Source organism: Syngnathoides biaculeatus, chromosome 2, assembly GCF_019802595.1.
Source record: "Syngnathoides biaculeatus isolate LvHL_M chromosome 2, ASM1980259v1, whole genome shotgun sequence".
NCBI lineage: Eukaryota > Metazoa > Chordata > Actinopteri > Syngnathiformes > Syngnathidae > Syngnathoides > Syngnathoides biaculeatus.
In genome coordinates, this window is record NC_084641.1 from 21,613,311 (window position 1) to 21,685,399 (window position 72,089).

Consider the following 72,089-nt stretch of genomic DNA (forward strand, 5'->3'; position numbering starts at 1 on the left):
TACTAGTGTACTGTATTAGGTGTGGAGTAGGAAGTCATCCAATTTGACTAAATAGTTTAAAAAAAAAAAAGACTCTAATAGTGCTACTTGTGCTTGCAGTGCAGGCAGTCCAGGTTCAGTTCCCACTTTGTGATGGTGTGAATGTGAGTGTAAATGGTTCTCTGTTTCTACTTATGTCTGATGATTGATTGGTGATCGTGGGTTTAGTCTTAGTTTTGCCCTGCAGAGATAGCTGGATGGGCTCCAGCACCCCATGATCCTGAACAGAATGAACAGTATGGATAGATGGTCTAAAAGTGTGTTACGTCAATGAATGTGCCTTTATTATTTTGTCTATATACAGTGGATATGGAAAGTTTTCAGAGCCCCCTGAAATTTTTGCTCATGATATTGTAGCCATTTGTTCAAATCATTTAAGTTAATTTTTTCCCTCTATGTACACACATGAGCTCATTCTGACAGAAAAAAATTGAATCATTGAGATTTTTACAAATGTATTAAAAAATTAAAACTGAAATAACGCCCAGCCATAAGTATTCAGAGCCCTTGCTCTGACATTCATATTTGATATTTTCATCCTTGAGATGGTTCTACACCTCCACTGAAGTCCGGTTGTGTTTGATTATACTGATTGCACTTGTTTGGAAAAGCCACACACCTGTCTGCATAAATCCTTTCAGCTCACAGTGCATGTCAGAGAAAATGAAACTCATATGGTCAAAGAAACTGCCTGAAGAGCTCGGAGACAGAATTGTGGCAAGGCACAGATCGGCCCAAGGTTACAAAAAATGTCTGCTGCACTTAAGGTTCCTAAGAGCACAATGACCTCCATAATCCTTAAATGGAAGAAGTTTAGGATGACCAAAACCCTTCCTCGAGCTGGCCGTCAGGGCAAACTGACCAATCGAGGGAGACGAGTCTGTTGAGGAGAGGAAAAGAGGAGCACAAAGATGTGCTGTGGCTGAGCTCCAGAGATGCAGTCGGTTTGTTTAAAAACACCTGAAGGGTTCCAAGACGGTGGGTAATGAAATTTTCTGGTCAGATGCAACCAACATAGGAATTGTTGGCCTTAATTGTGTGGTGTTTGGAGAAAAACAGTCAATTCTCATCACCTGTCCAATACAGTCCCAACAGTGAAGCATGGCGGTGGAAGCATCATGTTGTGTGAGTGTTTTTCATTTGCAGGGACAGGACGACACGTTGCAATTGAGAAAAAGATGAATGTGCCCAAGTACAGCCAAGCAAAACCTTCTCCAGAGTGCTCAGACCCTGAGACTGGGACGAAGAAAATGACCCAATGTACACAGATGAAATTGGGAGTTACATCTGAACAACTCAGTGACTGTTCTTGGATGGCCCAGGTAGACCCCTGACTTAAACCCAATTAAGCATCTCTGGAGAGACCTGAAAATGACTGTCCACCAACATTTATCATCCAACCTGACAGAACAGGAGAGGATCTGAAAAAAGAATCACTAGAAGATGCCCAAATCCAGGTATGAAAAACTTGGCTGACTCATAGCTGTATTAGCTCAAAAGTGTCCGAATGAATACTGAACGAATATATATGCAAATCTAAATCTAAATACAGAAATCAGAATAAATCTGGAAAAATGTCAACAACTGCATTTTTCTGTCAACATGGGGTGACGTGAGTTCGTTAATGTGGAAAATAATAAATTGAAATGATTTTGGCAAATAGCTCCAATATAACAATGAGTTATAACCTATCCCTGCAGATGATAAAGAATTACATTGAAGAAATTATTTTTTTAACTTTACCTTCTTTACCTGTCTGCACACCAATCTGGGGTTCCTGTAGAAGCATGCAGCTGTTGGTCTTTGAAGGTTATGGGGGAGACCCATAAACAAGAAAAATGTCAAGTTATGCGCACATGAAAATTTTACATGACAGTGTTGATTGTGTTCACAGAGGACTTTTCACAAGTTCCTGAAAAAAAACAAACATACAAACAAACAAAAGAAACAAAAAAACTTTTCTCTTTTATTATCTGGTTAAAAAAGTGAAAAAATAAAACAGCATAGTAATAATTAGACATACAGAACAGAAATCATACATATGTTTCAGCATTAAAAAAAAAAACAAGTGGCGTAAAACATTTTAAACCCCCTTATGTACTGACTTTAATCACACCCATGTATTTATGTAAGGCAGTCTATAAATGGATTTTTCAAAGATCTGTTTTTTGCGACATTTTTGTTTGATGGTGTTGCTTTGGGATTTTTTTTTTCAACATAAAATATCTGCCCTGGCTTAATTACACAAGGTTGGAAAGCACTGGGAATGAAACATGATATTTTCCAGCAGGCGGCGTTTAACCTTTGAAACATCTCATTATGTCTAATTAAAGTGAAGATGTTTGTGCCGTGAAATTTCTTGCATTTATTATTATTATTATTATTTTTTTTATGTAGATACATGCAGAGCACTTGACATTCCCAGAATTCTGCAGACTGCGGACAACGGACAACGAATATGTAGCTGTATGCATGTGATTTGAAATGATTTGGGGAGGCAAATATCAAGACCCCGCGCAGGCCAAATGCTCCACGGCGCTTAATTGGCTGATGATGAGGCTATTTATGACGTCACCTCTTCCCTCTCTCCTCCTCCTCCTCCTCCTGGTCCCCACCTCCATCACCTCCTCCGTCTTTCTCTGCTACCCCAGCCAACATGGCCGCTAAGTCTGATGGAGCAGCGGTGGCCGTGGAAGATGACAAGCCGCCCAGGAGCCTCTCGGAGCCCAGCCAAGCCGCCACCAACGCCGCCGCCGCCACCTCTCCCACTGCCGCCGCTGTTTGCGCCGTGTCCCGGCGCGGCCCCCCGGGCGGACAGGCGTACACGCTGCTGGACTGCTGCTGGGTACTGTGCGCCCTTCTCGTCTTCTTCTCCGACGGCGCCACCGACCTGTGGCTGGCCGCCGACTACTACCTGCGAGACGACTACTGGTGGTTCGGCCTGACTCTCGTCTTCGTCGTGGTGCCGTCCGCCGTCGTGCAGGTCCTCAGTTTCTGGTGGTTCGCGTACGACTACTCGGAGCTGAGCGGCGCTCACGGCTCGGCTGCAGCGGCGGGCGAAGGGACCGGCGACTCGGCTTTCGGAACCAAGGAGAGCGACCAGCACGGGGCGGGCGCGGCAGCGGAAGTGGCGGGGAACGCGGCGAACGCCACCGCCATCCCCGCGTCCTCGTCTGCGGCGACCGAGAGAGGCGGGCGACCTCGGCGGCGTTGCGCGGTGTGCGTGTGGGTCTTTCAAACGGTGCTCCATGCCTTACAACTGGGACAAGTGTGGAGGTAGGACCTGCGTGCGCCTATTTGTGTGCGCCGCGTGCACAAGGATGATTGTTGTTCATTGCGCGCACACGTGTTCAGTGTGTTACCGTGTGTGCGTGCGTGTGCGTGTGCGTGTGTCTGTCGTATGCAGGGGCGTAGGACGAGCGAAGTGCACAAGCATTTGGGGGGGGGCAGGTGCTCAAAGCTACAAAAGGACAGCCATCGCCAAAATTATTCATACTTTTTTTTTTTTAATCTTAAATTCAGTAAGACTCCAAAGTTTTAAAGGGAAGTGACACGAAAAACAAAAGTTGAGACACTGCCCCAATAATTAAATAAGGTAAGAGAAGACAATTAAATGAAAGAAAGATGAGGAAAGTAAATCATGATCTGCCTGGTACGTCATTATGTGACGACTGCACTTGACTGATTAGAGATGTCCCGATCGACCCCGATTTTGGATCACATGATTTTCAGATGATCAAGATCAGGTGGAAAAAGATTGATTTTATTCATTCTCTCACACTGCCACAAAGTGTTAAAATAATACAACGGTACAAAGGTCTTGCCAAATTGAACAGGAATAACTTAGTTTGATAAGAGACTATGTAACATTTTGTTGTATTTTTACTACCAGAATGATATAAGTCACTGAAAGTGGCATGCACTTGTGTGTGTGTGTGTGTGTGTGTGTGTGTGTGTGTGTGTGAGAGAGAGAGAGAGAGAGAGAGGGAGAGAGAGAGAGAGAGAGAGAGAGTTATCTGTTTTCCCTAAGCATGCTTTGAACTGTTTAATACCACTGTTAACCAAACATGGAACAAATAGAATTGCACACATTGTAGATTGAAATACAAGACATGATCGTTTGAGAAATCACCAGCTTAATGCTAACAGTCAATGGAAACCCCCATTGACAGGCTAACTACAATTAGCATTACATCGTGGGTGGGCTTTACCTTCAAATGACAAATCTTTATGCCCAAAGTCTGACGTAACACACACAGATAATATAACAATACTAAGAGACATACACAGTGGGTACAGAAAGTATTCCGACCCCCTTAAAAATGTCCACTATTGCAGCTACTTGCTAAAATCATTTAAGTTCATTTTACTCCTCATTAATGTACACATAGAACATTGACAGGAAAAGAACGAATTGTTGAAATTTTTACAGATTGAAAAAATTACCTGAAATATCACGGGATGGTGGTGACGTATTAACATGTGTGCTTCAGTTCTAAGGACTGGGGTTCAAATCCCAGTGCAACCTGTCTGGAGTTTGGATGTTCTCCCCATGCCTGCCTGGGTTTTCTCTGGGTACTCTGGTTGCCTCCCATATCCCAAAAACATGCAGGGTAGGTTAACTGAAGACTCTCGATTGCCCGTATGTGTAAATATGAATGCGAATGGTTGTTTATTTGCATGTGACATGTGATTGGTTGCTGACCAGTAGAGAGTGTACCTCGCCTCTTGCCCAAAGATAGCTGGGACACGCTCCAGTATGCCCGTCACACCAAATCATAATAAATAAATAAACGAATGAATGAAATATCACATTCATAAGTATTCACACCCTTTGCTCAGTATTTTGTAGACACACCCTTTTGAGCTAATACAGCCACAAGTCTTTTCGAGAAAGATGCAACATTTTTTTCACACCTGGATTTGGGCATCCTCTGCGTTTCCTCCTTGCAGATCCTCTCCGGTTCTGTCAGGTCAGATGGTGAACTTTGGTGGGCAGCCTTTTGCAGGTCTCTCCAGAGATGCTCAAGTGGATATAAGTCAGAACTTAGGGACATTCAAGAACAGTCACAGAGTTGTTTGGAAGCCACTCCTTTGTTATTTTTTGTGTTTAGGGTCAATGTCTTGTTGGAAGGTCAATCTTCAGCTCAGTCTGAGGTCCTGAGCAATCTGGAGGAGGTTTTCATTCAGAGCATCCCCGTACTTGACTGCATTCATGTTTCCTTTGACTTCAACCTGTCCTGCCCCCCCCTTGTGTCCTCCTGAAAACATGATGTTCTCAGCTCCATGCTTCGCTGTTGGGATTGTATCGGACAGGTGATAAGCAGTGCCTGGTTTTCTCCCTTAGAAATAACAGCAAAATGTTTCATTTTGGTCTCGTCAGACCAGAGAATCTTACTTCTCACCATCTTGGAGTCCTTCAAGTGTTTGTTTTTCCATCCATCCATTCATTTTCTTAGCTGCTTATCCTCACAAGGGTCGCGGGAAGTGCTGGAGCATATCCCAGCTGTCATCGGGCAGGAGGCGGGGTACACCCTGAACTGGTTGCCAGCCAATCGCAGGCCACATGGAGACAGACAGCCGCACTCACAATCACACCTAGGGGCAATTTAGTCCAATTAATGTTGCATGTTTTTGGGATGTGGGAGGAAAACCGGAGTGCCCAAAGAAAACCTACGCAGGCATGGAAAGAACGTCCAAACTCCACACAGGCGGATCTGGGATTTAACCCCGGACTGTAAGGCCAATGCTTTCTTTCTTTCTTTCTTTCTTTCTTTCTTTCTTTCTTTCTTTCTTTCTTTCTCTCTTTCTTTAAGCAAACTCCATGTGGGGTTTCTTGTGTCTTTCACTGAGAAGAGGCTTTTGTCAGGCCTCTCTGCCATTGGGGCCTGAGTAGTGGAGGCCTGCAATGATGAGCGAGATTCTAGAACCTTCTCCCGATCTTTGGTTTCTTCTTGTCTCATCAAGGCTCTTTTCTCCTGATTGCTCAGTTTTAGAGATGCGTCAATTATCACCCGGCTCGTTTATTGGCACCGACATATCAGCATCAGTGTTTTTTTTTTCCCCCCAATCTGACGTCTCTATCAAGAAAATAATTTTAAAACCGGGTTATTCAGATGCAACCATGCCTCTCCCTCCTCTTATTTCTGTCCCCAACATTGTTCCACCCACGGCGCCTTCTGATTGGTTAAACAGCCACAGCACGAGTAAGGGGCCGAGCCTCTCTAGCTGTCTGCACAAATGTATACCGGAGAGAAAATGTTTTCTCGTCTTGAGAAGCTCCAGAGAGCAAAGGTAAACTCAGAAAACTCTAGGAAAACTAAACTTCCCAGTGCTTTACAACTAGTGATAATCTTACATTACAGTGAGCAGCAGAGTAGTGTAAAAGCGGAGTAAACATTATCTGCTATTCTGTTCGCTCGAAGTACCTCCAATATGTTCGTGATTCACCTGAAATATTTCTGGTGCTGACATCGATAGGGGAAACAGTCAGCAATTGTACAACCGTGTGTGTGTGTGTGTGTGTGTGTGTGTGTGTGTGTGTGTGATTGTCAGAGATGAAGACATTCAATTCAGTCTTATTCCGGTGCAGGGAAGTACGCTGAGATGAAGGGGTGACTAGTTTTAGCGTCACATTAGCACGCTGGTTTGGACCTGACTAGTGAGAATAATATGAGTTTGGGTGAAATATGAAAAAAAAAAAACTTTACAACTCATGACTACTAACATTGCTTTGAGTTTTCTGAGCCACTGAACTGAAATTTAAAGTGGGCTATTTAGTGTTTAATCTTTTGCAGCAAGGCTGCTGATAATGTTGACAGAGAAACAGTGACAGCAGTAAAAATTATCTGCGCCAGAGAGTAAAATTCAAACAAAATGGTGGAACACTAAATACCGTGTGAGCCTCAGAAAGGTTAAGAGCTAAAGGCTGTTTGTGTTCCGTCAGGAGTTTCATTTCACTGCTATCGACTACTATGTTTTGTATGTAGCCTTTGGCATAATAATCATTAATAATGTAGCAGCAGCGTTTTAAATGACAGGGTCCCTGCCATTGTATAGTAAAATATTAATCATGAAATCAACTTTAGGTGACCCAAATGCTGTAGTAATTTAAGCATGGTGGGTTGTGGATATATCAGCATGTGGCCCACCTTAAGATCTTTTTTGAAACCCTTGTTGCAGATGAATGGGCCTGAAGCTAAAAGTGCAGCCTCGCAGTATTTCAATCAGCCAAACGTGCAAAACATGCAATCATCAAGTCGGCATGGGAGCAAATGTTTGGTTAAATAAACATGCGTAAAGCATTTAAATAGAGTGTTTGGATTCATTTTTATGCCAATTTTCACAATTTCACTGCAAAGGAATATCTGCTCCAAATATATCAGCTATCGGCCTTCCGAGCGACTAACAATCGGTATTGGTATTGGTATTGGTATTGGTGTCAGCCGATCTCTAATGAGCTTCGCTAAACGGCCAGCTCTAGGAAGGTTTCTCATCGTCCCAAACGTCTTTGATTTAAGGATTGTGGAGGCCACTGTGCTCTTTGTGCAGCAGAATTTTCATTTTTTTGCAACCTTAGCCAGATCTGTGCATCGCCACAGTTCTGTCTCTGAGGTCTTCAGGCAGGTTCCTTTGACTTCATGAATCTCATTTGCTCTGACTATGAGCTCTAAGATCTTGGATGTGGCTTTCCTAATCTACTCCAATCAGTGTAATCAAACACAGATAAACTCCCAGGAGGGTCTAGAACCACCTCAAGAATGATCAGAAGAACTGGACACATGAGTGTCACAGCAACGTGTCTGAATACCGCTGGCTCTGTCATATTTCAGTTTTTCTTTTTTTTTCAATAAATCAGGGAAATTTTCAACAACTCTGTTTTTTTTTTTCTGACAATACTGCATGCCATGTGTACATCAGCAAGGACTTAAATTATTTTGGCAAATAGCTGCAGTATAACAAATTTAATGGGGTCTGAATACTTTAGTTTTATTACTTTTCATACATGTATTCAAAGTTTTGACAAAGATGAAAATGTTCTTCCAATTTCTTGTCGAAAATTACATGTTCGCAGGAGGATTCCAACACAATAACCGTCTAGTAACATCCATCCATCCATTTTCTTTGCCCGCTTATCCTCATGAGGGTCGCGGGGAGTGTTGGAGCCCATCCCAGCTGTCAACGGGCAGGAGGCGGGGTACACCCTGAACTGGTTGCCAGCTAATCGCAGGGCACATCGAGGCAAACAGCCGCAGTCAAAATGAAACCTCGGGGCAATTTTAGAGTGTCCAATTAATGTCGCATGTTTTTGGGATGTGGGAGGAAACCGGAGTGCCCGGAGAAAACCTGCGCAGGCACGGGGAGAACATGCAAACTCCACACAGGCGGGGCCAGGATCGGACCCGGGTCCTCAGAACTGTGACGCTTTACCAGCTGATCCACCGTGCCACCTTGTCTAGTAAAAATTACTGCTAAATTTAGAAGCTGTTTGTTGTCAATTGAATGTAGCTGGACAAGGAAAAATACATTGCATTGTTGTTATAGAGCAGAACTCCATGTTTATAGCATTCAGACCACAGAAAACTATATGGACGTCATCAAGTGTTATTATTCTCATTTTCGGTGCAGTTTGAAGTCAATCTGACGATAGAACCTGCTCTCAATTTGACTTGGAAAAAGAGATGGCTCAAGCAAATGCTGCCTAGAGTAGTATAAATTTGACTTGCTTGGTAAGCTACTGTAACTTTGAGTACATGGGTTATTGAGCGTGAGGGGTACAGAGACCAGTAGGGGGTTGGACAAGTGTAAATGTCATGCAAATAAGCACCTGGCACCACATGTTTGTGAAAAACCTTGAGGTGGGATTTCTCAATTAGTTGAAGAAAGGCTCACATTTAACCTGCCATATGTTCAGATATTTTGAAATTGCCGCGTGTTGGACATCATCGGAAATCTTAGATACTCCACTTTCAGAATCTATCCAAAATGTCGCTTGTTGCTCATTTTCTCATGACTGGCCACAAAAGTCATTATTGTTAACTGATTGTTGTTTCAACGTTTAAAACGGGGCATACGTAATATGCATAGACTGCGCAAAAGCAAACCCGAGTATATTCATCAAGAGGGTTCTTGAGAAATAATACCCTGCAGAAATAACACTTTAAAATTTGAAGTGGGACAGAGCAATAGAAAACGTGGTCAGTGTGTCTCTTTTTGATTCTGCAGACAGTCAGGCGCACTATGGTTCTGAAGAGGTGGGGGGGGGGATGGGGCGGCTGAGCAGACGTAGTCTTGAAGCAATAAAAAAAAAAAAGAAAACGAGTTTTAAAGTCAGCAGTGCTGTCAAAAAATATCCCAGTTGCACCGTTGTAAAATAAAAATGTTTTATTACAGACGAGATGTTCCACTGCCGGGGGATCCCTACAAAGTCCTCCCCTTGAAATGTATATGCAATCTTCACATGAACTATCGCACATAAAATAAATGAATAACCGCATGGTTTTATATTGTGCCAAATACCAATTATTTTCAGCAGACACTTCTGTGCTGAATAAAATTAGTTAACCTGTAAGAGATGCGTGGCCACGCCACAGTATTAAACATTGCTTTTCACTTTACCCCAGCTAATTTTGAAAGCGAGCATGTGGGATTTGACATAATTACATGCAGAGATGGTAATAAAGTCCATCAATAATCAACAATAACATGCTGAGAGATGCACATTCACAACAATGTGGCTGATGAGAAGCTTGTCCTTAAAAAGAAAATGTTATGCTGGTCAAAATATGAGAAAGCGCTCTTGTGTGATTCTGCACAGTTGTGCACCACTGCAGGTTTGGCACTGGGTCATGAAACCTCTTGGCCAATGTGGCCAAACAGATTGTGAAAATCTCCAAGGCAGACTCGTGTGCCGTTACTGTAAACATGGCTGTTTATTTTCTTAAATCTTTAGGCACACTTGGGCAGTCCTCGTCACTGGGAAGACGTTAAGCTTGAACTGTGGGCTCAATTAAAACGACCTTGTCATCAATGAGGAATCGGGCTCGAAGTTTTGGAAAGATACTCTTAATTGCAAGGTTTTCTTTCTTTGTTTCTTTTAAAAAAGAAATTGCGATTCGGAATTGCATTCTTTAGGAATAATTTTTTGTCTTTAGGATTATCCACTCAACACAAGAAACACATTCATTATTCTTTGGTATGACCAGCACAACATTGGCAACAAACTACTGTATTTTCCGCACTATAAGGCACACCTAAAACACTTTAATTTTTCTCAAAAGATAGTTATAATCTGGTGCGCCTTATATATGGATCACTATTGAGCAGTGCAGCTCCATCTAATGGATCCATAATGTAACCCCAATTTTTACTGTAGCGTCGACTCTATGCGCCTTATAATGCGGTGCGGCTTATATAAGAAAAAGAAAAAAGTTTTAAGATAGGCCATTCATTGAAGGTACGCCTTATATTGTGGAAAATACGGTACTCTTTCCTGTCGGCCAGGCCCAACGGTTCTGATGAATGGATTTGAAGAACAAATCTTTATTTCACTATTGAACTGCAGAACGAAAAACCTTCAGACTACATTATTGATTTATTGATTTAACTTCATGCTTGGGGTCAAAAATGTAACATTGTATAACGATGCTCTTGTCAGTACCGCCGCTGTCTGTGTCAGCAGAATATAGCGATAAAGTTGCGATACGTGGGACACTTTTCATTCCTGAGATGTGGGTATAAAGTTAGTTGAAAGGATAAACTAGATTCAATTTGGATTAATGTTAGCAAAAAAATTTTTCAATTGTTTCGCTTCTTCTTTGATAGTCCTCGAGAGCTGGAGGACTTGAAGGACTTTAAATTTTCTATTGTAAATATAATTCTAGCTTGATAGTTGAAGATCATTTTCTAAATCTGTGTTGATAAATATTAGAAGGCCAACTTTAGCTGTCAGCTAATTGTAACGACAAACCTTGACTATTTGCCGCGGGCCCCCAATGAGTGCCTCACTATGGATGGCCCTGCTTTAGGCCTCCTTTGGCCCTGCAGCCACTCGGCATGACAACCGAAGTGGGATTAGTGCCTAATGCATTGAGAGGGAAGGCTAACTGTGAGAACTCATGTAAATCGCTGGAGATATTGACCGTCGATACTTCAAACGTAAGTTGCTGTAATAAATATACATGCTCCATTTTGGCCCCAAGCAGCTCCCCGCAGCTGGGAAAGCCCATGAGCCTGACTGCTTAGCCAGCAGCGGCTGGACGGCGGTTTGAAACAGTTTACCAAGCAGGGGGAAACACTAAACCGTTAACACCGCTCACACACGGAAGAATAAGCGCACTCACTTTTACTTTTATCAGGAACGGCTTTTGAGTTATGAACAGAAACTTTGATTCTCCAGCGTGGCGACCCTGTGCAATATTCCCTTTTCCCTGCCACTGCAAACTACAACCCAAAACGCAAATATAATTTTAAATAAAATCAGTGATCCCCTTTTCCATGAATAAAAGGTTGCTTGATGCGAGCATGCCCAAGATGGCTGCCGAACACCAGTTTGAACTCCTCTATTGTACGTCGGAGTGCAGACGAAAACGCGGATAATGGTTTAGGAGATCTGTTTTGTGGTCACCATCATACGGAAGGAAGAAAAAAATTAATGAGACATTAGTGATCATTTACCATGTCAAATTTTAGGCAAAATTGTGTGAACTTTGCATGTTCTCCCCGTGCCTGTGTGAGTTTTCTCCAGGCACTCTGGTTTCCTCCCACATCCCAAAAACGTTCAACATTGATTGGACACACTAAATTGTCTATAGGTGTGATTGTGAGTGCGGCTGTTTGTTTCCATGTGCCCTGCGATTGGTTGACAACCAGTTCAGGATATACCCCGCCTCCTGCCCAATGACAGGCTGGATTGGCTCCGGCACTCCCTGCAACCCTTGTGAGGATAAGCGGCTAAGAATATGGATGGATGGATGGATGGATGGATGGATGGATGGTACCAGTTCCCCTCTGTGCCAGAATAGATCCATATAGTATATATATATTAGTACCATATTTTGGCTATTTAGACCTCCATCAAGGAACTCGCTAACATGGATTGAGTGTTTTTTTTTTTTCCCCCAAAAAGCACCTTGGATTTGTCGCTCGAAAAATTCAAATGACCTCATTTCAGGGCTTTTCAGCAGAAAAACATCTGGAACTCAGGGATGTGTGGATATTTTTAATTCTTATTTCATGTTTGCTCACTGTAGAGCCAATCATAGAGTATACCTCAAATATTAGATAAAGTTAGGATGGTAAGTATGATTCCATAACCCCTGTGATGAATACAAAGATTGGATCTCGATTTCCCTTGCCCAGACGCGGGTCACCGGGGCCCCCCTTCTGGAGCCAGGCCTGGAGGTGGGGTTCTCAGCCGAGCAGCTGGTGGCTTGGCCTGCACCCATGGGGCTTGGCCGGGCACAACCTGAAAGGGTAACACGGGTCCCCCTTCCCATGAGCCCACCACCTGCGTGAGTGGCCATAGGGGCCGGGTGCAATGTGACCTTGGCGATCTGATCCCCGGCTACAGGAACTAGCTCTGGGGACATGGAATGTCACCTCTCTGGCAGGGAAGGAGCCCAAGATGGTGCGTGAGGGTTAGAAGTTCTGACTAGATATAGTCGGACACGCCGCTACACATCGCTTGGGCTGTGGTACCACTCCTCTTGAGATGGGTTGGACTCTGTCGCATCCTGGAGTTGCCCACAATGAGAGGCACCGACCAGGTGTGGGTATACTTTATTGCACCCCGGCTCTGATGGTGGGGGAAGATGCCGGTCCAGCGTGGCAGGCCCAAACGTATTGTGAAGGTCTGCTGGGAACGGCAGGCAGATTCCCCTGTCAGAAGGAATTTCGACTCATACCTCCGAAAGAACTTTGCTCATGTTCCAGGGGAGGCAGGGGTTAGCCTTAATTTCAACATTCATCCTGTCTGTTGGGAGCCACGTGAAGTACGTGTACTCGCATTGCGACTCTACTCTCCATATTCGTCTTCACTTATCAAAATTAAAGTAGAGTGTTTTATTTTGTTCTTTTACCTTTCTAAACAATAATGACCTTTTTCGAACTATTATGACAGTTAATGTAAGAAAAAAAGAGATCTGTAAGGTACACATCACTGGGATGCCAATCATCTTCTCGTTACACTATATCATTATTAACGTGAAAAGATTTTAACCTATTTTATTGTCTTGGTCTTCTGAGATTCTTTTTGAACCCTTGATAGAACCATGCCAATGATGCTAAGGAGCATCGTTAGCCGTAAGAGGATCGGCTTGCCCCTCGCCAGGATGTCGGCGTTGCAATGCATCTCCCCGGCAATGGCCAGCGGCGTGTGAAGCAACAGTGTGTCTTTAAAAGGCGTTTCTCTTTTAGCATATAACGGCGGCAATGGATGAATGCACCGAGGCTCATGTAAAATTCAATAGTTATTGATTATGAATAAAAATATGCCTGCGGGTAAAGTGTTGATGATCCGCAGCCACCTGCCTGTCTGATGCTCCCGACTGATGTTTGTCTGTCAGCCTCCGCTGAATTATTCACCGCAGCCCTCTGGGGAGCTGTCAATCAACTGTCTCGTGTGAATTTGTTTGTATGCCTGATTTGAACATTGTCGGTCTCACTGCTTTCAGTTTTCCACGTCTAAATGTATGCCTAGGTCAGCATGGCTCGTCTTTAAAGAAGATATGATGCATTTTTTTTCACATTTTAAGACAGTTCGCAGGTGCTTTCATATTATAAAATCGCATCATTTAAATGCCCTTTTTTGGATTTGCTGGCGATTCATGTGTCCACATGTTTAGCTAGTGGGGAAATACACCGAGTATGAGCACAAATATACAGTGCCATGATAAATCCTTGGATGCCCAGTAGGAAAATTTGTGTTTTCCTAGTAGTCATACCTCATAATCCTGATCCCTCGGTTTTCTTTTTTTCTCAGTGTCATTTGCAAATTTCCACTTGTTTTTTCATGGCGACAAGCAGCGGGGATTCCTTTTTATTGGCTTTTACAGTCGGAATCATCGTGTCAGAGTGTTTTGCATGTTCACCCCGTGCTTGTGTGGGTTTTCGCCAAGTACTCCCAGGTTCTTCCAACATTCCTAAAACAAAATTGTCAAAGTCTGAATGTGTCCCGAGGTTGTCTAATAAAATAAAATAAAAAGTAGAAGTCACAGTTGAATATTGTCGTTTTTCACAGTGTCAAGAATATATGGCAGAGTATTGCTATATTCCCTCTTTGTATGATTATTCAGTATTTGTGTACCGGTATTCATTAATTTGAGCGCTATACGTTCAAAGCTAATTTTGTTAGCTTCTCAATACTGTTTTTCCATTCAATGTGTGTTAGCTTGGAGATAATGATTTTTGTGGAGAAAAACAAAGAACCAACATCTGTGAAGTAGTTAGAAGATTCATTAGAATTCATTCTTTTTATTATATGAGTTTAAACTCACAGAGGACCTCAACTGCAGTGTCACTAAACGGCTAAACTTGCTACTATATTAGCATTTTAGCAAGCTGTTGTCATGATCACATGGAAGTGCTGGAGTGGAACTTGGAATGGACCGCTTGTATCGGATTGGTAAAATATGAGATTCTAGGTCCAGTATGAAATTATACTTTTTTTTTTTCCTGGGATTGGACTGATTTGTGATCTCAAAGATCAGATCGGGACACCCCTAATATTTATTGCCCAAAAGAGTTTTCATACCAAGATGTACTGTATTTATTACATCACTGCTGTTTTAGTGAGGGTTAGTGATACCCTAGGGAGGCCCTGTTGCTCAGTGGTTAGAGCACTGGTTTGGTAAACCAGGGGTTGTGGGTTTGTATCCCACTGGGGCCTCCACTCCCTGAGAAGGGTTGCGTCAGGAAGGGCATCCGGCGTAAAAATTGTGCCAAACATGTATATGCGTTCATCTGAGATGACACGCTGTGGCGACCCCGAAAGGGACAAGCCGAAAGAAACACACACAGTGATACCCTAGGTACAAATTTTGGTTACAGAACTCTTCATCAACAGAGGACACTCTGTGCTGTAGTTTTCCTGGTAGGTAGACTTCCTGCGTGCTAAATTGCTCTCCAGTAACATATGCATGCACATCTTCGTGAATGGCTGGAAAGAGTTGGCAGCCACTCCTCAGGGAAAAGCAAAGTTGCTCGTTTTATGGCCTTTTGCTCCAAATGAAGCACTCTGTCAGAATTGCTCCATGTTAGTGTTTGAATTAAATCTGAAGCAGCTGATGCAGTCTGAAAGGCAAACTGTGCTTAAACCATTTTGCTGTTGAATGGGCGCTAATGGTTTTGGAGCCTATTAAACGCAGACTGAAGGAAATCAGCTGTAATTCTCTGCAGCTTTTATGAGATGAAACGCTCGTGTGCCACATGGGCCTAAAAGCTACTTGATGCCTCATACGCTACACTTCATTCCTTAATGCTATATTGAGATTTACCAAAAAAAAAAAAAGGGGGCAAAGGCATAAAGTCTCGACCCTCTATCGTGGTTTTGCGTGTCAAATATTGATCTCCAGCAACACCCTGTGCGACATGGCCAAAACAAAGTAGTGCCACACAGTGTACGGGGTTGTGCCACAGGTTTTCATTTGTGGCAGAACTTTGGCCACTGGTTTTACACTTTACTGCAATTCAAAACTTTGGACCCAAAATAAAAAAAATAAAAATATAGTTTTGGGTACAGTGCCAAGAAAACCTATTGACCTACTTCTCATTTTAAAAATATTTTTACACAGTTCCCCCACTTCAGTTTTTAAAATCATCAAAAAATGTGAAGAGACAAGTATAGCCAAGGTATAACCATTTATTAAGGAAATAAAACTTTTCTGTTACCTGTCCATGTATGAAAAGGTAATGGCCCCCTAAACCTAATGAGTGGATTGGACCATTCTCAGAAGCAACAACTGTAATCGAGCATTTTCTATAAATGGCAATTGAGTCTTTCACATCTCAGTGGAGATATTTTGACTGTTCCTTGCAGAATTGTTTGAATTCATCAAAAAATTGAAAGCTTTTGCGTATTGACGGGCTTTTTAAGGTCATGCCACTGCATTTCAATTAGATTGAACTCTGTACTTTGACAGGGCCACCCCCAAAAAATTTGATTTTTTTGGAAGCCATTCAAAAGTTGACTTATTGCTCCGTTTTGGATCAATAATCTGCAGAACCCAATTGCATTTCAGCAGGAGGTCAAAGAAAGAGGTCTGAACATTCGTCTTCAGGATTTTCTGTTAAGGAATCGAATTAATGGTTTCACTCACAACAAGTTGTCCGGGTCTTTTAAAAGCAGACAGGTTGTCCAGGTCCTGAAGGAGCAGGGCAGCCCAAGTCCATCACAATACCACCACCATGTTGGGCTGGTAGTATCATGTTCTTTTTCTGAAATGCTGTGCTACATTTATGCCAGATCCAATGAGACACACACCTTGCAAAAAGCCCAACTTTCATATCATCAGTGCATATAATATTCTACCAAAAGTCTTGGCAATCATTCAGAATTTTTTGTTTATTCATTTATTTATTGCAAGAGTAAGAAGAGTTTGCTTGTTTTGGGGGTCTGCAGTGGTTTTGGGCTTGGAACTCTGCCATGAATAGCGTTTTTGTCCAGTCTCTCTTCTTTATTCTTGTCATGAACCGCTGGCCCGAACTGAAACAAGGGAGGTCAGAAGCTTTTCAGAAGTTGTCCACAGTTCCTTTGTGGCCTCATGGTTAAGTCATTGTTGTTTTGTTGGGCTAATCTTTGTAGGCCAGCCACTTCTGCGAAGGTTCTCCACTGTTCTATGTTTGCTCCACGTGAGGATAATGTCATTCCTCAAGGTTTTCTGAAATTGTAAATCTTTAGAAATGGCTTTTTTAACCCTTTTATTTTGAGTGCGTTTGATCCACATGATTAATTGTTGTGGCACAATTTTGCCCTTGTGTGGCATCGATGTGTGATGTGCCATGGAAATTGGTAGAGAAGGAATAAAAATCATACATGATTAAGGAAGAGACTCGGCAAAAATTCTTCCACTCCTGCGGAAATGGACAGGAGTAGGTATTGAATATACTTGGATGAATTCATACTTGGTAGTACAGACTGAATTTGGTCATGCCAAAAAAAGTACAGATTTCTGTGAATGTAATTGCCGGCCTACTGAGGACATTTGGTTACAAGCCTCACCAGGTACATTTGTATAGGAAATACCATTTGGTGTATATATATATATATATATACACGCAGTGCAAAAGCCACAAGTGCCAACATTGAAACCCACAATGAAACACGAGATATTTACAAAGACGGTAAAACAGAAGGAGTTTAACCCTAGCGCTAACAGGGCTGGTTAAAATAAAACTCATCGGTAAATATCACTGAGACACACTAGTAACATCGCAGCAACATGCTAGCACAGCGCTAACGGTAGCGCAGCGCTAGCAGGGCCTGTAAAAGTCACTTCCTCGGCACATATATTCCACCGGTCTCATTCTTACCTTTTCCACTCGGGTGCCCCCTTGCGACAGTTAGAAAAAAAAAAATACACAAATTAGTTGCATCACCACATAAGCTTCCATCCATCCATTTTCTTCACCGCTTATCCTCACGAGGGTCACAGGGAATGCTGGAGCCTATCCCAGCTGTCAACGGGAAGGATGCGGGGTACACCCTGAACTGGTTGCCAGCCAATCGCAGGGCACTTGCAATCACACCTTGGACAATTTAGAGTGTCAAATTAACGTATGTTTTTGGGATGTGGGAGGAAACCGGAGTGCCCGGAGAAAACCCACTCAGGCACGGGGAGAACATGCAAACTCCACACAGGCGGGTCTGGGATTGAACCCAGGACCTCAGAACTGTGAGGCCAACACTTTACCAGCTGATTCACCGTGCCGCCCCCAATAAACTTGTAGGCCGGAAATTACGGGAGTCACACAACACAGAAATAAGTCATTGGGTTATACACTCTACTTGTCACATACTGTTGGTCCTACTCGAAAAGTAATATAGGGACGAAGAATCAACTTTGAAAAGCAAAATATCAGGCAAATTAATAAGTGTCCAAAATGAAAATAAAACACAGCCACACACGACACCATATGAAACCAGAAATTATTTCTACATCACTGCATAGGTCACCTGAGAACAGGGGCCTATAAGATATTAAAAGCACATTAATTAATATTCACGAACTTTTATTTGTCTCAAAATGGGGAACAATGCAATGTTTCAGCACCAATAGCGGATACTGAAATACAAAAGTAGCAAGAGAAGACATTTCTATTAGTAGACTGCAGGAAAATTGGGAGCAAAATTGTTTGTTGTGAGTGGGCTTTAATTTTGACCTTTTAGATCCAATTAATCTGATTTAATTGACTTTTTTTAAAATTAAATTTCATAACATAATGGCTAAATTAATTAATTGATAGACATATGTGGCGATGACATTTAAAATCTCATACTTGGATACAGGCTGTAATTGCATCTGCCATCACGTGGTGGGGGGAGTTTAGTGCATGGTTAAGCAGTCAGAAAAGATAATGGTATTTAAAAAGTAAATAAATAAGGCAAAGTGTCAGGGTCAATGGGGGAAAAAAAAAAAAAAAAAAAAAAAAAAAAAGAGTCCACATGATTTCAGTGGCGAGAAAATAAAAAAATACTTGAACATGAAGAGAAGGTACAACAAACTGGTGACTAGACAAGAGGTTAAATACATGAGGTAATTGGTGATAAGAGGCGCAGCTAAGAGGCACAATCAGCAGCTGGTGAGCACAAGTAAGGGTGGGGAGGGGGGACACACAGACAAGACACTCACGTGAACGGCGTCGCTAAAATTGAATGCTACCATTCAGGAGGACGGCATTTGTCTCCTTGGTCTCTCTCCGCTTTTCTCTTCCTCCTTGTTAAATACTTTTCCATTGTGTCTCTTGAGGCTTCATTTGCTGCACTTAATCGCTCCTGCCCGGTGCTGTGCTGTGCTGTGCGCATGCTCAGTGGAAAAACCCGACGGCTAATACTCCTTTTGCGCGTACACTGACAATGAGAGTGCCACTGCCACCTCCTGTTATGGGTGTGGAATTACATGTTTTTGTCGTACAGTGTAGCTCAGTGCTTAGAGCACTGGTTTGGTAAACCAGGGGATGTGGGTTCGCATCCCACTGGGGCCTCCACTCCCTGAGAAGGGTTGCGTCAGGAAGGGCATCCGGTGTAAAACTTGTGCCAAACATATATGTGTCTTCATCTGAGATGACACGCTGTGGCGACCCCGAAAGGGACAAGCCGAAAGAAACTTTATATATATAAAAAAAAGCACCTTCTTTGGGGTCAGACGCCCCCGCTGGCATTGCACCAGGGTGTGCCCTCCTATTTTACAAGGACTCATTTAAATATACCGTTGCGAATGTTTGGGGTTTTTTTTCCCATCACGCAGGACGTGGGTACACCATGAACTGGTTGCCAGCACTGATCTAAAAAAAAAAAAAAAACAAAAACAAAATACAAAAGACTGGAAAGCGTATACAATTGAGCGGTATGTCGATTGGTTGAAGCCAGTTGGCCGCCATCTTGGTACCCCCAAAACGTGTGGAGAACATGGTTTACAGGTTGGATTATGGCGAGGGTTTTCCTCAAAGTTTGGCATGTAGAATTAAAACTGGTCGTGTGTGAACTTGACATTTTTTCAGTTCTGGTAACATGAAGGATTTTTAATTCGACTTGGTGTTAAGTGCAAAGGAAAGACATATAACACTGTGACTACCAAAAAACCTTGCATATTACCTGGGCCCGATTTCCGTGACATGTTAACTTTTCCCAAGATACGCTGTGAAGCACTATCATCATAACATAGCAAAAACCTAAGCATTTTTTTTGTCATAAAAACGTTACATTTTAAGTCAATCCATTCGATATATTTTTGGAAATAAGGAAAATATATGCTAAACGCATTGTTCATTTGTTGTCTCACCGACATCCTATTTCAGAAGGAAAATTTAAACTTGTTTCCTTGCATTTGAAAATCAAATTCAATTTGCAGAGTTCAGTATTATGAAATTCATCAAAATTTCACAGAAAGTGTTTTATGATGAAGTTTGGAAAAATATTTACATCGGTTTTTTTGCGAAAAACTGTCGGCTTACAAAACCGAAACAGAGTGAACAATGAACAACAACAACCGTAAACAAAACTTTGTTCAAGTGAATTAAGCTCATCAGAAAATTAAAAAAAAAAAACCTTTACAAAACTTTAACAGTGTCAAAATAAATTTTTCTAACTTACCTGTGGAATCTTTTTCTCACAGCTCCGAAATTGGTGATTAATTGCTGTCACTGCACAGATCGACATAATTGTTTTGGGAGTATTAAGATGGCGGATGGCGACTTCAGTTTTGGTGGCCAATAAGCCGTAAAGTGTTTTTTTTTTAAAGATCAGTGGTTGCCAGCCAATCGCAGGGCACATACAAACAAACAACTATTGGCACTCACATTCACACCTACTGCTGCAAGTTAGAGTCTTCAATAACCTAGCATGCATGCCTTTGGGATGCGGGAGGAACCAGAGTGCTGGGAGAAAACCCACAGAGCCATGGGGAGAACAAACACTTTGTTTGGTTGTACAATTTTGATGTACTTAACTGATGTGCGAGAGTAAAAATAACCACTTTATTAACGTTTACAAACTAAGACATTCCATTTGAATCATTATGGTGTCATGGCATCACAAATGAAATTTGTATTCTTTGTCGCAAAAGTGTAGAACAAAGTTAATGTTTATAATATAAACAGTGGTTAGGTCAGGAACCTTTAAAGGGGAAATCCAGTGCTTTGCATGAATAATGTATCCAATAGTTCATGTAATATGAACCCTATTGTGACTATTTGATGTTAAATCCTCTCTCTCTAGTGTTTTGAGAAGATTTTTTAATCGACAATTACGAATTTTCAGGGGCGCTGCCATTTTCGTGAGTCACACGATCTAAGTGGGCGTATGTGACGTGTTACGTGCCGTTCTAAACGCTCGATTACATGGGACACCATTTATGCTCAGCGCTGATTTCTCGGGTTTATCTTTATCTGATGAAGAAATAGCAGTATCGGTTGATCGGGAAGACGGAGGAATACTTCCATACAGATTTGAACCTGTGGCTGTAATTAATGTTGAATATTTGGATGGTTCTTCGGGCGGAATGACGCGGAATCTGACTACTCGGAGCCCTACGCGCGGGACATAAGTGCGTAAACAAAGGCCCCCGGAGATCCGGGCCAGCAGCCACAGATGGTTCTTTGAACGGGAATGACGCGGAGTCTGATGAGCGAGCTCCGGCGACGGGCCACGAGCCGAGCTTCCAGGCGGCGGAGGCCTTTAGCCGAGGTCCGGCGTCCGGGGCTAAAATGGCAGCGCCCCTGAAAATTGATAATTGTCGATAAAAATCTTCTCAAAACACTATTAAATGAGAGATGATTTAACAGCACATTGTCAAATAGGGTACATATAACATGACCTATTGGATACACTGTTCATTCAAAGCACTGGATTATTCCTTCAAAGGCTGAGAGAGCCATAAATGGCAAATATTTCAAAATGTAATTCCAAAAGAGACATCCAATATTTTTAAAACTAAATACAAGTTTATTGATGCATTTTATGTAAGACCAACAGTTTAAGGGTACAATAAGTTTCTAAATTCATTTAAATAACATTATGCTGTTGCTAACCAATGATGACAAAAGTACTTTTTAACCATTAATGCGACCTATTTGCTGCTGGCTATTAGTCATCCGTTTCATACGTCATTAAATTAAACTTCATGCAGCCTTTGAGACTTCCATCCGTTATTCATGAAAGTAGGTTGGTCTTAATGTTTTTGTTTTTTTTTAAATGCGAGAAAGACTTTTCATACACATAGGTAGAACCAAACATTGTCAGTCCAGCAATATTCACATGACGCGGTATGTGACGGCAAGTGCGTTCCAAGTATTCACAATCAGCTGCAGGTCTGCAGGTTGATTTTTTTAATTCATTTGTCCCCACTTATGTGACTTCACCAACAATGCTTGCAATGCTTGTTCTCAAATGAGTCCAATGCGAATTTAAAAAAAGAAAATAAACCGTCGGTCACACAGAGTTTGACCGAAGTTCGTGTGGGCTCAACGCGCTTCCGTGTCGGGGGCAGAAGCCTATCCCACCGGTTTATTTTCTTTTTTTTTTTTAAATACACATTGGACTCATTTGAGAACAAAGCATATTTAAAAAAAAAAAACATCTGTACCAGAAAAATTTACTTTAACGTTTGGCCGTAACACGCTTCTGTGTACGGAGGAGCCGACTCGCTGTCCTTTTTTTCCCCCCTAATGATAGTTAATGCATGCGAGTTTGTGTAAAACCAGGGGTCATTTTTTTAAATATTGGAATTTGTATTGAAAAAAGATGAGTGGCTCCATCACTATGTGGGATTTATTCTTGATTGAGAACAGATCCAGCAACGAAGTATTTGCATGCGTCCAGAATTTTATACGCTTTCAAACTTTTCTGTGTAAATCTCGATGACTCACTCACTAGATATGTGTATATCCAGTTGTCCAAGACAAGCGCAAGCTGGTTAATAGTGAAATTTCTTGTCAGTGAAAACATTGACTTTGGCATTAAATATGGGCCTTCTATGCCAAGTGTCTCTCATTTTTCCACATACCTTTGTTTATTATCACCTTCTAAAAAAGGGATGTCATGCATGATGCTGGAATCTTACCGCTTCGTTAAACTTACATTGTAATTTATTCTTCTCCTCTCACATTTTTCTCTTGAAACCCTTTCTTGAGACTGCACTGTTTGGCACGTGTCATGAAAAAAAAAAAAAAAAGATACAAAAATCCCAAGAAGAAGGAAAATGGTTAATTCTGTCATGTTCATTGAGCTGAGGTCCCATTAAGTACACGGAGGTGACATTCTAAATGACGGCGGTTCTAACTCTAAAACCTGCAACTCCAGCGTACCTTTCCAACAAATTCTCAACTTCATGACCTCAGTTCTGTCCAGTGTTGGAAATTTCACAGCATATTGAGAATTGCACAAACTGCAGGACGTGTGAACATACACGGCTGTAAACGTGCACTAAATTCCAGACCACCAGTATAAATGTATGCATTAATATTCTAGCGGTTTTATTGGACTATTCACCGATATTCCAGTGAAGTAAATGCATGCATTTACAGCAGTAGCAGGTGGTGCGTCTCGGACCTGGGCTTTACTGACCTTATCCACCTCTTAATAATGCCATCCTGTTGCAAATAATTTGCAAAACACGATAGAATTATGTGTAGCATTAAAGAAGAGACACAGGCATTTCATGTATTTGAGTATAAATACCATTAGTACTCAAGCAAGAAACAGTTACCTTTATCTTCAAATACATCACCTCCAAACACTTCCAACCCTTAAGAGGTTGGAGTGTATACACTACAATATAGCAGCTCACGATTAATATTTAATAACAAATGACAAAACCATTCAAACCGCAATTCCAATGTTTTGTATAAAATGTACCATATTTTCCGCACTAGAGGCCGTACATAAAAGCCTTTAATTTTCTCAAAAGCCGACGGTGCGCCTTATAATGCAGCGCGCCTTATATATGAAAAAAAGTTTTGGAATAGCCCATTCATTGAAGGTGTGCCTTATAGAGCAGAAAATACAATAAGTAAAAAGAGAATAGCACAATTTACAAATCCTTTTCAACCAATATTAACTGAATATAGAGTGTAGTCCAAAAATAAGTTCATGTTCAAACTAAGGTGTTGTCATGGTTGTTCAAATATTCCTTCGTTTTGAATTTGATGCAAAAGATTCCAATAAAGCTCGGACAGGATCAACATACGACTGAGAATCGGAGATTTCTCAAAAAAAAATATTGTGGAACATTCCACAGTTTAAGTGGAAATTGGTGAGTGTCATGGTTGTAATAAAAGGAGCATGCCCAAAAGGTTCAGTTGTTCACAAGCGAGAATGGGGCGAGGTTCACCACTTTTTCAACAACTGTGTGAGCAGATAGTCCAAGAGCTTAAGAACAATATTTCTCAATGTAAAATTGCAAGGCATTGAGAGATTTTATCATCTACGGTCTATAATGTTCAGAGAATCTAGAAAAATCCCTGCATGTATGCGGAGAGGCCGAAAACCAACATTTAGCGCCTGTGATCTGCAAGCCTTCAGGTGGCACTGCATTAAACTCTAAACTCTCAAATGCTACTTCAAACTCTACCATGCAAAAGTAAAAGCCATGTTTCAATAACAGCCAGGAACGCTGCCGACCTCTCCAGTCCAGGGCCCATCTGAGGTGGACTGACCCAAAATGGGCAAGTGCACTTTGGTCTGACGAGGCCATATTTCAAATTGTTTTGTTTTGAGTTGTGTAAACGCAAAGTTAGAAAAAAGATGTGATTGTTTGTATTGGCTACTTCAATTCAAAGAATTGGGCAGTCGACAGAGTGAGCAACTGTGAACGTATTACAGATTGTGCGGTGCCAAACGTTGCTCCTTGGAATACTTAGAAAACTCTTTGCCGACCGCCGAATCAGCTGCCCAGGCTGTAAGCTCAGTGGTTGCGTGAGTTTGAACTTCTGGAAAGACCGTTCGAAATATATGACTAGCGTTTTGAAAGTGTTCCTGTTTATTCATCAAGAACTGTATTTTCCACCATTTATCATTTTATTTATTCAAAGGTTACGTGTTTATTGTGTTCCAACCAAAGAAGTGGACTATAATAATTTACTAGGAGAGGAAACATTATTGCACTCCAAATTATATAATCTTGCTTTTGGATGAATCACTTTATATATATATATTTCTGAAATAAATTAAAAAAAAAAAATACATTTGGTCTGTGTCTAGAGATTCAACCCTAACTACTAAGTATTTTTTTTAATCATTTCAATTCAGGTCCCTGATTGTCACTACGTTCTGGCTCCCAGAAGTGTTCTGTTGTTTAAAAATATGAATTATTCTGGTTGATTTAAAAGTGTGCGTCTTAACTGTATTGGAAGGATTATCAATGCTAACAAGGCCAGTCAACCTAACTGCACAACGCAAGGAAAAGACGATTTGGTCTCGTTCGGGTGCATTCGTTTCAGCCATTTTGTCGGTTCTGTTTGATGGATGTTGCACTTGGACCGGGCCCACCACGATCCTCTTGACTGATGGAAGACAGCACCAGGTCTGAACAATCAATCATTAGCCTAGTTGATCTCACCAGGGCGCCTTGCCTGGAGCTGAACTTTAAACAAAATACATCACACTTCATTGAATTCTTCCTGTATGTTTTCACATGATATCGATCGTGCCTTCCCATACACATTTGACATCAATATGGCCTTTTCTTCACTGCATAGTCAAACATGCAGTATAGTTACATTCTCCGCCTATCTTAGCTTTATTTTAAACACACGGGTTCAAATTTTAAACTGTCACAGGTTGTGTGAATTTAAGAAAAGTGATTACATTTGTTGCTCTTGTTCATTCTGAGCAGTTCAACAAGACGATTTCTTGATCTCTTCTGAATCGCCACAATAAAAGCAAATAAATTGGGCCTTTGTGTTTCTTTTAAACTTGTAGGTTTGTTGAGCCTGTGATCTGGATTAAATTTTTCCCAGTTTAATTTGATTTACTGCAATCTATATTCAGCAGTCGATATTAATAACAATGCATCACTGTTCACATCCTGTAAATGAAAAGAAATATAATGTAATGAATTAAAGATGAACAGAGGGGGGAGGGACGGCAGTGGAGACATGAAGGGAGGGTTAGACTTGAGGCGAACACGCCGCAGAAGGAATCGAGTGACTGCATCAGGAAAATGAGAAGTAGTTATTTGGAACTGTTCCATCACACCAAATGGTTTCTATGTACAAGTTTTACCTTGATTTCCCCTTTTAAACTTGCAGTCCTTCATTTTGAAGAGTACGCACTGCATAAAAAGTAACTTCACACAGCAACGGTGACTTTTTGGGGGTTTTGTTTTGTTTTGTCACAATGGATGGAACCGAATGCTGTAAAATGCTAATTCCTTTGCTGACCCACTGATGAGATTTATTGTTTGTGTTCCTGCAAGACCTCTATGTGAATTTTGTGTCAATTCATTGCGACATAAGTTATTACGGTGACGTTTTAGCCCAATATTGAGCTTTTTTTTTCCCTGTCATCTGCACTTAGGTATGTTAGAAAACTGGAAAAAAGCCAAAAGTGCTCTTGTTAGCTGTCTCAGCGTTGGCACAGATTTATTTTATTGTTTCTCTCATTCAGTGGACTGAGAGTGGACTTCACTGAAGGTCGTCGTCAGACGCGACACATTTTGAAAGCTTCCTTTGCACAATCTGTTTTTCAAGTTGTTGGATTGAAGTGACTTGTTATTCATTTTAACAAAGTTCGGAGACACTTTTATCCACCGCCGCTAGGCATAAGTGCGTCTTCATGAGGAGCGTTATTTGTTGGTTTCTACTGCTTTTCCATCTGTTTTCATCTCTTTTTCGAGGTGGGAAGATTGAAACAATCAAAACTAGGTACCAAAATTTTGTAGTTTGAAAGATTCTGTGAGAATCTCCCCCAAAAAATGTCAGTCCTGGTTGCCCAACCCTTTCTGTCACTACTTTTGAGTCACATCTCACCGCGTTTGGTGCAGGAGCAAGCACTTGTGTTTCAAAGTGGCCTGGTTCTGTGAATTATGACATGAAACAGACTTTTATTTGATGGGCTTTGTTGGGAATAATTATTATTATATTATAATCAATTGAATGTGGAACAATGTGTCACCGCACAAATGAAAGTAGTGGGAGTTACGAAGCAATGTCCCTTTTATTTTTTTTCTGCCAGTCCCATTGTTCGAGCACCAATCAAAGGCAAACAAAAGACGTTCTTGTTCTTTTCTGCTCGTCACGAGAAGAAAAAGCACCGACGAGACAGGCAGCAGGCAGTCCAGCCACGCCATCTTCTCCAGCACTCAGCGCAATTAAGATAGCGAAGCGAGGATGGGCTGAGCGAGGGGGAGGAGGAGAAGGTGTGAGGGAACACAGAAACGAGAAACAATTAAAAGGAGTCATTTTAGATTGCACGTCGAGGAAAAGACGAACAACGGCAAAACAAGGGCGGAAAAGTTGCACCGAAATAATGAATTTCCGTAAGCCCCAAAGCGGCGAGACTGAGTCGTACAGCGTTTGCGGTGTACCCAGAACAATGAGTGGCGTGGAGTCTGGTACTGGGGCAAAAGCAGTCGATAGGTCAAGGTCACAAGATGATTGCCTCATGTGAGGTGAATGAGAAGGAGTCAGTACCTGTGACAATTCTTCTTCTTTTCCTTTTGGCTTGTCCCGTTATGGGTCTCCACAGCATGTCATCTTTTTACATCTAAGCCCATCTCGTGCATCCTCTTCTCGAACACTCACTGATGTCCTCCCTCATAAGCTCCCATCAACCTTTTCTTTGGTCTTCCTCTCACTCTTTTGCCAGGCAGCTCCATTCTCAGCATCCTTCTACCAACATAGTCACTCTCTCGCCTCTGGACATTTTCAAACGATCGAAGTCTGCTCTCGCTAACCTTGTCTCCAAAACACCCAACTTTGGCCTGCCAACCTGCTCACTACGAGCGAGAACCTCAACATCTTCATTTCTGCCACCTCCAGTTCTGCTTCCTGTTGCCTCTTCAGTGCCACCGTCTCTAATCCATACATCATGGCCGGCCTCGCCGCTGTTTTATAAACTTTACCCTTCATCCTAGCGGAGACCATTCTGTCGCATAGAACACCAGACAGATGTAGCTGTGACAAATAAGTCCCGTTTTCAGCCCTATGGTTTGACTTGATTTGAATTTCCCTCCTTTTTTTTAAACATCTATGAAGGTCCTTGTATCAAGACAGTGCCCTGAATTTCTTAAAACAAAAATGTCACATTTTTCCTTGGAATGGCATCGCTTTCGTCAGTCAGGAGTTATTGAGCACGGCTTTGGTCGTCTAGGCCAGTAACTTAAAACATATACTATTTTGTCATCAATTTGACATTAAATAAAAATACATAGAGTACTAAGATATCAAAAACAGAGCTTTTCAAATGAAAAGTCGGTGCTTGGAGCCAGTTATTACCTTCTATGCATTAACTGTACTTGCGTCCAATAAGTTGCACGTCAGGAGTGCATTTTGTAAAACTGCATTTATTCAATTTCCTAGATTTCTGTATCTCTCCAGGCATTTAAACTAGTGTTCGACTTTTGTCTCCAGAATAAATAGAACATGGGAACTTTACGACAGGTAAGACAGAGTACATTGTACAGGACAATCGCAGGGCACACAGTGACAATTAGTCACACTCACAATCACACTTAGGGACAATTTAGAGTGTCCAATTATTGTTGCATGTTTTTGGGATGTGCGAGGAAACCAGTGTGCCCGGAGAAAACCCACACAGGCACGGGGAGAACATGCAAACTCTGCACAACAGGGCCGGGATTGAATCCGTGTCCTCAGAACTGTGAGGCCAACGCTTTACCATCTGATCCACTGTGCTGCCCTATCGGATATTTCGTTAATCCAAACGACCGGACTTCCCCTTTAACATAAGTCGCTGACGGTGTATTGGTACACACGCCTGACTTTCGTCTGGCCAGTGTAGGATCGATTGCCGCTGTGTGAAGGTGTCAATGTACCCTGCAACTGACCGGCGACGAGTTCAGGGTGTAGCCTGCCTTAGGCCTGATGTTAGTCGGTATCGGCTCCAGCTCCCCCGTAACTTTTGTGAGGATAAGCGGCTTGGAAAACAGATGGATATTACTTTTAGAATTTTTCTTGGCAATATTTAAATAGTGAAATTTTTACACAAACGACTTCATGCGGACATCAGTTAAAATCCACGCTATTTTAACATTGCTTAGCCCACCCTGCAATTACACAACAAATGGTAATTTCACAATGTCTCGAGAGATCAATTTAAAACCCCACATATTTGCAAGGTAATAATTTCACTATAATTTAATAAACGAGGGACTTTAACACACAATTAGCACCGAGGGGAACTAAATGGTACACAACATATAGAATGTAAATAGGCAGCCAGCTCTGCGGTAGCGCTCACGCAAACAACAATTTAACTGCGAGAGTCTCCGATCAGTCTCTTACCAGCCATCTTGCAGTCGTTTGTTCATGTTTTTTTTTTTTTTTTTTTGCACCGGTTTTAGTACTCAGACAATAACGGAATCCTCTTTGTGCTCATCAATGTTGGATGCTGGATTTTAATTATTCCACCTGTGACACGCACCCTCTTTTAGAGTTCACGCAGCAGCTGTGTCATGATTCGTCTTTCCGGTTTATTGTAGTCAATCTGCCATTTTTGTAGTCCTTGACGACGCCTGATCCGATTGTTTGCCTGCAGGAAATTGATACTGGCTGTCATCTACAGCAAACCGCCCGAATGTGTATTTGTTGAGTGTTCTCGACTCCTGACCAGAGAGTTTGTATCCAAGAGTCACATGTACTGGAGAATCCATTCATTTTCTTCATCGCTTATCCTCACTAGGGTCACAGGCGTGCTGGAGCCTATCCCAGCTGACTCTGGGCGAGAGGCAGGGTATACACGGGACTGGTTGCCAGCCAATCACAGGGTACATATAAAAGTCAATCAATCACACCTCGGGGCAATTTAGACCTTTCAATTCATGTTAATTAATTCATTTTTTGAGGATATGGTAGGAAACCAGAGTATCCGTAGAAATCCCACGCGTGCACTGGGAGACCACGTGAAGTCCACACAGGCGTGTCCGGATTTGAACTCCGGTCCTCAGAAATATGAGGCAGATGTGTTAACCTCTTCTCCACCAGACCGCACTAACTGCAAAACGTCACTGGAACACCATGTGATGGGTGCCCTCCTCAAAAAACTTTTTCTTAGCAATTAAATTAGGTTGACCAAACAAAGAAAAGCCCAATAAACCGCCTTCAGGTTCACACTCAGACTTCAGTTTTCTTGTCAACTCACACAAGCTCATTCTGCTCTGGTGGGTCCGGTCGTCAAATGTGTCCTGCCTGGCCGTTTAAGCGCATGTATTTGTGGAGCGTTGGAATCCATTTTTTTCTGACTGGATTCCCTGACCTCAAAATTGAACACTGAAATGTCCCTTACTTCCTCCTGGGATGTTGCTTCTACCTGCCTTGCTTGACAAAAAAAAAAAAAAAAAAAAAACCTCCTCTCTCTACATCAGCTCGCTGCTCTTTCCTGTCTTTGCATCATGTTCTTATGTCAGCGTTCCTCCTCCTCCTCCTCCTCCTCCTCCTGCTCAAGTCTTTGTGCAATTTGGTTATGCAGGTGCAAGTTTTTCCTGACGTGTACAACTCCAGAACCGTCTGGTTGTTGAAGATGCTGAGGCAGATATGATTAATGCAGTGTGCAAAGCCACCATGAGATTTAAATTGTTTCCTGCATGCTGGGAGCTAATTATCAGATGTCTCAGAATGATTGTGCAGGGCAGATATTGGGATGAGTTAGGGCAGAATGACTGTCCCAAGAGTGAAACCTGTTGAATGTTTAAGAGTGAAAATCACAATGATTGTGACGTGAAACTAAACGATAGCCAAATAGGATGTGACTTGAAGTTTGTTGTTGTCTGGCACAAACAACTGCTTGTGCTGAGTATTTGTATAATGGGTCTCCAAAGTCATTGACTACGTTAAAATGTCAAACGCAAAGCAAGTAATCCTACATCGTGCCTGTCTTTTTTTCTTCTGCTGCTATTTTTTGATGCTACCTCGGACCAGTAAGTTCTTGGTTATATGTCAGACATCCGGTTTGGAGGTGGAAACTCACTTTTGTGGGGGTTACATGCTGATGTGTGAGATATGTTGTGTAGTATTGATCATCTTGAGTACACCAGAGAATACCCGGCAATTTTTTTTCATCATGAGTAAGATATGTTAAAAAAAAAAAAAAAAAAACAGTATGTGTGCACCCCTCACTAGAGGTTTATTTGTTTGTTGCAATAGATTATCAAACTCAACCAAACTGAAGTGGTCAAGTCCTTTTGTTATCAAATAGTTGCTCAGTCGCTAAGGATGGGCATAACAATATTTTAAATTGTGTGCAATTGATTGTGTGGAAACCGGTTAACACACCTGCCTCACAGTTCTGAGGGCTCGGGTTCAAATCTGGCCTCGCCATTGTGGACTTTGCACTTTCACCCTGTGCCTGCGTGGGTTTTTTCCAGGTACTTTGGTTTGCTCTCACATCTCAAAAATGTGCTTGAAGACTCTAAATTGTCCGTTTGTGTGAATGTGAACGTGAATGGTTGTTTGTTTCTATGTGTCCTGCGAGTGGCAAGGAAACAAACCAGTACACCTAAGACAGCTGGGATGGCCCTCGTGAGGATAAGCGGCTAAGAAAATGGATGGATGGATACATCTGATTGCGGATTCATCATATCTTAAAGTAACTAAGGCAAAATGGAAAGCTCTAGTAGAGGAAATTTTGGTTCAACTATCCATCCATCCATCAATTTTCTTTGCCGCTTATCCTCATGAGGGTCGCGGGGAGTGCTGGAGCCTATCCCAGCCTGTCAACAGGCAGGAGGCCGGGTACACCCTGAACTGGTTGCCAACCAGTCGCAGGGAACATCGAGAGAAACAGCCGCACTCGCAATCACAGCTTGGGGCAATTTAGAGTGTCCAATTAATGTTGCATGTTTTTGGGATGTGGGAGGAAACCGGAGTGCCCGGAGGAAACCCACGCAGGCACGCTAGAACATGTAAAATCCACACCGGCGGGCATTGAACCATGGACCTCAGAACTATGAGGCTGAGCCACCGTGCTGCCTCGGTTCAACTAGTTTGCTGTATAAAGATGAATAATAGACGGGAAATATGGTTGTATGCCTAGTGATAGAAGCATTGTCTTGAAGCAAGGGAGGCATTTATGTATTTTAATGCTTGAATGAGACAAGCAGTTTAGAGAGCGATGCACGTCTAGAAAGATTGTTTAGTTCTGAAGCTGAGACTCAGCTGGCATTTTGTTCAGATTTTGTACAAGCTAGATGATGCAATAGGTAACGGGGCACATTGCAGCACTTTATTGAAACGATGTTTAATGGGACAGCTTCAAATAAAAAAATGATTGGGACCTTTAAGTCAGGACGTACTTGAACTTTTAGTTTCAAAACGTAAAATGGGATTATTAATTGCAGCACGGTCTGGTCTCCTCATTTTCATCTACTTGTCTCTTATGTGCCTCAAAGTACTGATGTGGTAATACAGTAATGTTATCACCCACGGTGGTATGTTCATACCGTGAATTCCTCATTAGTTTCATTCACAGTTGCCATAAGACATGAATGGAGCAACAGCTGCAGTCGTGCACGCTCCCTGTCATGAAGTGAAAACCAATGAAGAAAATTTGAGCGCACATTCCAACCCTTCACGCAATCATCATCAGCCATTTTTTTCTTCACATCCCTTTTTTTTTGGTCTGGTCAGGTTTTTTTTTCCATCTTCACCTAATTTATTCACATGATGGTCTGATTCTCATTTCATCTCCTAAATTAGAAAAAAAATAATAAAACACCTCCTCCACTCCCTCCTCCCTGTCCCATCTCCATCCTTTCTTTTATCTGTGGGTGAAAATCTCATTCTGTACTACACGAGGGAGACTGTTTTGTTCCCGCTGTGATTTGGCCACTTTTCAGCAGCAGCACAGACGACAGTAGTGTGAACGATGGAAAATTGCATTTTAAGGAAAGAAGAAGATGATTGTTTTGTTTTATTATTAAAATCCTTGCTGATGAGAAAGAGACACATGGGCCATTCCACTGAAATAAAAAATATAACTGCATGATAAAGTTCATTGTAAAAAAAAATATATATATATATATATATATGGCACCCCCAAAGTTGACCTAAAAAAATCAGGAAAACGGTTCTTCCAATGTACAATGCGCACCACCAATTCTCTGCTACCCATATGCTCAAAATATTAGGAATTATCTGTATTTATATTTTGTTAGGTTTGGACTTGTATTGTTTTTCAAAAAACTGTCTGTGCAACAATCATTAATAATAATCATTGTGCGTGTGCTAATGTAGCGATAATGTAATCTCAGGACAGGCCACAGGACACGCTTGTACCTGTAATTGTCAGAACAGAACAAAAAAAAAAAAAAATATATATATATATATATATATATATATATATAATATATATATATATATATATATATATTATATGCAACATTTTAGCAGTCTCCTGCATTTTGACAAATAAATACAATTTAAAATACTAATTTTAATTCCCTTGTACATTAAAAAAAATACCATTTAATGCTTATTCCCATTTCCCAAAATTAGACTTTACGAGTGTTATGAAATTTAATACCAATTTAAAGCCTGTAGGATGTATTTTTTTCCACACTTGTACAATAATTTTATTTCCTTTAAGAAACAAAAACAAATTTTTGAGATTAAATTCACACTTTACATGTGACCCTGGGTTTTCTGCTAAGTGCTGTTCCCCTTATCACATGACTCAGCTGTCCTTCCATCCATTATGTGAGCCGCTTATCCTCACAAGGGTGGCAAAAGTGTTCTAACCTATCCCAGTTATCTTCGGTTAGCAGGCGGGTCCACCCTGAACTGGTTGCCAGCCAATCGCAGGGCACACATAAACAACCACTCACACTCATGTTCAGATCTTCACTCAACCTACCACGCATGTTTTTGGGGACGTGGGCTGTCCTTCACAACTTGAGTTTTTTTTTACAGCTCGCGTCTGTGCACGACTGACCAATGGTCAAGCAGAACAATGGAGATGTGACATTATTCATAATTGACTATATTGACTACAGGGTTTTCAAATAAAAAGGCGTGGCTTACACGCTTCAGCCTTGTACTTTGCAACGGTATATTTATTCAGGTTGCACTTCTTAATGGATAATTTTGGGGGTACATTTATTTTTTATTATTATTTATAATTTATTCTTATTTAAAGATTCATTTTGCACTGAAAACTATTAGCATACCTTTTTCTTAAAAAATACTTCAATTTTTTTTTTCCTGGTCATGAGGAATAAGTGTGATTAATGATCATGACTGCAAAATTGGTCAAAATAGTTTTTTTTTTTTTTACCATAACTGCACAGCCCTACTTTAGTTGCCTATTTTTCTTTTATTTATTTATTTCCCCCCCTGCACCAATTGGCCTGAGGGATGCCTGCATCACGAGCAGGGGAGGCCGTGTTTATTCTGCAAAAACAACAACACACACAGCAGCATAACACACACTGCACTTCCTTCTCCCTGGATTTCAAACACATGGCTCAAAATAGCACTCACTTGCAAACACACGCACGCATGCTCGCACACACACACACAAACACACTATAAATATACATGCACCGCTCAAAGTGAATCAGTTGTCTATCCCCAAGCTGCTGTCCCACATTGCTGCTCAAGTGAGTTGTGTGTCTGCGTTTGTGCGCGTCTATGCGCGTGTGCGCACGCATATGCAGTGTGGATGCTCATGCGACTGTTGTGGTGGAGATTCTTGTCGCTGCGTAACCATGGTAGCGACGTGGTGGGAAAAGCTCCACTGTGCTGGACATACACACGTGCGTGCCCAATTGAGTAATTTCTTTTTTTGTCTGGGTTTGTCAGTTTTAGGAAGCGAAAATACTCAGTCTATGTACACTTTGATATATTTGGCCATCATGATGATGCAAAGTGTGTCCACGTTAATTGTAATATGTTCTATTAACTAGCACAAAAAGCACGGGACATGCTTTTTGGCAATGTTATGCAGTTGAAAAGGCTGCCTATTTGCATTTTATGAAAATGGCGCTAACATTTGGAAGCAACGTGAATGTGCGGGTTAAGCAGGAAAGCTAAAAATCTTCTCCCCAATCCCAAACGGCCTATTTTGCTGCTGTCAATGACTCTTGTTTAGAGTTTGTTGAGTTTTAAGATCGATGTTTGAAGAAACTTTTATTGGGAACGTATTGTATGTACAGTAATGCAATAAGGTGTATGAAATGTATCTGTTCACCAATCACAAGCCTCACTCGTGTGTTGAAGAAAAGGAGTGTCCCGATCTGATCTTTGAGATCGAAAATCAGTTGGATGTCAGCAACAACAACAACTAAAAAATTGGATCGGCTTGGATGTCAAATCTCTGATTTTATAACTCTTATACAAGCAGCTCATTCCGCGCTGTGCTTCGGCACTTTTATCAAGCAGCGCCTGGACGGCATGAGGAGCCCATGGGATCATAATTACAGGTTGCTCAGGTGCTAACATTGGAGCACAAAGAAAGAGTAAATGTTGCTTGGTCATAGCAAAAGAATTAAACCTATTTCATGTTCAAATACCATAATTTCTCGAGTATAATGCATCCTGAAGTATAATGCGCACCCCCAAAGTTGACCTAAAAACATCAGGAAAACGCTTCTACCAAAGTACAATGCGCACCATCAATTCTCTGCTACCCATATGCTCAAAATATTAAGAATTATCTATATTTTTTTTGTTGGGTTTGGACTTGTATTGTTTATCAAAAAACTGTCTGTAGAACAATCATTAATAATAATCATTGTGCATGTGCTAATGTAGCGGTAATGTAATCTCAGGACAGGCCACAGGACACGCTTGTCCTGGTCCCCGTAATTGTCAGAACAGAATCCCTCAACCGGCAAAAATAAATGCTCAATGATAACACAACATTTTATTAATACTATTGATAACACATTTTACAGTCTTAAATAAATAAACTATTTAACACTGTTTGACTTTAAAAAATTTCCATTAAATATTTGTGCATAAAACGTTTGTGCATAGTGCACTTTATCCTCTAAATTACACATCTTTGGCCAAGACTTCAAAAGAAGCATCTGACTCATCTCCAATCTGAAATATATCCATCGTAGCTACCTTTGGTGCATCACTGCCGATTTCATCTTTGATGCTCTGGTCCAGTCCCGGTGCCTCCTGCATTGCATCAAGAACATCCGATCTTGCTCCCACAGCATGTCGTCCTCTGTGCCATCCATGGCGTTTGTGAGGAAAGAGTTTTTGTTCTGCAGCCCACCATCTCGCCCGAGTCAACATTTTTTGTCCAAGTTTAAGTTAAAGCAACATGCAGTGGTTTCTGATCTTTGGTGCAGTAGCAACAAACATGCTACGCTAATGATCGTAAAATGAGCTCACGTTGGCGGCGCACATTACCGTAATGTATCGATGTACCTGTATACGACTATACAATGTGATTGTATTTTTTTTATTTTTCATCCATACGTAAATATAATGAACTTTTTGAAAATATTTTTGGGAAAAATTTGCGCATTATTTTTGAGAAATTATGGTACATCACAGACTTCATTTTTGTCTTCGTTTTTGTTCACAGCAACATCAAGCTCAAAGCTAACACACAATGAATGAAAAATACGGTTGACGAGCCAATGATAATTAGCATATCTCTCAAAATAATGACCAGTGGAATACAAGCGGGCAATATAATCGCACTCTCTGGAATATATATATATATATATATATATATATATATATTATCGTAACAATATTCGTTATTAACTTCAACTTTCTTTATAACTGCAAGAGTGCATCTCATACACACACACATTTTATTGTATTTTTATTTTATTGATGTTCAGGTGGAACGGTGGGCTGGTTAGCACATCTGCCTCACAGTTCTGAGGACCCAGGTTCGATCCCGGCCCCACGTGTGTGGAGTTTGCATGTTCTCCCCATGCCTGTGTGGGTTTTCTCCGGGCACTCCGGTTTCCTCCCACATCCCAAAAACATGCATTCCTTGGAGACTCTAAAGTACCCCTCGGTGTAACTGGTTGTTTGGTTCTACGTGACCTGCAATTGGCTGGCGAGCATTTGAGGCTGTACCCCGCCCCTTGCCCGAAGATAGCTGGGATAGGCTCCAGCACTCCCCGCGACCTTTGTGAAGATAAGCGGCTAAGAAAATGGATGATTGGATTATTGATGTGCATGCTCTGGTTAAAAAAAAAAAAAAAAATCATAAATTACTATTTACTCGGCACTTGAGGAATTTTATCACTGTATACTTCTTATTCTTAAGCACTGTTTTGGAGAACTAATTTTTACTTTTACCTGAGTTCTTCTTTTTCTTTCAGCTTGTCCTGTTAGGGGTCGCCACAGCGTGTCATCTTTTTTCATCTAAGCCTATCTCGTGCATCTTCCTCTCTAACCCCAACTGCCCTCATGTCTTCCCTCACCACATCCATAAACCTTCTCTTTGGTCTTCCTCTCGCTCTTTTGCCTGGCAGCTCCATCCTCGGCACCCTTCTACCAATATACTCACTCTCTCGCCTCTGAACATGTCCAAACCATCGAAGTCTGCTCTCTCGAATCTTGTCTCCAAAACATCCAGCTTTGGCTGTCCCTCGAATGAGCTCATTTCTAATCCTATCCAACCTGGTCACTCCGAGCGAGAACCTCAACATCTTCATTTCTGCCACCTCCAGTTCAGCTTCCTGTTGTTCCTTCAGTGCCACCGTCTCTAATCCGTACATCATGGCCGGCCTCACACCTGGTTCATAAACTTTGCCCTTCATCCTAGCGGAGACTCTTCTGTCACATAACACAGCAGACACCTTTCGCCGGCTGTTCCAACCTGCTTGGACCCGTTTCTTCACTTCCTGACCACACTCTCCATTGCTCTGTATTGTTGACCCCAAGTATTTGAAGTCGTCCACCCTCGCTATCTCTTCTCCCTGTAGCCTCACTCTTCCCCCTCCACTTTTCTCATTCACGCACATATATTCTGTTTTACTTCGGCTAATCTTCAATCCTCTCCTTTCCAGTGCATGTCTCCATCTTTCCAATTGTTCCTCTGCCTGCTCCCTGCTTTCACTGCACATGACAATATCATCTGCGAACATCATGGTCCAAGGGGATTCCAGTCTAACCTCATCTGTCAGCCTATCCATTACCACTACAAACTCTTACTTTAATACAGTATTTGGCTACTCTACCCACATCTGGATAGGACACCCACGATTGAAGCAGCATTTTTCTCCTCAGATTATGTTATATTTGTTGCACTGTTGTTGTTTTTTTGTGACTGTGAAGCTGTGGATTGTGGGCCTGGTTCTGGTCCCAGTGGAGCCACGACGCTCACGTAACATCGGCGACAAGAGTACAGCTTATATTTATTAGGAAACGTGCTTACAATTACCTAATTAGTTTGGATGTTAATGTTAAATGTATTAAGCAATGGGGCAATGATGGGGATTATGTCACAGCACAGAAGGAACTGAGTTCAAATTTAGAAATGAAGAAAAAAGAAAACTAATCAATTTAATATTTTCCTGGAGGACGCTTCTATGATCAGCCTTTGAAGTTGGCAATAGTGAAAAATGAAGTGCAACGGCCAATTATTGTAATGAATTCTTTTCGAGAATGAGAACTCTTAAAGAGGAGGATGCTCTTCAGAGGGAAACAAAGTGAAGCGGGCCATGGGGTGCAGGTGGAGATGGGCCTGACGCAAAACAAAAAAGCAATGAGGAAAATCTCATTTTAATAATGCATGTATGGATCCATGTGTAATTGTGTGGTCTCAAAAAAACTTTTTCTGCTTGAGCAAAATTGTGTATTTTGCCTTATGGTACTCTTCAGAGTCTTTCAGATCGCTCAATTTATGTTAAAATAAACAAATTTTCTGAGGGCACAGCTGCTTTTTTTTTTTGGTTGGTTTTTTTCGGTCACCTTTTAATGCTATTGGTGTTTGCGTGTCTGCAGCACCCTGAACAAGATAAGGGGAAGAGAATTATCGAATAGTGCTTGCATGAGGACATATGGCTCAATCCACACCAACGCGGACTGAGAGGTGGTTCCGTCCGTCTGATAGCTTCGCTCACCGTGTGGACGCAAGTGGCATTACAAGACAGCGGCTCCTTTCGAAGGGAGACGGAATTGTTTCCTCAGATCTGAAATGTTCCTGGCACATTGATGAATGGAGGCAAGGAAACTGCTGAAGATTGGAAAGAGAAAAAGGATCAGACACTTCCCATTTATCACTTTTATGAGCCCATTATCATTCATTTCTCTTTCTTTCATCTGTCCATCCATGCTCTCCTCCTTTCTCTGGGAATATTCCATAAATTGTGATGGATAAGCACATGAGCCAGATCAGCTTTCTTCTCCATCCTACTCTCATTCCCCCATATCTATTTCTTCCCCACCTCTTCTCTCCCAAGTTATCTTTCTCATTTCCCTGTTTTCTTGTACAGTGAAGAAAATAAGTATTTGAACACCCTGCTGTATTGCAAGTTCTCCCAGAAATCATGGAGGTGTCTGAAATTTTCATGGTAGGTGCATGTCCACTGTGAGAGAGACCATCTAAAAAGAAAAATCCAGAAATCACAATGTATGATTTTTTTAACGATTTATTTGTGTGATATCGCTGCAAATAAGTATTTGAACACCTTGGAAAACCAATGTCAATATTTGGTACAGTAGCCTTTGTTTGCAATTACAGAGGTCAAATGTTTCCTGAAGTTGTTCACCAGGTTTGCACACACTGCAGGAGGGATTATGGCCCACTCCTCCACACAGATCTTCTCTAGATAAGACAGGTGTCTGGGCTGTCGCTGAAAAACACAGGGTTTCAGCTCCCTCCAAAGATTTTCTATTGGGTTTAAGTCTGGAGACTGGCTAGGCCACACCAGAACATTGATATGCTTCTTACAGAGCCACTCTTTGGTTTTCCTGGCTGTGTGCTTCGGGTCATTGTCATGTTCAAAGACCCAGTCACGACCCATCTTCAATGCTCTGACTGAGGGAAAGAGGTTGTTCCCCAAAATCTCACACTACATGGCCGTAGTCACCCTCTCCTTAATACAGTGCAGTCGTCCTGTCCCGTGTGCAGAAAAACATCCCCAAAGCATGATGCTACCACCCCCATGCTTCACAGTAGGGATGGTGTTCTTGGGATGTAACTCATCATTCGTCTTCCCCCAAACACGGTTAGTGGAATTATGACCAAAATGTTCCATTTTGGTCTCATCTGACCACAAAGCTTTGGTCATTGGCAAACTTAAGACGGGCCTTGACATGTGCTGGTTTAAGCAGATTAGCCTTCCGTGCCATGCATGATTTCAAACCATGACGTCTTAGTGTATTACCAACAGTCACCTTGGAAATGGTGGTCCCAGCTCTTTTCAGGTCATTGACCAAGTCATGTCGTGTAGTCCTATGCTGATTCCTCACCTTTCTAAGGATCATTGAAAACCCACTAGGGAATATCTCGGATGGGTTTCCACTCCGATTGAGATTGACCGTCATGTTTAGCTTCTTCCATTTTCTACTGATTGCTCCAACAGTGGACCTTTTTTCACCAAGCTGCTTGGCAATTCCTCTGTAGCCCTTTTCAGCTTTGTGGAGTTGTACAATTTTGTCTCTGGTGTCTTTGGACAGCTCTTTGGTCTGGGCCATGTTACAAGTTTGAGTCATACTAAATGTATGGGGTGGACAGGTTTCTTCATGCAGCTATCGATCTCACACAGGTGCATCTGATTCAGGATAATACATGGAGTGGCGGTGGACTTTTAAAGGCAGACTAACAGATCTTTGAGGGTCAGAATTCTAGCTGATGGACAGGTGTTGAAATACTTATTTGCAGCTGTATCACACAAATAAATTGTTTTAAAAAAACATAACATAATATGCATGTTCTGATCTTTGAAGACAAAATTGTTCTCAAGCGTGAACGTGAACTGTGACTGGTTATTTGTCCACATGTGTCCTGTGATTGGCTGGCAACCAGCCCAAGAGGTGCATCACTCAAAGTCATCTTAAATTGGTTCTATCTCAAATGAGATCAATGATATGGATGCTTTTCTCCTTCAAAGTTACAGGTTTTAAAACGATAAAGAGCTCTTTCACTGAAAATGAAAGAAAAAGAGATGGCCAGTCAGGCACAAATGTTGTCATGGTAGCAAATCCATGCAATGCTGAGCGTGTGAGAGTGGTGTGTGATGCTTCTAGTCTACCTTCTTGGATTTATGACGTATTTGCCCCATTTCCTCTTGTTCTAGCTCACTCATTTTCTCATCTTCTTATCTTTCTTCTCCTCTACCACGTGCTTTGCTGTACTTCATTATTTTATTTATCTCATTTTTTGTGGGGGGTGGGAGTCCTTCCTCTTCTGCCCCTTCCATCTCATTTTACACTGGTTTCTCTCATCTTCTGTTCCTCCTTCCTGACATCCTGTCTGGTTTTGCCATTAATTTTCTCATCTTCTCTTGACTTCTTCTCCCATTTGCTCGCTCTTTATCATCCTCTTTCTCTAAACAATTCCACAATCCTCTCCCAATGTTTCCGCTCTTCCTCATCTACATCTGAGTTCCTTCTCTCCAAGTCTCAGGTCTTCCCCCTGTCCATATCAATATCCTTAAATTTTTTTTTCTTCCTCCATCTCTAATCTTATGTGCCTGAGACTGTAACCAACCAATGATTCTCGCCTGCCTCTCTCTCTCTCTCTCTCTGTTTCTATCTATTTCATGCTCGCTCTCTCTCTTTCCCCTCTGTCAGCATTCTGGCAGTCTGAGTATACGAGTGTGAGTTACAGAGGAGTACGACCATGAGTTTAAACCAAAACCACTGGTTTGCATCACCTTTTTCATTGTTCTTGTTAAATGGTAAGTGTGTTTTTATTCATTGTCTTGAGGTCGGTCGAAGTTTAACAGTGGTCGGAGGTAGGCGTGAGCAGGAGGGCACATGTGGTGTTTCTCCTTGGAGAGGATTCGCCTCCCTTGACCAGTAGACATGGTGTGAGAGTGGGGTGTGATGCTCGGTAGTCTGTACACCAGGTTCTTCTGTCAAAAGAAAAACAAATGGGAAATGGGAATACTGTGTAGCATACAGCATTTTGAAAAACAAAGCCATCGTAGCGTTTGTCAGGGAGGAACGTTTTGTCCACCTGTTGATTGAGAAAGGGGAGGTGATGGACGATTAATATACTGTACAGCTGTTTCACCTTTATGCGTCATCAATACCTATTCAATCCATTTTTATTTATAGAGCAATTTTTATACCGTACATGCAATGCGGCCCAAACTGCTTTAAATAAATTAAAATCAAGCCTTTGTCAACAGGGACACAGACGTACACACACACACACAATACAAATGAACTCCATACCTAAGTGAGCTCAGAAACATGCCTGTGAATGTTGTCATTCAACCTGGTCATTTCATTCTCAAGGGATTGAATCGTAGGTGGCATGGTGGATCCGCTGGAAAGCTTTGGCCTCACAGTTCGGAGGTCCCGGGTTCAATCCTGGATCCGCTTTTATTGAATTTGCATGTTCTCCCAGTGCCTGTGTGGGTTTTCTCGGGGCACTCCGGTTTCCTTCCACATCCCAAAAACATGCGACATTAATTGGACACTCTAAATTGCCCGTAGGTGAGATTGTGAGTGCGGCTGTTTGTCTTGATGTGCCCTGCGATTGGCTGGCAACCAGTTCAGGGTGTACCCCGCCTCCTGCCCATTGACAGCTGGGATAGGCTCCAGCAGTCCCGCGACCCTCGTGAGGATGAGCGCCAAATAAAATGGATGGATGGATGGATGGGATTGAATCGATGGCAAATGGACTACTCTGTTTGGCTTTGCAGGCTTGATCAGTTCATGTAACAAGGTTTAATTAGGTCAGTCAACAGGTCACCACTGGCGGAGCATCTGGAACAGATGGGTTTTTCTCTGCTGGGTTTTACAAATCATTTTGGTCTTTCATCGAAAATTATTTTTGGGAAGTTTTTACAAGCTGTTCGGACTCTGGAACTCAATCACTGAGTTGAATATGAGCTGATTTGAGATTGATGCCAAAAATGGGAGATCTTGATTTGTTAAAAAACTGAGGAACCATCTCTATGTTATTGAACCATTACAAACTAATTGCAAAGTCTCTGAAGGAATTTTTAGAGTCAGTAATAAAATAGTCAGAGATTTTGTGTCCCTCAAGAGAAAGCTAGTGAATGTGTTCATCATTTTTGTCCGTTTTAAACATTTGAAAGAGTTTGTTGGGGTGAATGATTTATGTCATGGATGATGCTGTTCTGTTTAAGGTGAAGGTGGACTTAGACGTCCAGTTCTTGTTAAAAAAAAAAGAAAAAAAAGAATTAGGCAAGGCTCTCCTTTTTCTGGTATGCTATACATACTCTCTGCCCAAAGAGCCACTTTTATATGAGCTCAGGCAATGTTTTTCAGGATTTTCCTTTATCAAAATCCTTCTAACTCTGTTAAACTCGCAGCCTACACTGGCGATATCGCAGTTCTCATAACAGAGTAAAAAAGGTGTGCGTATATATGAAAAAGCTTCATCAGCAAGAGTAAATCGGTTCGTATCTGAAGGTTTACTTTTGGGAGACTGGTGAAATTAAGTTAGGCCAACATTACCATCTTAGCTCCAATGGAACACTGAAGGCAAGAAGTTCCTCAGTCTTTTCGAGCAATAAAAATTATTCCAGTAAAAACTGGGAAGGTACTTGAGAAAGTGAGTTTGCAATTTTCTTGGTGGTTATAGATCCTGCCCCAGTCATAAAGGCCTCAGTGGTCTGGAATTGTGTCACTGTTGTAGTGCCTCCAGACAGAATCCTTGTCACGAGCAAGGAACAAGGGTTAAGACTAAATTGCAGGACGCCTAGGCAGGGACATGATGTTGAGGGCGGTTTTATTCCAGGCAGAGATCATACACAGATAAGTACTCCAAAAAGACAGAGATACAAAAACCCGTGACAACAGAGAAGGTCCAAAAACATGAAAACTAAGTCAGATTACTACTTAGCTGTGGTGGCACAGGAACGCTGGTCGTGACAACGAGGTGAAAACACAACGAGATTCTTGTGTACTCACGCAGAATACTGCAGTCTCAAGCACAACAAACTGGCAAATGAGAAAGAAAAACTCAAAGCTTATATGTCTGGCCTAGTTAGTGTCTATACGTTGCAGGTGTGGGCTGCTGCCCGAGGCAGCTCCGCCCAGAGCAGTGGTCTGGCCGCGCCCCTGACAATCCTTCTGCTGACCACCTAACTAGGGATGAAAGAAGGTCAGAGTTGATCTTGACAATCGAGTTCCAGCTTTTCGGCTTCAAACCATCCAGTAATTATTGTACCACAGACAATACCTTTCAAAAGAGTATCTGTGTTGCTTCACCAAGGTACGACCTTATTATATACTGTATACCTTCATCACCTGAAACTAGATGGGATGGACTTTACTATCACTTCTTTTTATGAGACAGTCCTCGGAGGGCGGTAAACAATCTTATAAACCCAGAGATATTTCTCCAAATGGTATGGCCACGTTGGGGAGGAATCCTTGTTTCATAGCCGCTTAATATGCTACAGGATGCTGAGCTCAGACACTATGAGAAAATAAAATGATTAAAGCCAGACTCACCCAGTCAAGAAATGAGAAGAGAATGATGACTTTCCTTTCTTCAGCTCCACCCTTTAGGTACCCTACAAATAGGTCACAGGGTTGCGTGCAAAAAAAGAAGCGCTTCATAGTTTACCAGTAACCTTTCGAACTTTTACAATGGAATTATTACCCGCGTTTCCTTCCTCTTCTTCAGGTACATCCACGCCCTCTACCTGGGTGCCCAGAGCCGTTGGCACGGTGACGGTTCCCACCACCGCTTCCACTGGCGACTGATGTTCGAGAGCGCTGACATTACTATGCTCCGCCTCCTGGAGGCCTTCCTCAAGTCAGCACCGCAGCTTGTTTTGCAGCTGAGCATCATGATCCATGGAAACACTGTCCATCCACTGCAAGGTGAGACACTCGCAGGTGATCTTTGCCCCACGAGATTCATGAGCCAGTGATTTTTTTTTAATTATCCATGATGGGAAAGGGCAATTGTGGATTTGGCCAACGCCATGCTCAGAGTGGCCCCTAAAACAGTCTAGGAATCCTTGCTGCACCACAAATGATGAGTTTTCAAGTTATATTTGACATCATTTGCCATAAGAAGACAGACATCGCTGAATAGCTCTTCCACAGGTTCTTCTCCATTAGAGAAGAAGAATATAAAGACATCCGTGTTTAATTATGAGGTGTTTGTGAGTCGCTAAAGGAAGCACCAACTCCTTAAAGACGAAGAAGAAAAGACCAGTCATTACCAGGGAGAGCTTGCTCTAGCCAGGTGAGACACTAGCTAATGCTAACCTTTGCTTCTTATTTGAAGGAACTGACCACCATGTTACTGTATCGCAAGAAATCTTGCCCAAGATAGCTGGGATAGACTTTAGCACGCCCGCGACCCTTGTGAGGATAAAGCGGAACAGAAAATGGATGGACGGAAATTAACGGGATGAATTTAACTCCAAGCCTTGTAAACGTACGACACCCTTACCAATACCCGTAGCACTGCTGTCAGTCTCAGGCGAAGAGGATGGAGTATTGATATGAAGTGGAAAGTGAAATGAGTGATGCGTTTCATCACCAAGATGTGAGTTTTAAAGGAGTCCAAATGGTAAACTATATTAAACATTGATTAATGTTCTCATCAGTTAGAGTAAAAGCATTGAGATGATTTGCTTGTCTGTAAGGTTCTGACTCACTCTCTAAATCCCGACTCACTATTTGTATTGACAGGAACAATTGACTTCTGAAAATCAGAATTAAATCATTCCCCTTGTACTTTTCTTGAATAAAGAAAATCCGATTTGATTATTTGAAAACTATATGTTGAACCAGAGAGTACCTTGGTTTGTTTTGTCTGTCATTTCTCCCACCAATTTTTCTGGCTTACTTTAACCACATTACCTGGAGGTGCAACGGCCAAAGGTAGAACCTTGGTTGGTTTCTGCGCCTGTTTGGTGCTGCCACAGATCAGCCTCCATTTTGGCTAGCAGGCTACCTTGCCAGAGCTTCATAGCTGACCGGCTGTTTGGTGTTTGCTGTTGGCTCAACGTTCTCCCATTCTTTGTGCTGTGGTCGCCAGCCACCTCGGCAACGGCTCCCTTTTTGGCTCGGTTGTGTCATTGGCATGAACATCTTTGGAGCTTCTTGGGCAAGACTAATGGATGCCACATTTCATGGAGATCATGGTGGACTGCTATAGTGCAGCTACAACAGAAGTGTACATGGCAGCAGTTGGAGTGCTTGTTGGAATAAAATCGGATGTTATTCCTCATGATTCGAATCTGAAAATTCTGATTTGACCTTTTTTTGTGTGTGTTTTCCTTTTTGGGGTGGGCTCGAATGGCATTTGAAATCACTACGATTCGTGAACAGCTCTTCTTGTTAGATCATCCTCAATAAGGATTTTAATATTCTCGTATATGTATATTTTTAATCCACACTTTTTAGTTGATAACATTACCACCAAAGATTTTGGATGTTAAATATTATTCACTGGACAGGAATCATATAAAACGGTTGTGTAAGGTAACTAGTATCTTAAGATGTCAGATAATTGTAGGAGATTTCAGAAGAAGGCATACTGAGCTTTTAATGTGGATGTGGAAGGTCTCGTGACTGTGCTTGGCTTAGCGCCCCAAATGATTAGCGACATCACTGTGCCAAGCCACCGAGGGCCAGCCCACGTTAGCAAATTGTGATATTGCCCCAACGGTGGATCACTCAAATTTTGCTTTGTTGAAGAACCCAGGTAGCAAGCCACGAGCAGGACACTGATCATCGACACTTCAAACATACCTCACGGTTATATGCTTCAATTAGTTGCTAAGCAGGGGCGTTGCCGCTGGTGGCTGCGCAGAGAGGCTCAACCCCGGTCTGCAGGTTTCTCCTCCAAAATCGATTGCGAATTCGGGGCCGCTGCGCACCCCGCAGCTGCGTGTCAAAGCCTTTGAGCTCGTGTCTGCTCAGTGAGAGGTAGGTACTCCCCATTCAGTGGAAAAACTAAACTCCCACTCAGTCATGGTGAGAGGGAAATCTAAGAGAACAGTACAATTCAACATTTTTACATCACACATTTGTCTTGCTCGCTCACATGTCACGTGACCATCAGAGGCCGTGCGACTGAAGATTAAACTATGCATCACTGATGCCGGTTTGAATTTGGTCAATCGTTCAGCCCTAATTCAAAGTGGCTTTGTCCAGCCATCCGTTTCCCAGGCCACTTATCCTCAGAAGTGTCGCAGGAGTGATGGAACCTGCCTCTAATTAACCCCAAATAAAGTTCAACTGGTGTGGTGGGATTTTTTTCTGACATTGTTTTGCTTTCCAACAGGCGCCCAAAAATGTTCTGCTAACACTGACTGCCATTTGAAACTGTTCAAAATTCCCTTGATCTTGACTAAGGCCCCAGTTTAAGATGAAGAAGAACAGCATGACGTAATATTAGGGCTTCAACTAGTACTCCTACGATTGGCTGGCAGCCAGTTCAGGGTGTATCCTGCCTCTCACCTGAAGATAACCTGGATATAAAAAAATGCTTGATTATTTATATTATTTTTTAAATGTATGAATTTAATATTTGTGTGTCTTATTGATGCCTTCATTTTCATTTTATTTTAGTACGTCTGGTTTAACCGCTTAAACACACAGGCACAAACTTACCTTTTATGCCGGATCCTAAAACTCTAGGTGTTAAGGTGGAGGTGAAAAATGGGCTGTTTATGCTTTTTTTAATGACTTTTTTATAGTTACAAGAAACGCTAAAAAGAAAAAATGCTAAGCTTAAACTGAAATTTATTTGTATTTGTTTGGAATTGCTTCACTGACAATATTTGTAGACGAGAAAATAGTTTGGTGCTCAATGTGATTTAAGTGACTTGTTTTTTCTTTTACATTGGTTTTTAACAAGGCAAAAATACAAATCTTCCGACGACATGTTATTCAATTAAAAACAATCACCTCTACTTCTTCTTTTCCTTTCGGCTTGTCCCGTTAGGGGTCGCCACAGCGTGTCATCATTTTCCGTCTAAGTCTATCTTGTGCATCTTCCTCTCTAGCACCCACTGTCCTCATGTCCTCCCCCACAACATCCATCAACCTTCTCTTTGGTCTCCTCTCGCTCTTTTGCCTGGCAGCTCCATCCTCAGCACCCTTCTACCAACATACCTCCAGTTCTGCTTCCTGTTGTCTCTTCAGTGCCACCATCTCTAATCCATACATCATGGCCGGCATCACCACTGTTTTGTAAACTTTGCCCTTCATCCTAGCAGAGAGTCTTCTGTCACATAACACACCAGACACCTTCCGCCAGCTGTTCCAACCTGCTCGGACCTGTTTCTTCACTTCCTTAGCACACTCACCATTGTTCTCTTTTGTTGACCCCAAGTATTTGAAGTTGTCCACCCTTGCTATCTCTTCTCCCTGGAGTTTCACTCTTCCTCCTCTGCACCTCTCATTCACGCACATATATTCTGTTTTACTTTGGCTAATCTTCATTCCTCTCCTTTCCCGTGCGTACCTCCGTCTTTCTAACTATTTCTCCGCCTGTTCCCTGCTTTCACTGCAGATCACAATATCATCTGCGAACATCATAGTCCAAGGGGATTCCAGTCTAACCTCATCTGTCAGCCTATCCATTACTACCGCAAACAGGAAGGGGCTCAGTGCGGATTCCTGATGCAGTCCCAACTCCACCTTAAATTCTTCTGACACACCTACGGCACACCTCACTGCTGTTCTGCTGCCCTCACACCTTGTCCTGTACTATTCTAACATATTTCTCCGCCACACCAGACTTGCGCATGCAGTATCACAGTTCCTCTCTTGGTACTCTGTCATAAGCTTTCTCTCGGTGTGCAAAGATACGATGTAGGTCCTTCTGACCTTCTCTGTATTTTTCCACTAGCATCCTCAAGGCAAATAATGCATCTGTGGTACTCTTTCTAGGCATGAAACCATACTGTTGCTCGCAGATACTGACTTCTGACCTGAGTCTACCCTCCACTACTCTTTCCCGTAACTTCATTGTGTGGCTCATCAACTTTATTCCTCTATAGTTGCCACAGCTCTGCAAGTCCCCTTTTTCTTAAAAATGAGAACTAGCACACTTTTCCTCCATTCTTCAGGCATCTTCTCGCCCGCTAGTATTCTGTTGAATAAGTTGCTCAAAAAATGCACAACAAAAAAAAGCACAAAATCCCCCCAAAAAATCGCAATACAATTATTTGTAAATCCTTTTTAACCTATAGTCAATTGAGTACACTACAAAGACAAGATACTTAATGCATGATGTCATTCCAGGGGTGAATAGAATAATTTGAAACAGGTGAGTAGCTCTAAAACGAGCATTCCCAAAAGGCTCAGCTGTTCACGAGGAAAGATGGGTGAGGTTCAGCACTTTGTGAAAAACAGCATGAGCAAATAGTCCAACACTTGAAGAATGTTTTTCACTGTACAGTTGCAAGGAATTCTGGGATTTCATCATCTACAGTCTATAATGTCATCAAAGGATGTAGAGAATCTAAAGAAATATCTGCACATAAGCAGCAAGGCCGAAAACCACAATTGAATGCCAATGACCTTTGATCCCTCATGGGGACACTGCATTAAAAGCTGGCCTCGTTTTAAAACAATATTGCAAAGTGGGGTCAAGAATACTTAAGAAAACCAGTCTGTTAACACAGTTCATCACTCAATCAACAAATACAAAGGCAACCATAAAAGTATACATTTTATTTTTTATTTTGTGCATTTGGTTTTTTTTTTTACATCTGCTTTTACTCTGTACCTTTAAGCATCTTAGAGTGTCTAGAAAAGCGCTATATAAATAAAAACGTATTACAGTGTGTTAAAACTCTACTGTGCAAGCAGAAATCATGTATTGACAACACCCAGAAATACCACCATCATATTTGAGCTGGAGCTCATCTGAGACCAACTGACGCAAGGTTGAAGCGTGCTCTGGTCTGATGAGTCCTTGTTTCAGATTTCACATTTTTCAGGATAAAGAGGAAAAGGACCACCAGGATTGTTTTCAGCGCAAAGTTCAAAAGCCAGGATCTATGATTGTATGGTGGTGTGATAGTACCAATGGAATGGGTAACTTGCACATCTGTGAAGGCACCATTCACGCTAGTAGGTACATATAGGTTTTAGAGCTGGATATGCTGCCATCCAAGCAATGTCTTTTATTTATGGACGCGGCTGCTTATTTCAGGAAGATATTCTCCAGCCACATTCTGCACGTGTAACGATAGCGGGGCTTCATAGTAAAAGAATGCAAGGAGGAGACCGACCGGCCTGCAAGCGGTTCAGACCTGTCTACCTTTGAAATGTGTGGCGCATTCTGAAGCACAAACTACATCACCAAAGACCCCAGACTGTTGACCAAGTGTTGTACACTAAGCAAGAATGGGAAAGAATTAATTCTACTAAGCTACAGCAATTTGTTTCCTGAGTGCCCAAACATTTATTGGGTGTCGTTAAAAGGACACTTCAAGTAACACAGTGGTAAACATCAACGTTTATTAGTTTGAACATTACATTTTGTCTTTGTAGCACATTCAATTCAATGTAGGTTGTATAGTAATTAGAAATCATTGTTCTGTTTTTTATTCATCTTGCACAACATTTCAACTTCATTGTTTTTGGGTTTGTTTGTACGGTGGGTTTTGTCATGTCAAGCCCATTGACTTTTGTTCAAGCAGGGCCAATGAATTCATTTTGCGACATTAAATGAAAGTTTGTAAAAATTTCCAGTTCTACTTATGTAAATGAATCAAAATAGATTCATAGAATTTTGGAAACCAGGTCTTTATATGCAAATGGTAACTTAAAGATTACCGGCATTCTATACGAATAGTTGGAAGAATTTTTCTTTTGCTTTATCGATCAAAAACCGCAGGCAGGAAGTTACCAAATCTTATCATCTTAACCATCAACTGCAGGACCAAGCTAGTGTTTTCAGGTGCTTTAGTTGTGAATCTGATGTCTCTGTGCAGGTCTGTCAGCCTCAGCATCCCTGGTGTCGTTGGCCTGGATGATTGCGTCCTACCAAAAGGTTCTGAGGGACTCCCGTGATGACAAGCTCCCTATGTCCTACAAGGCTGTCATCGCCCAGATCCTCTGGCACCTTTTCACCATCGGGGCCAGGACTGTGGCCTTTGCCCTCTTTGCCTCCGTCTTCCAGCTCTATTTCGGAATATTCATCGTCACTCACTGGTGTGCCACAACACCACACGCCAACAGCAAATTCCTAAAATGTCAAAACATTATTTATATCAGGTCTCCTCTCTGATACCGGTAATAGTCAATACTTTCAGCCAGCTTCTTTGTGGTGTGTTCGAGTACAACACTTTGATTCAGACGAACTCAGCCAATTAAGTTTGGTGGTCTTTTATGTGTTTGATCATAACTGTGCGTATCATGTTTGGTCTTTCAGGTGTATAATGACATTCTGGATCATCCAGGGTGAGACCGACTTCTGCATGTCCAAGTGGGAGGAAATCATCTACAACATGGTGGTGGGTATCATCTACATCTTCTGCTGGTTCAACGTCAAGGAGGGGCCGAGCCGCGTCCGCATGACCGTGTACTACACTGTGACGTTGGCTGAGAACGTGGCGCTGACCGCCGCCTGGTACACGTACCGTGGCCCTCACACCTCTGACTCCTACGCCCTGGTGGTGGTGTGCCTGGTGGCCTGCAGCTTCGCTTTGGGGACTTTCTTCATGTTAGTCTACTATTGCTGGCTTCATCCTGATGGGCCGGTCCTGGGCACAAATTGGGGGGGCTGTGTGGATGAGGGGATAGTGAGTGCAAGTGGTGTAGTGGGTGTGATCGATGCCTGTCTCACCCCATCCCAAGGCTCACAAACGGACATGGTCATCACCAGTCCTCCCAGGACTCTCCCCAGGACTAAAGACATGGGGGACATGGTTCCTGGGGATCAGGATAGAGACAGGGAAAGGGATCGGGACAGTTGCCTGCCGGTTTTTCAGGTGCGTCCGTCCCCTTCATACTCCCCAGCACTCCTCCACAGGACCTCCTCCTCCCAAGAGGGCCCTGTGATCAGGATCGACCTCCCAAGGAAGCGGTATCCAGCCTGGGATACCCACTTCATTGACCGCCGCCTCCGCAAGGCCATCTTACTTCTGGAGACTACATCAGCAGTCAGCCCCCGGATACAGTACAGAAGTAGCATGATGGGCAGCAAAGAGGTGCTCGAGTACGAGACTACCGTGTAAGGTGAGGGGCATTCTTCAAATGAGAAATGTAGTCTGGCAAAAAGACTCTGCCAGAGACCAGTTTTCATCTTAGGACTCCCTCTGCCAGGAGACAATTGGACAGGGAACATGGATAGTCAACTGTTTTTCATGAAAGATGGGTGGGAAAACTTGATTGTAAAATGTGAAGCGCAATCTCTGGCCGAGGCACTCTTTCCGGTTGACCAGGTCCAAGTTCGAGCTCCATCCTAGAGCCAATGAGAGACTAGGAATCGGATAATCTTCATTTAATTGGAATGCTTGTAGGTGAGAAACATAATCTCTTGTTGTCGGACAGAGGATTACAGTATTTGGGTCCATCCCACATGGTCAGAGTGACATGAAGGAGCTGATCCATCAACATACAGTAAGCCTGAGACTGGAGACCCCCACTGCCTACTACTAAAAAGAGAGCGAGAGAGAATATGACAACTGTTTTGTCAGGGGACAGTATATGGCACATGGAATTATTGGGAAGCAAAATCATGCTGATAAAAACATTGCAACTGCAATTGAAATATTTATTTGAACCAAATTCAAATGAACAAAGACCAAAACTGGGCTGTAGAATAAAAAGATATGGATAGTTTAAAAAAAAAAATGTCACCTTATCAGTAGATTGAGCCTAGTTTTAACTTAACATTGCGGGTAAAATTCTCGACTATTGTCTCACCGAGTCAAGACCTAGTTCCAACTTTCCTCCATTTGATTGCATGTTCTTCTTCTGACCTCTAAGCGCACCACGCACGTCTATTTAGGTCCAGATGATGTGATGAAGTGTAAACGTCAAATGACCAAGGACTAATGTGACTCGAGGGCCACCTCACACTGTTGTACAGTCAAGTAAATACTCATGTCCAATATAAGCTAGTAAAACACATAGTTACTGTAGGTAACGAGTGACTCCACAGAGTCTAAATGTTTATTCAAGTTGACTTTCAGTGAGGGGGTTATAGTGGGAAAGATAGTCCTTTGTGTTCTGACATTGTTCACGTTTTATTGGGAGGGTATTGTTGAATTATCTGCAAATGGTGGGAGAGGCTCTATCTTGCCTGTGACCCTAATGAGGACAATCGTCATAGAAAATGGACTAATGACAATAAACGCGTCAAATGGTGATGCCCTGAAAACAAAATGTTGTCATTGAGGCAAACAAGATGGACGGTGGATGAGTTTTTGAATGGCAGTGTTGTTTACAATGGGAAACCACACACCGGCCTTGCATTCGCAGATAAAAGTACACAGAGAAGTGCAAGAAAGGAGATATAGAACATCACTAATTGAGGCCAACAAGAGTAAACACTGACTTTAGCACAAGCACTCGTGTCAAAGCTAAGTTCAGGCACCTAGCGTACGCGAGGGAATAGCCTCCAATTCTTGATGTCTTCTTTCCCTTCACAAGAGAAGAGAAAGACACTTTAGAGACTTTGACAGAAACCCTCAAATTTTCTTAGAGAATTTTCTTTAGTGATCAAACCATACATTATCGTGAAAGTCTTAGCCACTCAGTCAAGTGCAGACCTTCGTCATGGCAGGACGAGAAAAATGGAAGAAAAACCGATTGCGTCATGTAATGTTCATCCGTCTCTTGGGTTCGTTAGCAGACTAGACTTTCTGGGTCATGAGGAACGATGGACTCACGGACTGCCGTTGTGATTTTGAGGTGGATGGAACCAGATGACACCGCAGAGTACGGGTCACCAACCTTTTTGAAACAGTTATTTCTTGAGTACTGATAAATGTGCACAGTTGTCCAAAGTACTTGAATTCACTACTTAAATACAAGTACAGACGCTTGTGGAAAAAAACAACTCCGGTATAAACCTTAGAATGTTTTAAAAGTAGCAAGCTCATTTTTAAAAATGTAAAGAGTAAATAGTACAGATATTTGTCTTTAAAAAAGTAAGGAATAAAAGTCGTCAGAAAAATAAGCACTCGAGTAAAGTACAGATAACAGGAAAAAAAGTATTTGTTGATGGAGAAGTGCTAAAACGATATAGATAGAGGGCTGCTCTGCTACCCCCCCCCCCCCCCAGTGTAATGTTTTTCTGGTATCAGTGCATTCAGGGCTTAGTCAGACCCCCCCCCCACACACACACACACACACACACCCACACACTTCTCTTTTTCACACTTACTATGGAGGAGACTCAGTAAAATAATTGCAGTAACTTCATACTAATGATAAACTAGAACAGTTTGGTATGCGTGATAATCAAGCTCCCTTTAGTGCTACGCAGAGTACAGTTCAGTTGTATTTAACATTTCATTTCAATACATTTGCATTGCATTTTTAAGAACGGCTCCTTAATCATCATTTAATCAAGTATGGTTTTTATTTTGGGCGGCTCGGTGGAGCAGCTGGTATAGCGTTGCCCTCGCAGTTCTGAGGACCCGCCTGTGTGGAGTTTGCATGTTCTCCTCGTGCCTGCGTGGGTTTCCTCCAGGCACTTTGGTTTCCTCCCGCATCCCAAAAACATGCAACATTAATTGGACACTCTAAATTGCCCATAGGTGTGATTGTGAGAGCGGCTGTTTGTCTCTATGTGCCCTCCGATTGGCTGGAAACCAGTTCAGGGTGTACCCCGCCTCCTGCCCGTTGACAGCTGGGATAGGCTCAAGCACTCCCCGCAACCGTTGTGAGGATAAGCGGCAAAGAAAATGAATGGATTGTTTTTATCTCACTTTTATGTGAAATACGTTTAAATTCAATCATTAAAGTACTATTTTAAAATGTTCCGATAGAAATATTTTTTTCAATAATAGTGTAATTGTGCTTTTTGTAAGTCCAGTCAACTCGTTGAGTGGGGAAATTAAAAAAAAAACTAAATCCGGACATTCATATTTGGATCATAACGATATAAAGACTAAAGTACTACAAGCTGTTGCCCCGTCGTAATTACTGTACTTCCTTAGATTTGCAGCAGCCTTGCATGCGTCGTTGTTAGTGTCCTCAGACATCCATCCACCCATCCATTTTCTTAGCCGCTTATCCTCACCAGGGCCGCGGCGTGTACTTAGGCATACTATGACAATGTCATTTAACGACGGTATTATTTGTAGAGCTACGGTAAATATTTAGTTCACCACTGATGTAGGGATAATATTATAGAATATTAAAGGACAAAAGCAATCCATTTAGCAACGTATTATTAAAATTTCAATTGGCAAATTCATTGGCATTGATTTTAGCATTCCTTTTCCACAGATGGCGGAAATTTAATAGCGCGATGTATCGACACCAACAGAACTGTCGGCGGAACGTGTTTTACACGCATAATTGAGAAACATGCAGCGTGTCAGCAGCACAGGTCTGAGGAGCTTTGAGAGGCCAGCTCCTGGCGCCATATGTGGAGTTTCTATGGTCTCCTCAGTCTTGCGTCACCTTCCTCACACATTGCAAAATTCCATCCATCCATTTTCTTCACCGCTTATCCTCACGAGGGTCGCAGTGAGTGCTGGACCCTATCCCAGCTGTCAACGGGAAGGAGGCGGGGTACACCCTGAACTGGTTGCCAGGCAATCGCAGGGCACATAGGGACAAACAGCCGCACTCACAATCACACCGAGTGTCCAATTAATGTTTCATGTTTTTGGAATGTGGGAGGAAACCGGAGTGCCCGGAGGAAACCCACATAGGCACGGTCAGAACATGCAAACACCACACAGGCGGGTCCGGGATTGAACCGGGGATCTCAGAACTGTTAGGCCAACATTTTACCAGCTGAGCCACCGTGCCGCCCCATTGCAGAAATATCCATAACAATTTAACTGAGGCAGCACGGCGACCCTTGTGAGGATAAGTGGCAAAGAAAATGGATTGATGGATGAAGTCAATTAAAAACGCTAAGCTGTGTGTGTGATTGGCTGGCAAGCAGCCCTACTGAGGACAAAAATGACGGAAAATTAATCAAATACATAGCTTGTTGTGTCAAGTATGCCACTAAAATGTGATTAAGTGCAAGTTATTAATTTGAAAGCCTCGATATCGTTTTTAATAAAGTCTCATCAGTAATTGTTACGTATGAAAAAATGAAGGGGTGTGTTTATCCTGAATGTATCGTACCCTGGTATTGAGAAATTTGTTTTCTCAACAATAATCTAAAAGATGAATAGCGGTCATCCTCGGTGAATGAACATGCAATTTTACACTTAAGAGTTCAGCTGGGGGAGTGGTGGTGGGGGGTGGGGGGGGGACACAGGAAAACACATTCTCAGATTTTATTTTGAGTGTGACTGTCCCTCACAGACGGGAAAGTTTCCACATCGAGTATTTTCTTTTCCGCTCCTGCTGTGTCAAGTCGTGTCTTCGAATGTACATAATGGCAGCACAACGAGGACACGTGACACGATGACGAGCTCGTCTCCCAGAAGAGATCGAATCGGTGTTGTCGTCGTCGTGGTAACACAACTCGTGGATGTTGATGACAACGTTATTGGTGCTGCAGACGACAACTTGCTGTTACGCCCCATCATGTCAAACATGATAAGCTAATGTACAGAAGTTGTCAGCGGTTTGAGGGCGGGCCTTCGCTCTCCAATGAACCAATTATTTTGTTTTTTGCTGTGGTGATTAATATAAACTTGAGATTAAAAAAATATATATCAATCATGTTCTGTTTATCGATGCAAGTATTTATGTTTATTTTTGTATTTGTTTTATATCTGCTTACTATTGTTTAATCACTCAGTGGCCATATCGTTGGTATGACTTTAATATGTAAAAAGTAGAATTTTTTTACTCATTCCATCTATATGTACATAGACTGGGATGTGGGTGTGCGGGCGTGTTGTGTGTAAAGTGTGTTTGGAAGCCGGTTGATCATGCTGCATCATAATCTTCAGAGTGAAACTTTCTTGGAGGTGTTATAATTAAATTTAAAAAAAGGGAAGACAAAAAAAAAAAACCTCGACAAGCTGTGCTGATAAATGTAGATGGGAACAATTACTGTAGTAAATATGGCTGAACAGCTGAGAGTGTCTGTGTCTTCTTCAAACGGCATGCATTTATGTGTTGTTTATTGTAAAAAATGATGTGCATCCAGTATCGGCGACGATCGGCGTCTCCACTCAGCGTTGCCCGACTGCTCGGGTGCGTTCACTTTTATGTCCTTGTCCCTGTTCGGTATTCTCATATCTTGAGTTTTTCATTCGAGCCTATTTTCTCACATTTAAACGTTCCTTTATCAGCTTCCTCTCGCGTCTCTCAGCCGTTTCAGATCTAAAAATAGCACCTGAGCAGGATTTTATAAATAATCTGCTATTTCGTTATCGCAATCTGAAAGCAGTCAATGTGCAGGATGACAAACAAACACGTCGCTTGGAGCGCATGGCTCTTCTCCTCGGCCCTGATTGATGGCTACCTGCCTGCCTCCAGCATATATGACCATCATTTCAAGCACTGCTCACGTAATCATTGGCTAACCCCCACCCCACCCCCTTTTTCTCCTCATCCGTAAAAACATTCATAACCATATCTGGAGCTCTGCGCCATCTCAACTCACTCGCAATGTGTGTTCAACAAAATGCAACTATGAGGAACAGTTTCACTTTCAACAAACTTTAACCATCAATCAACTATCATAAAAATGTTTCATTATTAAGTTTACACACAGTTGGGAGGGTTCAGCCCAAGAGGGTACACAAAAAAAAAGTTTGGGAACCACTCCACCTTTAAAAGTCTAAGAGCTCTATTCTAAAATAGATATTGTCATGAAAAATACATAGAACATTATTCACGTCAATGTCTATAGGAAAAAATGAATATGAGCGGAAAGCGCGTCATCCGTGCGCAAAGTTGCGGATGTCTCATTCGACATTCAAGTGGTCGCCATATTGGCTGCATCGTCTGTTCATTACGTCACACCGTGACATTCGCCATTGAATAAACGCTGTGATACCAACTATGGGACACGGAAGCTCTTTTCAAAGAAGAGAACATCTCACAATCGAGTGAAGTCACCGGGGCAATATTACCGTATCGTTTTGTTTTGTTTTGAGCCATATTTAGATGATATGCGGATCACTTCTAACAACACACTCCCAGACAGTATGTATGAGCCAGTCCGGCCGTAGCCATCGGCCGTGGACGAGGTGTCGCTGAAGCCGTCGGCCACGGACACAATTGAGTGAAGTGACAGGGGCAATATTGCCCTATCGTTTCGTTGCGAGCCATATTTAGATGATATGGGGATCACTTCTAACTCACAACAGACTCCCAGACAGTATGTATGAGCCAGGACGGCCAAACCGTCGGCTTCGGACAAGGCGCCGCCGAAGCTGTCCGCCACGAATAAAATCGAGGGAAGTGACCGGGGCAATATTACTCTATCGTTTCATTTAGTTTCGAGCCATATTTAGATGATATGAGGATCACTTCTAACTTACAACAGAATCCCTTTGCGACACATTTAGCACCCCTGACTTACATATGTTGATCTTTTGTTATATTCTGAGAGGATTATGCCCCCCCCAACTATTGTTTTTTTTCAGTTGCTGTATACACATCTACCTGTTATTTGGAACCCACGAAGCTCTCGTCCTTTGCACCCGTGCAGTCCATTTTTCACGACGAACCAGATCTTTTTGAAAAGTATGAAGAATGAATCCATCCTCCCGAGTGTTCGAACAATATCCAGCAATACAACGAGCCGGCATTTTGGCTAACACGAAGGAACAACGAGCTTCCTTCCAGCAGGTAAAACTAGTAGAAACACACGAGACCGCTTGAGTGCGCTACTGCCCTCTACGTCACTTCCTGCTTTTTCTTCAAAACAAATCCCTCGAGAGGATTTTCATGGCGAGAGTGACAAAAAGTCATATATGTCAAAATCATGTTGTGGGTCCATTCCGGCTGCCTTTTTTTCATTAATAAAATACTAAAAATCATGCATTTCATGAACGTGGACCATTAACATACATTAAAATATTTAAAGTAGAACGGTGTGTAAAATAATTGGGTTGCTGCAGGGTCTCTCAACCCGTAAAGCGAGGAAATGCATAAATAAATCAGCTGTCAAATTCTCGAGAGACAGGACTGCCCCTCCAAACAGGCTGATTTCATTTCCTTTTTTTAAATACAGGATGAAAGGTACGCTATCCTGGTTTTGTTTAGCTTTGATGTTATGAAGACAAATGGGAAATATCTCTTATAGGTCCCATGCCTCGGGTTACGCGGAGGTTTTTCCACAGTTTTGTGCGTAATATATGGATCGAAATGAGTCTGTGACGTGATGCGCTTTGTCCTTTAATTGCAGAAGACAATGAAGGCCTTGCAAAATGCGGCGGATTCATTCATTGTGACGTCAATTCATTTCAGTGCCAACCTTTTTCACACTGCCAAACTCGTCAATGGCGAGCCCTTTTGGAGAATTTTGACTCATCTTCATTGTGTTCTGGGGCTATGCAAACATAGAACCTGCCAAAAAAAAAAAGACGAGAGAGCTTTGATCTGGAAAATTTTTTTTATTTCTATCCATTTTTGTTATTTAGTAATCAGACATACAACCTACTGTGTATAAATACCTGTTTCCAGATTTAAAACAACAACAACAATAATCATATAACTATGGATATTTCAGGTTGAATTTTCACTTTGACAGTATTTTTTTGCTGACACCTTAAACATCTAAACTGTGCTTTCCTTCTACAAAACAACATATAAAAACACTGAAATGGGAAAAATATGGATAAAGTGATTGGCTGGGGGGGGGCACGGTGAATCAGCTGGTAAAGCATTGGCCTCACAGTTCTGACGTCCCGGGTTCGATCCCAGACTTGCCTGTGTGGAGTTTGCAAGTTCTCCCCGTGCCTGCGTGGGTTTCCTCTGGGTATTCTGGTTTCCACTCACGTCCCAAAACATGCAACATGAATTGGACACTCTAAATTGACCCTAGGTGTGATTGTGAGTGCGGCTGTTTGTCTCGATGTGCCCTGCGATTATTTGGCAACCAGTTCAGGGTGTACCCCGCCTCCTGCCCGTTGACAGCTGGGATACGCTCCAGCACTCCGTGTGACCCTCGTGAGGATAAGCAGCTCAGAAAATGGATGGATGGATGGATGGATGATTGGCTGGGAAATAGTTCAAGATGTACCTCAGCTGCTCCGACACTCCCATGACCCTTGAGGATTAGCGGCTCAGAAAATGAATGAATGGATCTATTTTCACTTTTCACATGACAACAATATGTGACCTTTGAACTCTGTCTATATCACCATAGTCACCTTTAAACCTTTCACCTTTCTATCTTTGTCTCTTTCTCTCTCTCTCTCTCTCTCTTTTTCTAGACGTGTCGCTTTGTTTTTACACGTTTTTTCTGTCGTCCTCTCTCCCCACTTCTTTGACTGACCTCTTATCCAAGCCAATGCTGCCTCCTGCTGGCGTTTTTTTTTGGGGGGGGTGGAGTGGGAAGAGGGGGGGTAGAAAACAAATGCATTCCAGTTCGACCATAGCAGTGAGGCTACACCAGACCGCTCCGCCCAATCTCATCAGCGTCAACCGTCGCGCATGTGTTGATTCTATTTGACAAGTACTGGAGCAAGCACTGAATGAGTTTATATTCAAATACCTGCTCAATTTGGCGTTGGTACTCACCTATTCAGCCGCTGCCAAACCTCAGATTGCAGAATACAGTCTGTGAACCACACATAAGTTGTGTTTTACAACAATATTTAAATACATCCATCCATTTTATCAGCTGCTTATCCTCACAATGGTCTTGTGGAGTGCTGGAGCCTATCCCAGCTGTCAACGGGCATGAGGCGGGGTACACCCTGAACTGGTTGCCTGCCAATCGCAGGGCACATAGAGACAAACAGATGAACTCACAATCACACCTAGGGGCAATTTAGAGTGTCCAATTCATGTTGCATGTTTTTGGAATGTGGGAGGAAACCGGAGTCCACGGAGAAACCCCACGGAGGCACGGGGAGAACATGCAAACTCCACACAAGCGGGGCTGGGATTTGAACCCCTGTCTTCAGAAATGTGAGGCCAATGCTTTACCAGGTGAGCCACCGTGCTGCCCTTTTTTTAATTTATATATATTTATAATTTAGAATGGCGTGTGTGGCACCAACTATCATGGAAACTTTTCATTATTATGTTACATTAAGGAGGTGGGAGTGCACTGAAAATTTCATCTCCAAAAGGGGGGCACACCAAAAAATAAAAAAGGTTTGGGAACCACTGCATTAAGCACTTGGGAAAATACTTTTCAGAGGCCAAATTGCTGCCTAAATTTCTAAATTTCAAATCATTTTCATTGTTATTTGATTGATTGTTATAATGCAGGCATGGTGAATTTGAGGGTTTTGTTTTCTGTACGTTATAACCATCTATATTGTACTTTATATTTTAACATGACATTTAAAGGTCAAGTGTCATGAAATGGATGATTTTTGGTATGTTATTCATGAAAAAAACGGCACCCGGTATGGACCATCCGTTTTTTTCACCACAAAACATTATTTTGACGTATATGGCTTTTTGTAACTCCCACCATGAAAATCCTCTCGAGGGATTTGTTTTCAAGAAGAAGCAGGAAGTGACGTTTTAGGCAGTAGCGCACTCAAGCGGACTCGTTTCTTTCTATTAGTTTTACCTGCGGGAAGATAGCTCGTTGTTCCTTCGTGTTAGCCAAAATGCCGGCTTGAACCTGCGGGAGGACGGATTTACCCTTCATAAGGTTGCAAGAGACCCGGTTTGTCGTGAAAAATGGATTGCACGGGTGCAGAGGACGAGAGCTTCGTGGGTTCCAAATGACAGGTAGGTGTGTATACGGCTACTCAAAAAAATTGTAGTTTGGGGGGTACCACGTAATCTGTCTCTCATGATAAAAGATCCGCATACGTATGACAGGGGTGCTAAATGTGTCGATGTGCGCGTCGGACAGCTTCCGTGTCATACTCGCCGTTGAAGGCTGCCGCGTCGTGCCTCGCGGACAAGCACGGCTTCGGCCGGGCTGGCTCATACATAATGTCTGGGAGTCTTTTGTTAGAAGTAATCCACATATCATCTAAATATGGCTCGAAATAATAGGGTAACATTGGCCCGGACACTTCACTCGGTTGTGAGATGTTCTGTAGTTCTTCTCCTATAGTAGGGGCCACAGCACGTTTTCAGCGGCGAATGTCTGGGTAGACGTCACGGACAGTAGATACAGCGAATATGGTGACCACTTGGATGTCAAATGACACGCCGCTCATATTTATTTTTTCATCTGGACATTGGAGTGAATAACGTTACATGTATTTTTCATTTCAATATCTATTTTAGAATGTTTATAGGATGACAGTTGACCTTTAACAAGCTCTTTAAATACTTCTAGAGACATGGAGATATGTCTGTGTTTTCTAAGTCCCTAAAATTGCCATTGCAATGGCAGGACAGTTTACATTATTTTTGTTTTGAGAGTGGGCAAAGTAAATGTGAGTATCATCGAGTGAGTATCCACACAACAAGGCCAATAATTACCAGTACGTGCAGTTGCTAGGTACAAATATTTATTTGTCAATGACTTCATTACATGCATCTGTGGTCAGTCTGAGCATCGGTACAACCGTCAACATTCCTTTTTAAAGGCACACGGAGCAAGTTCACTTCAAATTATACCTTGGCACTATCACAGCGGCATACGTTACTGCAGCTACAACACAAAGGAAATAGTACTACATGACACAGTAGTAACACTTGTCGCAAAACACTTAACATCGTTGAGGCGACACGAAATGGTCGCTCATGCAAGGAAAGTGATGCAATCAGCCACAGACACGGTGAATAAATACCTGAGGAAAGCAACACTGGCGAGAAGGGAACAAAATTCATAGTGGGAGGGCACAAAAGAGTAAGCCAAAGGAATAAAAGATAAAAATAAAAATAAAAAGGCAAACAAAATAAACCCAAAAAGGACTTCATCATACTGTATTTGTAATATAGGCACTTGTGGTAAAATGGCATATTGATAAATAACTGCTGCAAATACCTTTAACTCTGTTTCGTTTCCAAACAACATACAGCATTTAATTCAAAGTCATTTGGGGGCCACTTGTGACAATCAATCAATTCTAATCAATTCAAAACTTGTCGATGCTTTTAGATGGCAGAAGACATTTTAGATTCCCAATGTATATATATATAACTATAAATGATAATTCATTTGTACCCACAAAGAACATCAAGCTTTAGGGCTTGCTTGTTTATAGTTAGTTAGTCAGTTAGTTAGTTAGCAGGCTAGCTCATTCTTGTATTCGTCGATTATAAAAAAATACAGAAGATAATTTTATTGTTCCGAGTCAGGCTAACACCAGGATTTTACAGTGCCATTTGAGTTAAAAAAAAAAAAATTATACTAGAATATCAATTAAAATACTGTTGCAGAGTTAGAAAAAAAAGCAGCAGAAATACCTTTTTTTTTAAACACTGTTGATGCCATTTGTTTTACTTGTGAGTAAATAGCTGCTAACGATGAAGTTTGTTGTTCAACTCGGCTCGTTCTGCTACATGAGTAACTGTGAACATTTAGCTCATAATTGTTCGTAAAGTTGTAACGTGTAAATGCCTTTTATGGAACTGTGAAGACATACACAACGAAATAACTTAGCAACAATGTTCTTAAGTACGTGAATGTGTAACTGCATGCTACAAAAGTGAAACCATGTGAGCAAAATAGTTTTTCAGTATCCAAAGATAATACTGAACAGGGGTTTTTATACCATGTAAGAATGACAGAAATTTTAGAAAATGCAGTTTCAAACTGACTTCCTAACATAGTTTTTAACTGGAGACCATTTTTGAGTTGCAATGTTGCTTTGCCCGATTGTTCACGTGACAGCAGCACTTTAGATCCTGAAAACTTGAACTTTTCAAATATGAGATGGGACTATGCAAATGGAAAGTGTTAACGCTCAGGTTGTTTACAAGTACAACAACAACAACAACAGCGCTATTGCATTTACACGTCTTCATCCAAGTGCACGTTTACCACACCACAAATGTGTACAAGTGTCTCACAAGACCTCCAGACAACAATTTGGGGAAAACAATCAGTCGGTTCTCATGCGTGTTGCCTCTTCCCAATGAGACATCGCCAACTACAGGTCTGGCATGCATATTACAGTGTGTTTTGTCATTTTGCCGGTTTGTGTGAATGTATATCCTGTGGAAACCATCTATTCATTTTCTAGATCGCTTAACCACTTCAGGATCACAGGGAGCCAGTACCTGGCCCAGCTGACTTCAAGCGAAAAGTGGACAAAGTCCTGGACTGGTCGCCAGTCAGTTGCACAGCACATATGGAGACAGATAACCACTCACTCACTCACTCACTCACTCACTCACTCACTCACTCACCTACAGTGAAGAAAATGAGTATTTGAACACCCTGCTATATTGCAAGTTCTCCCACTTAGAAATCAAGGAGGGATCTGAAGTTTTCATCGTAGGTGCATGTCCACTGTGAGAGAGATAATCTAAATTGAACAATCCAGATATCACAATGTATGATTTATTTAATGATTTATTTGTGTGATACAGCTGCAAATAAGTATTTCAACACCTGTCTATCAGCTACAATTCTGACCCTCAAAGACCTGTTAGTCTGCCTTTAAAAGTCCACCACCACTCCATGTATTATCCTGAATCAGATGTACCTGTGTGAGGTCGCTAGCTGCATGAAGACACCTGTCCACCCCATACAATCAGTAAGACTCAAACTTGTGACATGGCCAGACCAAGGAGCTGTCCAAAGACACCAGAGACAAAATTGTACAACTCCACACTGAAATTACCAAGCAGCTTGGTGAAAAATGGTCCACTGTTGGAGCAATCATAAGAAAATGGAAGAAGCTAAACATGTCAGTAAATCTCACTCGGAGTGGAGCCCCATCCAAAATATCACCTCGTGGGGTCCCAATGATCCTTGGAAATGTGAGGAATGAGCCCAGGACTACACGACAGGACTTGGTCAATGACCTGAAAAGAGCTGGAACCACCTTTTCCAAGTGTTTGTAATACACTAAGACGTCATGGTTTGAAATCATGCATGGCACGGAAGGTTCCTCTGCTGAAACCAGCACATGTCAAGGCCCGTCTTAAGTTTGCCAATGGCTATTTGGATCATACAGAGGAGTCTTGGGAGATATTTTGTGGTCAGATGAGACCAAAATGTAACTTTTTGTTCATAATTCCACTAACCCTATTTGGAGGAAGACGAATGATGAGTTCCATCCCTACTGTGAAGCATAGGGATAGTTGCATCATGCTTTGGCGGTGTTTTGCACATGGGACAGGACGACTGCACTGGGATAGGATGACCGTGGCCATGTATTGTGAGATTTTGGGAAAAAACTCTTTCCCTCAGTCAGAGCATTGAAGATGGGTCGTGGCTGGGTCTTTCAACACGACAATGACCCGAATCACACAGCCAGGAAACCCCAGGAGTGGCTTCGTAAGAAGCATATCAAGGTTCAGGCGTGGCCCAGCCAGTCTCTAGACCTAAACCCAACAGAAAATCTTTGGAGGGAGCTGAAACTCCGTGTTTCTCAGCGACAGCCCAGAAACCTGTCTGATCTAGAGAAGATCTGTATGGAGGAGTGGGCCAAAATCCCTCCTGGAGTGTGTGCAAACCTTGTGAACGACTACAGGAACCGTTTGACCTCTGTATTTGCAAACAAAGGGTACTGTACCAAATATTAACATTGGTTTTCTCAAGTGTTCAAATACTTATTTTGAGCTGTATCACACAAATGAATCACACATTGTGATTTCTGCATTTTTCTTTTTCGATTATCTCTCTCACAGTGGACATGCACCTACGATGAAAATTTCAGACCCCTCCATGATTTCTAAGTGGGAGAACTTGCAATATAGCAGGGTGTTCAAATACTTATTTTCTTCACTGTACACTGCCTGTACTAAAGTCAGACAATCACACTTCTACACCATTAGTGACTCTCTTGATGAAAGGGCTTGTGTAAATGTACCCAAGTATGCAGGTCATCTGTAGTATGAGTGTAGAACACACTAATGGAATGCACTGGGATACATTTTTTAGGGTGGTCTGTGGCTACATCATAGTTCCAGTAGGTAGAGCACAGTTAGAAGGCAATACTTTGGAGAGTCACTTTCTGCATAAGTATGCAAGCAGTTGAGTTAAATGTCTCAGTGGATATGTACTGCACATGTAAACGTACTGACTGTGATATGTTTGAAGGACACATGCACACAGAAGAGCATGCACATTGCTCACAATACTAACAGACCCCAGAGACACAAGCGTGGGCAGCGGTGCATTAGCATCACACACTGTTGGGGTTATAGCAGAGCATGTTCAGCTGCAAGTTGTCGTCCCAGTGTCTGAGGATGATGAAGAGCTGATTGGCGGCCGCCTTGACCGCGGCGACGTCCCGGCCTTCCGGGATGTCCTGGCCGCTTAGCCACAAACTGGCCTTTGCGGCCACCAGCTCCCACTCGATGAAGTAGCTGGCAGAGCTGTGCTCCAGCCAGGCCAGGGCTACCGCCGTCGCCCACACCAGGCTCTCCGGGTCCAGCATCCTCCTTTGTGCATCACTAGGAGGGGTCGTCTCCGGAGCGCCTGATCCACCGTTCGCCTGGGATCTGGCGGACGGCGGGGGATGTTTAGGACATGTTTGTGGGTCACAAGATGGTCCCAAATCATCTTCGGCGCCCTCTGTACGTCTGCCGCTTGAAGTGGAGAGGTGTCCTAGGCTGGTGCGGTGGCTCGTAAAGGGGGATGTCCACTTGAGCTTGTCCATGGGCACGTTGATGGCGTCACACAGGGCAGGCCCGAGTGGGAAAGCCCCGCACGCCAGCTGCAGCAACACCTGTGGAGGACCAAATAGAATTTGGACAATATACGGTACCACCATTTTTCAGCACTCGCACGTTCCAGACCAACGAGCGGTTAGTGAAAAACAAATGGAGACCATACAAAAATTGCATTTATTAGTTTTACCCCTCCCACAAACTCATTAAAACACACTTTTTAATAAAGTATTCCTCGGCCGCAGGTCTCACTCTCTCGCTATCGAGAAATGGAGACTATTTTAATGAGATCACTTTGAGGAAACTAAAAAGAAGATATTTTCAGCCACCAAGAAGTATCGCATGCGTGCTTCAAACTGTTTGTCATTACAATAAAACTGGCATATATAACAAAAGAATCGTCCATTTCTTTTAGCCGCTTATCCTCACAAGGGTCGCGGGAGTGCTGGAGCCCATCATATATATATATTTATTATCTTTTAAACGCTGGTTGGCCTGGGTGGGGGTGACGACTATGGGGCATCATTGGCATCCTCCATTTTATTGCACGACACCCTCTACACCCAATTACCGTACATGGATAATGGTTGCCAGTCAGGGATTAAGTAACTTTAGTGGTAGGTTGAGTGGGTGGTAGGTATTCACATTTCTCTTGGCTTGATCCTGGTCTTTTGGTTGTCTAGATTTCTAAACCTTGTCATCATGTACTCTTTGCTCTTCTTTAGGAATTTTTTTATATGTACTCAGAAGTGAAAAAAGTGGAACTGGAAATGAATCTGAGCATAATCCCAACCTGTCAAATTCTTGCTTCTTTTGTGGATCTCATAATCTCTGGATCATGTTGCCTAGATCGAGCTACCCACCAGAGGAATGTAATCCTTGTTCTCATTGTCACTCTCTCCAATGGAATCTCCCGACTTGCTGTGGGATCTGCTCATGAATCCTTTGGCAGCCTTTGTCAGAAGACGAGTCCTGCTGAGCGCCAACCTGGCCGAGGAGACACGCGTCTCAAATCAAATCTGTGAGATTTGCTGTATTTTGTCTTATTTTTTCCAATCTCAATACACTTCACATATGGGAACAGATTTACAAACACATGCTTCACAAATTCACAAATCAACCCTAAATGAGTAAGCTCTATGGCACAGGTACTACTATGCTAAGAGAAGAGAGAGGATGGAGGGAGGGTGAAGATAGATAATTGGAAAATGCCCGAGAAAACAATGTGTATGTCTTGCCATCCACAGCACACAATGGCTTTCTCCAGCCACCCACCTGGCAGAAAAATGACTCTCCACAGATTTCTGAGACTGGTCCGAGGTCACTGACGGACTTCTTTGTGTACCTTGGAGATGGAAAAAGATGTGGGTCAGGAGGACGGGGGTTGGAGGGGGGGTGGTCAATAGCATGTTAAAAGTCTGAACAGACAAAGCAATTTTTTCCTTGCAATCTTGGCATGTTTGTAACCAAAATGACATGAAACACATCCATTCATCCATTTTTACGCTGTTTCAATTCACTACAGTCCCAAGTGAGCCTGTCCCAGCTGACTATGGCCATGACAATGCTTACACTTTGAACAGTTTGCCAGTCAATCACAGGACTTGCAAACAAATTTATACCAAAAATGTGATATGTTTTCCCTGCCTTTATTGTTCATTCAGAGGTGATTTTGTAAAAGGTCCAAGAACATCGTTTATATTTTTTCTAGGTGCGGGTCACTCAACGGGATACTGGGATAGAGATTCTGAAATGATTCATCCATCCATTTTCTTAGCCGGTTATCCTCACGAGGGTCGCGGGGAGTGCTGGAGCCTATCCCGGCTGTCATTGGGCAGGAGGCGGGGTACACCCTGAACTGGTTGCTGGCCAATCGCAGGGCACATAGAGACAAACAGCCGCACTCACAATCACACTTGGGGGCAATCATTCATGCATTATTCCTGCCCTGAAATGCCTTTTTAATCACTTTTAAATGATGGTACTCATTGTTACGGCTGCCTTTTTTTATTGGATGCAGTATTTACCTTCCGTGAAGCTACATCTCTCCCAGCTGGACGAGGACAGAGTGCTGCAGGGGGAAATGCCATCTTCTACACCTATCAAAAGAAACCCCCAAAATTGGGACATGGATTAGTGCAGTATCTTTGATTTTGCTGCTATCATCACCGCTGGGCATCCTCAAGTTATTTGTGATATAGTATGCATACTATACGTAGGATAAAAGGGAACTAAAATAATAGATTCATCTTGACATTGAATCTATAAGAAAAAATGTCCAAACTCAAAGGGTGCATCCTTTCAATATTAATTTCCATTGAGTGACATGTCATAAAAGGGGTTGTGTGACTACTTGAGGTCAAAAGAAGCGTACTGCTGGGCAGTAACATATCTTCTGCTTCCTCCGACATGCCGCCAGACTGAGAGCGGCCCAGTCCAATGGAGTAACCACGGTTCTTCCTGCTTCCCGAACTGGAGTGTGAGCTTCTTTTGAAGTCATCACCTAAAAGTGAGAAAGAGACCTCGTGTTTATTTAACAGTTAAATAAAAGTCAAAAGAGTGGTGGGTCATAAGAGGGGGGAAAGCGTACTGTCCCACCACAAGATTACTTTTGTTGAAGACAAAAAAATAACCCATCCACCCATTTTCTTAGCCGCTTATCCTCACAAGGGTCGCGAGAGTGCTGGAGCGTATCCCAGCTGTCAACGGGCAGGAGGCGGGGTACACCCTGAACTGGTTTCCAGCCAATCACAGGGCACATGGAGACAAACAGTCGCACTCACGATCACAGCGAGGGCCAATTTAGAGTGTCTGATTAATGTTGCATGTTTTTGGGATGTGGGAGGAAACCGGAGTGCCTGGAGAAAACCCACGCAGGCACGGAGAGAGCATGCAAACGCCACACATGCGGGGCCGGGATTGAACCCTGGACCTCAGAACTGTGAGGCCAATGCTTTACACCAGCGGCATCTTGCCACCAGAGGTTAAATTATCGCTAAAAAATTAGTTATTCTTGGTGGCTTGATAAACAGTTGAAGTGGAGAACAAATACAATCACAAACAGATTCACAAAGATTTACCGGTGTTGTGGTTGCCATCATATGGTTGAAAACCAGACAATGAAGGCCGTATGAGTCGAGACAACTCACCCGGGTTAATGTATTCAATACACGTCTGCAGATATTCATTTGTGTCCAGGTCCACGGGAACAAACACAGTGTATTTGCTCAGTATGTTGCATGCTTTGCTGGTGTGAATGGCGTAAACGTGGTACTTCCTGCCAGTCCCTGTGAAGTCACATAGAGATATACTATATTATATGACATTTAATTTGTGGTAGAAAGTAGCATCTACTTTGATGATGTCTGCTGGGGGAGCAGCCTTCTGACAGAAAATTCTGCTCTGTGTTCCCAGCAGACCCTCACACCCTCATGCTTCTGCCTGCCATATTGGACCAGCATCTTCCCCCGTCATCTGAGCCAACTCACCACCAGTTGGTGATCGGTTGACAGCTCCGCCCCTCTCTTCACCTGAGTGTCCAAGACATGCGGTCACAATTCCGATGACACAACCACAAAGTCGATCATCGAACTGCGAGCTCGGGAGCCCTGGTGCAACGTACATATGTGGACACCCTTATGTTTGAATGTGGTGTTTGTTATGGGCAAACCGTGATGAGCACAGGAGTCCAATAACAGAACACCACTCGGGTTCTTATCTTCCAAGTCGTGCTCTTCCAGATCTCACTGTCATTGTCCATGTGAGCATTGAAGCCCCCCAGCAGAAGGATGGAGTCCCCAGAGCGACCGCTCTCCAGCACTCTCTCTCAGAAATCCAAAAAGGGTGCTTGGTGCATAGATACAAACAACAGTCAGGACCCATCCCCGACCCAAAGGCGGAGAGAGGCTACCCTCTCGTCCACCGGGGTGAACCCCAAAGTACAGGCGCCAAGCATGGGGTGGGGGGGGGGATAACCCACACCTGCTCGGCACCTCTCACCAAGAGCAACTCCAAAGTGGAAGACCCCTCTCAAGACGACTGGTACCTGAGCCCAAGCTGTGTGTGAAGGGGAGCACGACTATATCTAGTCAAAATTTCTCAACCTCACGCACAAGCTCTAGGTCCTCCCTGCCAGAGAGGTGACATTCCACGTCACTAAAGCCAGCTTCCGTAGCCGGGGATTGAATCGCCCAAGTCCCTGCTTTCAGCCACTCCCCATCTCAGACTCTCTCTGTCTTCATAAATCAATTAATGTAACTAAATCTCACCATGCTCAATGTCACATTCCCTTTCTGCCATGTGCTCAAAGTCGTGTATGATGGAGCGAGCAGCCAGATGGTGGAAGGTCTCGTTCCACAGCTCCTCGTGAACCTTCTCCTCGCGTTCCCGGCCCTTCAGGAAGGGCTCGACATCAAAGAGCACCTCCCACTGCACAGCCTTCCCGCAGAGCAGTCCTGATACCACGGCTTTGCACTCGCCTTGCTGCTTGCCCGCCATGCCTGTGTCTGCGCTACGGTTCTCTTGTGGCGTTTCAGCCTGACACAGCTGGTGACTGTATCCTTCTGCAACACCACAAGAAGGAGAATGATTCCTAAAGCGGTACACAGAGACAATCTGGTAAGCTTTGAACACGATTCCCCGAATCCTACCAAAATCTGCCATGGTCAGATTATTTGACAGCCCTAAAAAATATTCTGTTGTGTGAAGTGTGTTAAAAGCGATTTTAACCTCTTTAATCAGCTGTAGTGAATATTGTTTTTTGATAATATGTAATCAGTTCAGCAGAAAAAAGACCTAAGCGTTGCCTTTCCTGCTTCCCGTTATAATCAAGCTATTTTTGTCCCAAAGAGGTACCACCTTTAAAATTTGAAGAAAAGGTGACAACAAAAACTGTTTTTCTTTTTGGATGTCATTTTCTTTTATCAAAAGAACCTAGTTTGGAGCTGAATGAGTCTTGTTAAAAGAAGTCAAATTGATTTCCATTCCAAAATGTCTGGAGCGGACACACAGGTTTCTCAAATTCTTTCTCATCCAGCCAGTGTGCAGAAAATGTTGTTAGTGTGACTCTT

General features: G+C 42.5%; 2 protein-coding genes and 1 long non-coding RNA gene across 3 annotated transcripts in view; 1 reads left to right on the forward strand and 2 right to left on the reverse strand.

Moving 5' to 3' along the window:
- Positions 1-1,303: 1,303 nt before the first annotated feature.
- Positions 1,304-52,220, forward strand: LOC133511718 (XK-related protein 7-like). Its single transcript, XM_061840582.1, has 7 exons — positions 1,304-1,361; positions 1,448-1,496; positions 2,691-3,315; positions 44,687-44,886; positions 50,976-51,195; positions 51,416-51,798; positions 51,841-52,220. Exons 1-7 carry the CDS (start codon positions 1,308-1,310, stop codon positions 52,218-52,220), a joined length of 1,911 nt encoding a protein of 636 aa, XP_061696566.1. The 5' UTR covers positions 1,304-1,307.
- LOC133511723 (uncharacterized) lies at positions 26,890-29,377 on the reverse strand. Its single transcript, XR_009798022.1, has 2 exons — positions 29,218-29,377; positions 26,890-27,086 (listed from the first exon to the last, which is right to left on the reverse strand). It is a non-coding gene; the product is annotated as an uncharacterized LOC133511723 (long non-coding RNA).
- A 14,313-nt stretch (positions 52,221-66,533) lies between the features above and the next one.
- The window catches only part of vwa5b1 (von Willebrand factor A domain containing 5B1), a 22,026-nt gene continuing 16,470 nt past the window's right edge, over positions 66,534-72,089 (reverse strand). Inside the window, exons 15-21 of the mRNA XM_061809224.1 lie at positions 71,289-71,582; positions 70,170-70,307; positions 69,395-69,523; positions 69,048-69,119; positions 68,296-68,365; positions 67,884-68,007; positions 66,534-67,079 (exon numbers count right to left, since the gene is read on the reverse strand). Coding sequence (XP_061665208.1) covers positions 66,534-67,079; positions 67,884-68,007; positions 68,296-68,365; positions 69,048-69,119; positions 69,395-69,523; positions 70,170-70,307; positions 71,289-71,582 — 1,373 coding nt within the window. The remainder of the gene's footprint in view (positions 67,080-67,883; positions 68,008-68,295; positions 68,366-69,047; positions 69,120-69,394; positions 69,524-70,169; positions 70,308-71,288; positions 71,583-72,089) is intronic.

Coding starts and splice junctions, on each gene's coding strand:
- LOC133511718 (XM_061840582.1), top strand. CDS start 1,308: ATGAAATTGGGAGTTACATCTGAACAACTCAGTGACTGTTCTTGGATG. Junction 1,362..1,447: donor ACTGTTCTTGGATGGCCCAG/GTAGACCCCTGA, acceptor CCAACCTGACAG/AACAGGAGAGGATCTGAAAA. Junction 51,196..51,415: donor ATATTCATCGTCACTCACTG/GTGTGCCACAAC, acceptor TTGGTCTTTCAG/GTGTATAATGACATTCTGGA.